The sequence below is a fragment of the Panthera leo genome, chromosome D3, assembly GCF_018350215.1.
Source record: "Panthera leo isolate Ple1 chromosome D3, P.leo_Ple1_pat1.1, whole genome shotgun sequence".
NCBI lineage: Eukaryota > Metazoa > Chordata > Mammalia > Carnivora > Felidae > Panthera > Panthera leo.
The window spans coordinates 49,866,344-49,938,432 of NC_056690.1; positions in this window are offsets into that span (position 1 = coordinate 49,866,344).

Genomic DNA, 72,089 nt, shown 5'->3' on the forward strand with positions numbered 1-72,089 from the left:
CTTATTGGCTAATTTAATAAGCAAATTTATACAAATAGTAATAACTAACATTTGCCAAGCTCTAATTATCTGCCAGTATCTTAACCCCATGTACACGTGTTATAAGAAACTCAAAGGGTATATAACATTATTATAAAAGAATTAGGAAATGAGGAAATAACTGAATGAGGGAATGATAGATAAATATAAACAATTCAGCCACTATTTGGGATTCAATAATTACAGATTATTGAAAAATCCGCCAAACATTCTAAACACACAATAAAACTTTCCTGAGATAAATTGCTAGCAAAAGACTTCACAAATAAATATCTGCTCAACTGTGATAAAAATACAAGCCAATGTGACAGCTGGGAAAATGAAATGTAGTCTACAAAGCAATAATTAATGTGATATTGTTCAAAAAAGGAGAAATAATTAATAACTCAAGTTACATGATTATGAACTTCCAAAGGCATCCAATTTTGTCAATTTTGTGTGTCTATAAGAGAACTAATGAGGCTAAAAAATTATATCTTTCATCTCCAAAAGAAGCATTTACCTTTAGCTGAATAAATCTGCTAATAATGTCAAAATCAATTCACAGTATTAGGGATATCTTCCTCCAAGAGCTGTAGGTTTCAAATATTTCTAATTGCAATGTTGTTCTAATGAAAATGTTATAAGCAATGTGTCTACCTGAGAGGAAATTCTCAAGACATATTATATTAAACTTCATAGTGTGTACAGTTCTGTTTTCACATTTGATAAATTTATAGCCTCACATTCATGGCGAAAGAGTGGTTATTTACTCTGTTTTATCTTGTGACTTTAATTTGAAGGTTTCCATATCCTTGCTGATACTGGTAATTTTCAGTATGTGCTAGAAATAATGACTGTGTTTATGACACACTGAATATTTTTATACTGTGCTCTCTCTCTAATGGGGTCACAAAGTATTTAAGCACAAAGAATTTGCAGTCACTCTTCCATCTACAAACAAAACAGAATGCATGGAATTTTAGTGTGAAATCCTAATAAATAAGTATTTCTTGTTCCTAATGCCAGATACAGGGAGCAGAGACAATTTGATGGGATAAGTTGAATCTTTCTTAATAGAAGTACTTTTCCTGGAACGAGGCTTTATATATTATGGGTATACAAAATCAGGAAAGAAATATTTAAAATTGCTAATTTATTATGCATGCATTATTTTCTATGCTATAGCTCGGTGGCAGCAGACTACAGGCCTGCCAACCTCTGCAGAATGCCATCTTACGCTCCCCTATGGAATGAAGTATAGAACAAATCTACCAATTTTGCTATGTCTCTACTAATGAGATCTACTTGGTGAAATGCTTGTTCATTAAAAACCTAAGAACAGAAATAATGGGATACATGGGAATTGAAGTTACAGGATGTCTCAACACTAACACAGTACAAATCATAGTCAAATCATACTTAATAAACAACCCTGTATGCTCAGACCATTTAACCATCATGTAGCCAGGGGTCTTGCAGTAAGTAAATTCTGTCCACCTCACTTCTAGGACATAAAACCTAGGCAATGCCTTAATTAGATAGTGATTGGGGAGCTGGAAGTGACAGTAGTAGTGGATTCACAGCAGAGGCAAGCATTTTGCTATCTTTCCAATGTTGCTATACGCGAATTAATGCCAAACTCAAGTCAAAGAAAGATTCATTTGATTTAGACTTAAATTTTTTTTTTTTTTAAATCCAGATCATACAAAAATCACCAGGGGAAATTCCCATATGTTTTCAGGGCAATTTGAATACCACCTCCCCATCCTGTAATTTCATTGCATTAGAAACTATTCCTTACTACATTCTCCAGGGTAATAGATTATGCCAAAAGATAAAATAATACTTACTTAGTTTTAATCAGTCAGAAACTACCTGGGAAAGAAAAAAAGGAAAAGAAGAGGAAAGGAAAAATAAGTTTATTGAATGTCTTCTAGGTGTTAGGTATTTTCATATTTATTATTTAATTAACTAGGTATGTGGGTATGCTAGGCATTATCATTATGATTGCTCCCACTTTAAAATGAAATGTGAAAAACCGAGGGCTAAAGAAGTTAATGAATGTGCTTATAGTCATGGGCTATAATTCATTTGTTTAAATAAACACTTAACAAATAGCTACTATGTGTCAGTCATTTTTCATAATAGTAAAGTAGTGGTGACTCATACAGTTCTGTCCTTGTAAAAATAACATTTTAGTGAAAAAACAGATAATTACATATTGTGGTGGATGCTATAAGACAAATCAAGAGTGTTTGTTGTCATAGAACGTAGCTGAGTAAGGAAGTTCTTCATTAGCTGGATGGACAGTCTAGGCTGTTTTGAGGAGATAATATTTGAACAAAGATAAAAAGGGGTAGGAGTTCACCATGTGAAAAGCTCTGGGAAAAATGTTCCAAGGTGAACAATAAATACAAACTCCAATAAATAGAGATGTTTGGTGTGTACGAAGAACAAAAAAGTTAACTCTTTTGGGAGTTAATAAGTTAAGGAGAGATTAGTCAAGGTAAAGTTGAAGAAATAGGCTGTGGCCAAGTCTTTCCGGGCCATCTAGAACATGATAGCATATTTAGATTTCATTATACATGTATTGACAAGCCATTGATTTTTGTTTGTTTGTTTATTTTCCAGTTTCTAAAATATTGCCCATGGTGATTTTGGAAAACAGATTGCAGAGCTTCTGTTTTTGGTAAGGATTGATATGTTAACCCTCCTGCTAAGCACAAGAAAAGATGGACAGGATGTAAAAATCATCTGCTTGGATATATTAGAGAGCTAATAAAAGCATGAGAAATCATGGGTCTTGAGCCCTTTTAGAAGGAAACGTATGTAAGTAAGTGAGACATGTGGGATATCTTTTCTGCAAAAACTTTCTGCGAAAGCCAAAAGAAACAACTGAGAGAGGGAAGAGCTGAACAGAAACTTTAAGGTCTTCTGGGGTAGGAGAAAAAATACTGTACGTGTGTCTGCCAAAAGTGGGGTGGGAGGAGGGGTGGGGCTTGAGTAAATGCGCAAGACTTCAGATTGAGACTCTAAAGATTTTAACTTACTGGTAAGTGTGAATGAGAAGTAAACCAGTTGTTAACCTTAAAAAGCCCAGCTTCAAATAATCTTAATTCCTATGATGGGATTAAAATGACCTGTGACTGCTAGTAGCCCAGACTCTCTGCCAGAAGCAAAGGTAAGCTTTCTCTAGATACAGATAACATTCTCCCAGCCTTCAAGTTATTTTATAGCTTCTCAAACACATGTCTATACCAAGCACACAAGGAGACAAGACAATGTGATAAAACCTAAGAGAAAAGACAGACAATAGAAAAATAAATATTGGGGATTCAGATAATGGGGCAATCAAACATGGACTTTTAAAGAAACGATGGACAATACTGGAACTTGGCAGAGAACTGAAAATCATAAAAATGATGGAAATTCTGGAATCAAAAAATACAATAAATAAGGTCTTAGTGGTTGAGGAGAGAGTTGGTTTAACAATAGATTAGACACAGATAAAGAGAAAATAGGTAAAAAGAAAGGATGACCAGAAGAAAAGTGTTAAGAATGAGAAGCAAAAGAATGGAAAATATGCTTTAAAAAGGTAGGGAGTACAGGGAATATCGTTAGAGAATCTGAAATATAAAAATTCTAATTCTGGGGGGAAAATAGTGGTGGAAAAGGAGGCATAAGCAATATTTGAAAAAATTATTTCCTGAAACTGAGAAAGGACATCAATTAAAGATTCAGAAGAAACCTTATAAACCAAGCAGGAAAAGAAATAAACTTTTCCTTGATGGATGGTAGGAGAAAATAGCTAAATCCAATGCATATTGATAGTATAAAACAATAATAACAATTTATGAGATTTAAATGTACAGTGAGAGATTCATTTCTAGAATGATGGCATGAGAAAAGTCCATAGACCTGCTTGCCAGAGAAACTACCATAACTGGTAAAAATTCTATTTAAAGAATTCTTAGTTATTTAAACTCTCTAAAAACTCTTCTAAGGCACAGATCAATGAGAAAAAATTACGCAAGAAAATTTACTAAATCTGGGTCAGTGCAGTGGGAGTCTGTGGCCCTTGAGTCCCATACTTCTCTTCCTCCTCCTATAGCTCAATGTGACAAAAACTCCATTCTGGATGAGTGTGACCAAGAATACAGGGCTCTCATGGCCTCCAGTCCCCAGTTACAGTACCCCTCTGGGAGGAGCAGACTTCCAGCACTTCTCATGAGCCCCAACGCCAGGTTTCAGAGACTATGTTTCAGGAAAATGCAGCTGGAAGGTCAGGACCTCCATTTCTCTACCCAGCCTCCAAGGACAGAGCAGAAGCACTCTCCTCAGCATGGCTAACTGAGAATATGGGAGCCTGTTTTCCTTGCCCTCTTCCCAGCTTGCTCCTGGGACAGTGATTCCACATCAGGAGAGGCAGGAAAAGTAACCAGAGGCTACCTCCCCAGACATAGTGCCCTGATTATAAAGCAGGGATGTCACTACCAGAGAAGTAATTGTTATCTCCACTTCCAGCCCCTGAACCAGAGGAAAAGAGAAAGTGTAGTATTAACAAAATAATAGACATGTTCATCAGTGTCCAAGAACTCTGGATGGAATAATAAACAAAACAAAACAATGACAACAAGAATGAAGCAGCCTAAAAGCTCTAGAGAGTGTAAAACGGCAGAAAGATTTTGGAGGGAGTCAAAATGTGGTGTGGGGTCACTTTCTTGCTTTTGGGGTGGTTGCCTGAGTGTGAACCATAGCTGCGGTACGACACGGAAAGCTGCAGCTGCTTTAGAGAGTTCATCATTTTACTGTCTGGGTCACCAGGGGAAAGAGCCGAGGGCAACTGCACTCATTGCAAAGTGAAGGGTGGAATCCCAGGAAGGAGAGAAATGGAGAAGGGCAACCCCAACTGTTATGGCCTGAATCGCGTCCCCCTCAAAATTCATATACTGAAGTTCTAATTCCCAACATGACTGTGTCTGGAGATAAGGCCTTTAAGGAGATAACCGGTTGTGAGATCATAAGTGTGGGGCTCTAATCTGATAGAATCACTTATAAGAATAAATGCCCTTGTAAGAAGAGGATGAGACACAAGAGATTCTTTCCTCACCTGCACAGGAGTAAAAGCCACGTGAGGACACAGACAGGAGGTGGCTGTCTCACCAGCCACCAACTCTGCCGGCATCTTGTTCTTGAACTTCTAGCCTCCAGGATGGTGAGAGAATAAATTTCTGTTGTTCATACCAGCCAGTCGGTGGCGTTTTGTTATGGCAGCCTGAGATGACTAATACACCAACATTTTTGTGAAAATTCTAAGAAATTCTCTGGCTGACCAAGGAATCACACATGGTTGTATGGCTCAGAGCGGTTTGCAGTTAGGGGCTGGCAAATCAGAGCTGAGATTGAAGTGGCTGCCCACCAGAGGGGAGATTTTTGTACCTTGAAGGATCTCTTATACCTGTTTTTTTTTTTAATTTTTTAATGTTTATTCATTTTTTTTTTTTTTTTGAGAGAGAGAGAGAGAGAGTGTGAGTGGGGGAGGGGCAGAGAGAGAAGGAGACACAGAATCTGAAACAGGCTCCAGGCTCTGAGCTGTCAGCACAGAGCCCAACGGGGGTGCTCAAACTCATGAAACTGGCTGAGGTCGGATGCTTAACCAACCGAGCCACCCAGGCGCCCCACATACCTGTTGTGTGCACAGCCTTCAGCATGTCTCTGCAATGTAATTGGTAAAGAGCTCAGGGCAGGTTTGAAGCTGCTGTCCCACAGCTGCCCTCAGCAGGACCGGGCACTAGACAGATGACCGCAGACCCCGCCAACTTCCTGGGGTAGAAGAGTCTCTCAGCTCCTCTGCTCTGCTCCCAGTCTCAGGCAGGCTGCCGTCTTACACTCAGAGTAAGGTTCCATACACCTCCCGGGGCTCAGGGCATTCCCATGAGGAGTTGGAGGTGGGGAGATGCTGATTGTCTCTATGACCTCACTTTTCTAATCTCTCATTCCAGCCCATACGCTGTTAGGAAAGTTTTGCAAAGTTGGGGTGATTTCTCCTTATCTCTTTCCTCCATTGCCCTGGGGATGAAAACAACCATGGGACTCCTTTCTTAGAAATTCTCTATTCCATCATTTAGCTTTCTTATTCTTAGCTTTCTAATGAGTTTTTTGAAAAGAACTTTTTTTCTTTTTTTAGCTATTCCACATTGCTCTTAATGTTAGCCTGAGTGTGCTAAGTTTAATAGTTTTGTATTTTTCAAATAACAACTTTGGAGTTTATACTATTTTCCTCATGGAGCAAGTAAGTATCTCCTGCTTCTTCCCTCTATCTGTAGTAAAAAATGAAGGAATAAAAGAAGTTATCTGTAGAAAAGTTAGGTGATTTCATGCATATTATAAATAATGTTTAACATAGGCAATTTTTTTGAGAAAAGCAAAAGGAAAATGCATGGCAGTTGCAAAATTACTTTCCTTCAAAATGCTTGTATTTGTTTTGTAGGAATGAATTTACTACTCAACATACATTTTCAAGCTCTTTAAAAAAATTTTTTAATGTTTCTTTATTTTTGAGAGAGAGAGGGAGAGAAAGTGTGAGCAAGGGAGGGGCAGAGAGAGAGAGACACAGAATCCGAAGCAGGCTCCAGGCTCTGAGCTGTCAGCACAGAGCCCGACGTGGGGCTTGAACTCAAGAACCGTGAGATCATGACCTGAGCTGAAGTTGGACACTTAACTGACTGAACCACCCAGGCGCCCTGATGTATTTTCAAGATTTTAATAATTTTTAATATTTATGTAGGAAATGCATCATTATTAAGCTGCCCCCAAAGACCAAAGGTATCATTACACTGAGATATATCAAGACAAGGTGGAGCAAAATTACTTGTCCCCATGACATAAGAAGAATTATGTCAACGCTGCTTTCAGGAAGACATGGCCCAAACATAATTGTGGTACGACACTCTTTGTTTTGCTGCCTTATTTTGGTGTTATGGTGAGAAACCCAATACTGAAACATGGGGGAAATCCCAAGCACGTGATCTAGGAAAGGTAGGTAGAGCTGATGGTTAACATATTTACCAGACCAACACGTACATCAGCCTATGGCTTTTAACATTTAAGATAGACTTGAGTAAGTATATGTGTTAAAGATTCTTCCTGTTTTGCTCACTGTTGTGCATCTGATGCTTATTACAATTTCTAGGACAGAGTGGAATTTCCGATTACTGAAATACAATGACAACATAAATGTTTCAATTTCTCACTCTGTGTTTAGAATCAGCTCTTCTCTATAAAACATCTATGCTATTGAAATTCTACTCTAAGAATTAAAGTCAAGATAGAAAAAAAAAACTCGCAAATGTTTGGTGCTATAGGGGACCTTGGTTCATACTCTAATTATGTGTTTGTGTGTGTACACATTAAGGCCCATTGAGTTGATGTGATTTCCTCAAAGTAACACAGCTAGATAATGGCAGAGGTGAGTTGATTGCCTATTTAGAAACACAATTCTGTTCTTTAAACCATACTAGGTAAGAAGGTAGGTTTTAGAATTAGACAGGTATGGATTCAAATTGTGGCTTTGCCACTTAACTAACTATATGACTTTCAGCAACCTCCTGGTGGTCCATGAACCTCTGTTTCCTTATTTATCAAATGAGGATGGTAATAGTATCTACCCATTTGGATTATTGTGATGATTAAATAAGAAAATACATAATGCTTTCTGTGCTTTCATGTAGCATTATAAACTATCATAATAGTAATCGTTGATGTTGTCATTATTTTACACTATTTTACACTCGCACAAATGCGTCAGTGAGCTTGCTTTTTGTATAAAGGATAAGTAATAGCTAATTAAATTCCCAGAAAGTAAAGAATCAGCGGCCTTGAAGCAAGAAATCTGCTCCCTCTTTATTTTTTTATTTATTAAAAAAAATTTGTTTAGTGTTTTTTAAATTTTATTTTTGAGAGAGACAGAGTGCAAGTGAGGGAGGGGCAGAGAGAGAAGGAGACACAGGATCTGAAGTGGGCTCCAGGCTCTGAGCTGTCCACACAGAGCCTGACGCGGGACTCAAACTCATGGAGTGTAAGATCATTACCTGAGCTGAAGTTGGACACTTAACCATCTGAGACACTCGGGGTACCCTCTGCTCCCTCTTTAGAGATTAAGGAAAGCTTTGTGGTAGCTACCAAAAGAATGGTTTCTTTCCTTAACAGATTCAAAGTTCTGTTCCTTTCAGTCCTAACTACTGTGGGTAATGGTGCAAGATAGACAATATTAACCATGTTCTGGATTAAATCAGACATGACACACTTTAGCTAGCCCACACACTTTAAGTGGATCTCTTTATTTTGTGTGAGGGATTACTGAAAAAAAATTCCGGTATTTGTGAAAGACTTTAAGAGTGTTTAGATGCAAAATCAATAGCTCTTGAATAAAAACAAGAATCAGATTAAGTTCATGGGTAGCGCTGCTACATGCTAAAATGGGTTGCGTTTGCTTTTGTCAATAAACCATAAATCCATAAATTATCTTAATAGGCATTTAAAGGACCACCGTATTTACATAATTGAAAATAAAGTGAGGTCAGATTTGAGTTGACAATATAGGAGCGATTAAGATAAAAGGGATAACTGGAATCAAGGAAATGAATGAAGTTACCTCAAGAGAGCAAAGAGGCCAGACCAGATCCTTAGAGAAAATCTTAATTGGGGATCAGCAGATGTGAAAAGAGCCTCAGAAAGAGAGAGAGAGAGAGAGAGAGAGAGCGAGAGCAGGCTTTGAAGCAAGAGGAGAAAGAGAAGAGCTTCATTTTGGAGGCAAGGGAGATTTTCTAGAAGAAAGTAAAGAATCAGTAGTGTCAAATACTGTCACACTAACACCTACAGAATTTTTATGCACAAGTTACTTAAGGATAAGAAGGAAAGCTAGTAGCACATCAGTCTTGCAACTGCATTTGTGTTGAAAGAATATAATTTTTATTCTGATTTCATTGTATTGGGTAGGTTGACCAGGGCTGAGGGGGCGGTGGCACAAATCATTGGCGAACAACCTCCAAGCCACATTTGGTGCCAAAACTATGCAATGGAAAAGTTGAGTTACATGTAAAATAAGAAAAGGACCATTATATATTCCAATAAAGGGCCATTGGTGACTTTTGCAATGAGTAAGTCAAAGAATTGTATATAATGATGAAACAGAAAGTTTGTTAGAAAAGGTGGCCAGAAAGAAGAAAGGTAGAATGGTAGCTTGGTGGGGAGGGGTGTGTGGAGAAAGAGCGGGAGAGAGACAGGATAGAGTGCAGGGGTGATAATAACGTGAAGTCAGAGAGGTTTACAAATGGCAGACATCCACATTAGTTGCCATTGACCGTATCACTGAAGTAGGAGGCAAAGGCAGCTGAGCATGAGTGTGCTGAACTGCAATTATGGATTTGAAATAAATGGAAAATGTCCAGATTATCTGCTGCACAGAATAAGCTAGAGAGTTAAGTAGGAGTGAATAAGAGGAATGATGAACATACCAAAGACCTGGCTGAGGTTGAGTAATCACTACAAATGGCATTGCACCAAATTAAGTGGTATGATTTTAACAAATGACCCGCTAAGGTAGAGTATATTATATGTTGAGCAGTAAGACCTCACAATGGATCATTGAGTTGGAAGTTAATCTTTGAGAGTATATCTGAAGTTCCTTTCATAACTTTAAAGGCTGCCTCCAGACAGCATTTAAATAGGGATAGCTAGGAGATAGAGGGAAGTATTTTTACCATTCAATCAAAAAACTATACTTTGTTTTCATAGAAAAAAATAATATAACTTCTCTTTGAATTCAATGGACTTACAATGTATACAGAGATGTCCATATATAATGTAGCTAGAGATAATTCAACAGCTTTATCAGTTAACCATCGCTGGATATTTACAAACCAGAGCATGGTGTAACTTCTCTTAAAGTGAGAGCTGGTAGTAGTTATTACCGAAATAATTATTTGTTTTCAATTCCTTTGCATTTGCTGAGGGTCCATTCTATGCTAGGTCTTCCATAAGGCTCTGAGGGTATCAGGATGAGTAAAATGGAATTCTTCCAGTCAAGTATCGCACAGCATAGATAATACGATAAAATAAAAGGAAAGAAAACATGTGGGGCACTCTGATTATGGTGCCCCCTAGAAACCATGGAACACATGTCACTTTATTCTAACATTCACTTTACTCTAAAATGAATAACATTTACATGAATCTAGGGAGATTTGGGAGCCGTGGTAGGGAGGAGAGAAGTTTTTCTAACAAGTGTGGAGTGGAGAGGGCCTTCTTTGTGACAGTACTGGACAAAACAAAGGGGATAAAATGATGAATAAGGCACAGGCAGTTTCAGGTCTCAAGTGGCTTTCAGTCTGTTGAAAGGCATAAACACAAACACACATTCTGAATGCACTGTGTTAGGTGCCATGATGGTGAGGGTGCTGGCAGGGTGGAAATACAGAGCAGGCGCTGCCCACCTGGGGGGCTAAACAGGATGGGGAGAGTGTCACCAGCATAGAGTGAAGATTTCCTGCAGGAAGAGACGGCTGAGTCCCAACATGAGCCAGGTGACCTGGTGAAGAGAGAGGAGGAGAACATTCCAGGCAGAAGGTACAGCCCACAGACATGGAAGTTAAAAAGAACATGGTTTGTAAGAAGAATTGCAAGCAACTTAATGTTTCTGGTACCTGGATTTTCAAGCTGGAAGAGGCAGTTGTGCTTCACAGGGCCTATGCCCATTTTATAGATGAGAAAGGTAAAGCTTCCAGAAAAGAAAAGTTAGCATTGTCACACAGCTAACAGTGGGACCAAAATTCCAACCCTGTCAAATTCACAGCATTTACTTTTCACATTTCCTCAGAATTAATTTTTACAAATATGTATTTATAATGCTTACACCATAAATAGGACAATAAACACTAATTTTTATTGTATCTGTTTTTGTTTAGGAAAAAAATACTTCCTCAGAATTACAAAGGTATTCATGAAATCAAAACTAAGTAACAGAAGAGAGGGAAAAAAGAATAGACAAAATATTTATGCATGTGTGAGAGAAATGATCCAAATATATCATACTAAAATAACTTAAGGGGTGCTTGGGTGGCTTAGTTGATTGAGCGTCCGACTTCAGCTCAGGTCATGATCTCATGGTTCGTGAGTTCAAGCCCGCATCAGGCTCACTGCTGTCAATGCAGAGCCAGTTTTTGTTCTTCTGTCTCCTTCTCTCTGCCCCTCCCCTGCTTGCCCTCTCTCAAAAATAAATAAACATTTACAAAATAAGATAGCTTCAATTACTTGTCCATTTGTCAGAAATAACTATACCAAAATTATAATTAGTAGGTTAACAGTGTAGTGATAAGGTGTGTGACAATATCCTCTGGATTGAAAATATCATAGACAAATAGAAATCGCCCTTTGAAGACTTTCTGGTTGCCAATTCTCTGCCTATGTAGAGAACTACCTCAATTCGTGATGAAATCATTCCATCTCTTTAAAACATTAAAGTTAGGGATTTTTTTCACCTTGTCTCAGCAGGCTCCCAAATTCAGAATCAAGTAACTTGTCATCAGCTGGTCTTCATTAGCAAATTGCCATGACCCATCCAAATCTGATGCTCAAAAACGGTACTGAAGGACCAGGGCATGCTTTATTATTTTTTTCCCCCGTTACAGTAGCTAACAAATTGGGCATGAAGAGAAATGATGGCAATGTGATGAAAATAGGAACAGGGTAATTAAAATGAGATAATTTAATAGTGTATACCTTAGGCAAGAGGAGAATGAACTTCTAAAATGTAACCCATTAAACCATAGCAGAAGCAAAGGAAGCAATAAAATCCTACAAATGCTACATAACCTTGGAGATCTCCCTGGGCAGACAAACAACAGACCCCTTGATGAAAAGTGATATTCTAATCTTCATGAACTGGACACATGAATAGAAAAGCAATTATAATACTGACCCATCGTACTGGATAAAAACATCCACACTCAAAAATAAATGACACAACATGTGAAAAGATCTGCTTAGATATTTTCCACTGAGCAAAAGAAATTAGAGCAGAAGCATCTAGATAGCCTATGAACCAAAGCAAGAAGAGTCAGGTAAGTAGTATTGACTACAGTCTACTTAAAAGGTCTGGTTTTGGGGGCACCTGGGTGGCCCAGCCAGTTGAGCATCTGACTTCAGTTCAGGTCATGATCTCATGGTTCGAGCACCGCATCGGGCTCTGTGCTGACAGCTTGGAGCCAGGAGGCTGCTTCAGATTCTGTGTCTCCCTCTTTCTCTGCCCCTCCCTTACTTGCCCTTTGCCTCTCTCTCTCTCTCTCTCAAAAATAAATGAACATTAAAAAAAAAAAAAAAGGCCTGATTTTTAAGGAATGGGATTTCAGGTCAGGGGCAGTTTCTTGGTTAGCATAGACACTAAAGCCCTAAATATACAGTTTATTTAGTTTCCCGTTCTGTTTTTCTTTCTTTTCTGTAAGACATTGTAACTGTAAGAAAAGAAAAAGTCAAGAAACGTCAGGCACAAGACACAAGATCTCCAAATCCAGCTGAATAATCATTCAATGCATGAAATACACCATGCCTTTACTGCATAAATTTCAATGGCCAACTTATTACACATTTCAGAAGATTTTTAGGAGATTTCTTTCTAATCCATGTTGGATGGAAAAAAATTTTTCAGAAGACACTAAACTTCTCTAGTAACACAATTGGAAAGGGGACCAGCCTAAATGAATAGAATGTCACTTTTATAGAGGGTCTTAAATTAAATTTTATTTCCTGACTGAGAGTTATATATGCATACAATTAATAATTAATGAATGCTGGGAAAGAGAGGTTCTTCCAGACTGGAATTTAATGGAGAGAAGAGGATTATTTATGAATGGATCTATTATGCAAAATTTGGTATGGCAAAAATGCTTAAATAAATTAAAATTGTGTGATTAAACCTGTAGATTTAATTTGTGTGCACTTAATACATACCATAAGAGCAAATGGTAGTTAAGGCCAAATCTGAATACACACACAGTTTGAATTTGTGAAGTTGGAGATAATGAGGTTTTATTACATAGAACATAAGTATTTGAACTTTCTTTTTTTTTTAATTTTTTAAAATGTTTTTATTTATTTTTGAGAGAGTGAGAGACAGAGCGTGAGCAGGGGAGGGGCAGAGAGAGAGGGAGACACAGAATCTGAAGCAGAGCTGTCATCGGATGCTTAACAGACTGAGCCACCCAGGTGGCCCCAGTATCTGAACTTTCTAATGTTGTAAGGAGACACTTGGCTACAACATGAAATTATGTACCATAAAAATTCTTGGAGGTGGAAGTATGGTAAAGAATGGAAGAATATCTTTAAATGATACCAAACTTCAAAGATTTTGGAAAGACGATTTCTCACAGTGGTAGAGACTAAGCTATTTACTCTTTACATAGGATGCATTAAATCATGTTAAGTGAATAAGAATGAATGAATGAATGAATGAATGAATGAATGAAAAACAGAAAAGCAATTTTAGTATTGGTATATGTTTTTCCTCCAAAGACTAAATAAACTACTGGTTACAATAAGTAAACCTCTTCAGGAATTTATTCACATAGTGACTTCCGACTCTAGAGATAGATCACACGACAACCCTGAAGAGTGAGTTGTCACCTCATTCCCTAATATGATAGGGTTGTGAAAGGGTCATTAAAATTGCCGTGGGTACCTATGCAATTTGCCAAAGTCCTCTCCTCTGATTCTTAGACCGTAGTCACTCCCTACTCTGGACTTAGATGTACTGATCTAAATGTAAATAGCTGTGATATGCCATAACAATATACAGTTTCCTTGATTTCAAAATTAAGTGACATTGCACTTTAATTCTAAGTGATACCATTTAGTGTACTCTCCATATTCTCCACTCACTACTCTGGGAAACACATCCTCAGCCCTTTCCAACCCAGTCCGTTGTTCAAAGAATCCTCCTATGAAATCTCTCTTCATGTTACTTTTCTCCATTGACCTATTTTTCATACCATTTCTCTCTTCCCTCACATTACTGCTATTTCCCATCCAACCGTGTCTGATCTGGTCCTTCTCTGCCCTTCAATATTTAGCAATATGAAAACTTAGTTCCCTCAAGTATGAGTGTAAAAGAGTACTAAAGATTAGTTAAACTTGTCTTCCACACCCACTTAACAACTTTTCATGGTTAAATCTGAATATTGAAATTCAAATAAAATTTAATGAGCATATGTTATGTAGGCAAGTGTATGATATTATGAGACATCATCTTCCTAATTTTATGGCATCTGAACAGACTTGGATTAAATAACTGGCTCAAAGTCACGTAGTTCAGACTGGATTCAAAACCATCACTTGTGACTACAATGTAATCTGCTATTGTCGTCTAATAAGTGTAATATAATTAGGAATAATCAGGCAGATAGAAAAACTGTAGGGGAGATATTTTGGCCAAATGCATGCTGTGATAGTTTGAGAGCTCACTGGGATAGGTAGATACTGACTTCACTGATATATATGTTTATGCTTGTCCCTGGAAACTCTGTATCTTCCAATATGGGAGCCACTAGGCCCATGTAGCTATTAAGCTTATGAAACATGGCTGGTGCAAATTAATATGAGCTGCCACGTAAAAAACACTCTGATTTCACAGGCATAGTTTTTTTTTAAAAAACAGTACACACTTTCACGTTAACATTTTGTATGTTGTTGACATGTTGGAATGATGTTTTGAATACATGAGGTAATATTAGAATTGGTCTCACTTGTTTCTTTTTACCTTTTTGACATGGGTGTTAGAAACTTGCTGATGTGACTCCCATGATGTTGCCATTGGACAGCACTTCTTTAGATCCCGTGTTCTGTGTGATCCCCGACTGGCAGTATTGCATCCACTGGGACTTGTGAGAAATGCAGAATCTTGGGCCTCACTCAAGAACTACTGAATCAGAATCTGCATTTTAACAAGATTCCCAAGCTATTTGTATTCATATTACAGCTTGAGAAGTAGTTTCTTGACTTCAGGAGAGTTGAGCACAGACAATCGTGTGTTCCTCTATGCTTCTGCAATCCCTTGAGCCCAGGGTCCATGTAGAAATCACCACAGTGCTTTAAGCGCCTACCATAGGTCTTCTCTTGAGGGCTTATTTAACGGTTATTAAATAGTGTTAGTATTAGTATTTATCTGATTTATCTGATCAGTAAATAATCAGATATTCCTTTTCTACTACTCTAACTGCTTTTCCCATACTGGAATGACAATGGCTGCAAATACTGCCTGTGTGGCAGTCAGTACCATTGAGAGTTAAAACACTTCTATGTCTCCTACACTAAAGGCAACGGGAGACAATGGCCAGATGAAAACAGTAGGACATATGAATTTCATGTATACAATATATCTCTTCCTGAAACAGAAAGGAAGAACTGGGACGGGAACAATTGCATGAGAAAGTCTAGCAATGCGGCAAGAGTCTAATTGTCAGCCAGCTCTCCTCCGGGAGCAGAGTATATGAAGGTTATTGCTCAACAGTGCAGGCAGACAGCCTGCTGCCTTTGTCTGCTTTGCAATTTACAATTGGGGGATGAAGGGAAACCAAGCAATATTCTTTTCTGTTTCCCCTTTCCTTGTTCTTGTTACCAACAGTACTCATTCTGTTTTGCAACTCTGCCTCTACTCATTGAGGAATTTAGATGGAGTTTGTTGGTTCTGAGAGCAAAGTGTCATGCTAATGAATCACTAAAAAGAAAGCTGGTCTAATTATAGCCAAATGCTGCAAAATAATCTTACTTATGATTGCCCCTGATTAGGTGTAGGCTGCTGTGTTCACTGCAGGGGACTGCAGATTATCACTGAAACGCAAGGTGCCCACTGACTTCCAGGAGGGGAAGGACTAACAGAAAACAAAAATATTGCAGCTGTGCTCTATTATTTTGCTGTTAAAGTTATGTCTTAAAGTTTCGATAGCTTGAAACTGGTATTGTACAATTAATGCTTATTAGTGAAATGATACCATGTTCAATAAATATATAATCCACTGATAGCTAAGTATGCACTCATAAGCTACCATAGTATTATAGGCATGTTGCATTTACGTATAAGGGATAGTGATTTGTTTAAGCGACTGCCAACGAAGGTTGATTTGCTCTAAATCTAAGTGGAATATCATGGAACTCGTCAGGGGTCACAAGAGTATCAATCTCAGCTTGCTGAGGACACGCTCTAGATTTGAAATGGTTCTGGAGAACTTACCAGACTTTCAGAGACCTTCTTTCCAGTGACCTGTCACTGCTTTCCAGGTACTCCAAACAGGAATGCATTGTGTTTTCTCCTTGTCATCTCCCCACCTCTGCTGGGTTCTAGTTTCCTGTATCCCTGCCCCCATCCTGTCAATTCAGCTCACACTATTCTGTCAGGGTCTCCCTAACCACAGTCCTATTTTAAGATCTTCCAAGATGAAGCCTTCATTGCTTTTTGGCATTTCTTTCTTTGTTTTCTGGCTCAGATTTTAGAGGAACTATAATTTGCTGAAGTCATCATTTCAAGTCAGTCCAGCTTTGTGACAAGGTGGCCATGCGCTGGGATCACGGGCGGGGACATTTCCCTAATATATTTTGGGGAGGGCCAGACATCATAGCTGAGAACATACAATGTGTAGGTACTGCTCTAGGGGCTGGAAATACAAAAATGAGTATGACAGACATAGTCCCTGAAATTGCCAGTAGTAATAAATGCTATGGAGAATATTACCATAGAGGAACAGGAAGAAGATTGACTGACAGATTTGTAGATAGGGTGAACAGAGAAGGATTCTCCCAGAATAGCACATTTAACTTGCCATGTGAATGAAAAGAGTCAGTCATAGGAAGATCAGGGTAAGATGATTCCAAGCATAGGACACAGCTTGTGCAAAGGCCCTGGGCAGGAAGAAGCCTAGCATGTTCAAGAAAAATTTAAAAAGCCACCATAGCCGAAGATCTGTGGTCAAGAAGCACACTGATATGAAATTAGGTTAGAGAGGTAGGCAGGACCAGATGCTATAAAGCTCTGCAATCCAGGACAAGGTGTTTGGACTTTATTCTAGGTGAAATGAGAGCCACCGGAATAATATGATCAAATAATCTTACTTCACAAGCCTGTGTTGAATAATTGCCTTATTTTTGTTGACTTTAACTCAATTTATATGTATCAAAATGGCCAATAAAACTGAGAAGGTGCTCAACTTTATTAATCATTAAGAAAATGATTAAAACACAGTGGGATTGTAGTGCACATCTCCCAGAATGGTGAAAATTTAAAACGATGAAAAATGTCAAGTGTTGGTAGTGTAAACTGGTAAACCGAACACCACCCCCATACACCCCCCCCCCACACACACGTATACTTACATCTCATGACCCAATAAAAATGTATACATATGTGCACCAGAAGACTTGCACTAGGTTGTTCCAATAGCCCCAAGCCGGGAGCTATCCAAATGGATAAATATGGTGTAGCATACCCACACTACTCTATAGCAGGGGTTGGCAAACTACGACTCGTTGGCCAAATCTAGCTCAGTGCCTGCTTTATTAACGGCCCTTGAGCTAAGAATGGATTTTACATTTTTAAAGGGGTTGTAAAAGCAACAACAGTAGCACAAACAAACAAACAACAATAACAACAACAAAGAAGAATATGTACCAGAGGCTATATGTGGCCTGCAAAGCCTAAAATATTTACCGTCTGGTCTTTCACAGAAAAATTTGTGGACCTTGAACACAGCAGAGGGAATGAACAAACTGTAGCTACAAGCAACAATGTGAGTGGATTCACAACATGCTGAGCGAAAGGAGTTCTGTCGACAAGGTGTACCTGCCCTATAAACAGACAAAATCAACCTGTGGTCTGAGAAGTCGGGTTAGTGGTTATATTCAACCAGACTGGTAACAGGAAGACGGGGTCAAGGGATGCCTCCAGGGTTCGCCAAGCTGCACACTTATGATATGTGTAAGCATGCATTATTTGAACAATTTACATCTGACAGATAAAGGAAAATGCAGCTTAAGTTCTTGAAGTCCCCCCTCCTCTCTCTCATGTATAAATCTTGAGGATTTCTGTGGTAGCCAGAGAGTTGAGAGACTTTTCATCTTTGGTCTATCGTAGTTACAGTTATGTCCTCATTTTCTGAACCATGTGTTTCTTTCAGGAACTGCTATTTGAGTATAAAACTAGGATTTTTTTTTAACCCAATACTTAGATCCTTGTAACTTAGGCCCTTCCTTACTTCCTTATTCTTGATTGTAGTCTTTCCCTCCCATCTCGTATCCAAGCCACTAGGCAATCTGTGGGCTCTACCTTCCACACAGTTCCACAGTCCAGCCATGATTTTCTGCCCTCATGGTTACAAACACAGTGCAAGCTGCCATCATATCTAGTCTCTGAACTAGTTTATTGGCTTTTACCCTTGAGTCCCACGTGTGTGTGTCCAACCTTTGAAAACAAAGGTTGTGTCTCTGCTCGGGTCAGAAACCTTGAGCAACTGTCCTGTTCACTCAGAATGAAAGTCAGAGCCCTCGCAATGACTAAGGTCGACGCTATTTCTAGGTTCTCTCCTGCAAACACACATTCACTCCCCTCTGCTACGCGGGCCTCCCTCTCTTCCTCAAAAATATCAGGAACATTCCTGCCTTGGGGCCTTTGAACTAACTGTTCCCTCTACCTGGTTTGCTCATTCTCCAGATATCTCCAGAGCTAAGCCCTTGCCTCCTCCAAATTTTTACTAAAGTCTCACCTTTTCAAAGATACTAGCACTCAGGCTTTTTGTGATGATTCTATTTAAAATTGTCAGCAGCCCCTGTTAATCTCTATGATCTTGCCTTTTTAAAAAATGCTTATTTATTTATTTTGATGGGGGGGGATGAGCAGAGAGAGAGGAGAGAGAGAAGCCCAAGCTGACAGCGCGGAGGCTTATGTGGGGCTAGAACCCATGAACTCTGAGATTACGACCTGAGCCAAAATCAAGAGCCAGCCGTTTAACCCACTGAGTCACCCAGGTGCTCTATGACCTTGTTTTGAAAAAAAAAAAAAAAAAATTCAGTTATTGCATTTGAACGTCTTATCTACTTATTTATGATGGTCATTGTTTATTATCTATCTTTTCCAGCTGGGACAGCTTTTCTTGAAGACAGTGAGTTTTTACGCATATAGTGCCATATCCCAAGTGTCTATACCAATGCTTGGCACACAGAAAGTTTCAGTAAATATTGATGAATGAAAGAATGAATGGATGGAGTTCTGTCTCACAGGCACACTATTCCTCTAGCATCTCTGAGTCTTGCCACATCTCTGAGGTACTGCTATCGAATGAAATGTGTCATCACTACTCAAGGGCCCAGTCAGTGATCACTATTCCCCATCCAGTATAGGGAATCATGTCTTCTTACCCTCTGGCTTCTATGCTACTTCTGCCAGAACACGTTTAGAGAAGCAAAGCCATGAGGCAGATTATTTTTAAATATCTAAAGCTTCCAAACTTGGCCCAAACCTTCTCTGCTTAGGATAAGGAAGAGAAAATGAAAATACAAACACCCAAAAATAATTTATCCCAACACCCATAGATGTCTTTATATTCCGAAGAGAGTCAGGTGTGGAAAGCTTCGGAGCCATTGTGGATTGGTGAGTTTTGAGAACAAAATTTAAAGGTCTCAGCTTCGGGCCTATTGACACTGACTTCATTTTCTGTGGCTTTATAACCAGGAGATTTGGTGTCACTTTTATAGAAGACCCAGTATTTATACTTTATTTCAGCTGGGCATTGAAAGTTAGTAGTTTGTGCTTTATGATACCAAATATTTTTTAACTCCATGTTATGCTGTCACATAAAATATACCAATTTTTCTGAACTTGTTTTTCAAGGTCATGTTTAAACAATTATTTTATTACGTAAATGAAGCCTACATGTGCTGAAAAGTGGGAACATGATGCCAGATTTACAATGGAGAAACAGATATCCACAGGAAACTCAGGTTCAACATTTATTTTTATTTTTATTAAAGAGAGAGCACAAGCAATGGAGGAGCAGAGGGAGAAGGAGAGAGAATCTTAAGTAGGCTCCACGCCCAGCACTGAGCCTGACGGGGGGCTCTATCTCAGGACCGTGAGTTCATGACCTGAGCCAAAATCAAAAGTCAGACACTTAACGGACTGAGCCAACCAGATACCTTCCAAGTTCAACACTTAAACGGTTTGGTACTTACTAAGGTAAATAATAAGGCTACATTATCACAGGAAGATGATTTTAAATACTACTATAAAATGTGTTTTGTTCTGTAACTCCAAGCAGAGATCTCATTTGTTAGTGGGAATGATAAAAACATATTTTGATGCTAGTTGACTCAAGTGAAAAGGTTTATCCTTCTATGGAGAGAAGAACAAATGGGTGGCAAGGCAAAGGCTCTAGAAATGCACAGCAAGCGAATGAAAACATCAGAGTCATTAAGCAGAGATAACAACAGTGGTTACACAAAATCGTCACATCGTCTATCATGGGTCCTTTCTTCATTAGAAATGTTCATGATATGAAATTTTCTGTTCATCAAATATATCTGGGAAATGTAACTCATGAACCACACCAAATAAATGATATTTTAGTTAAATCTTCATAACTTTTTCATTTAAAAAAAGACCACATAAGGTTAGTCATGTATGATTAATTAGCATTTTACTCTAAAAGATCTGATAAAGGGGCCCAGAATTCACTTTAACTATTTTTATTATTATTTTGTAATTGGGTGCCCAGAGAATGCTCCTATATATCATAACTGAGATATTAAGGCAGGGGTGCTTGATCTGCTACAGAACATACCAGACTTCAAATTTAGGCTCAGCAATCAAGTTGACCTTGGGCAAGTTACCTAACTTATCCAACACTTAGTTTTCCCACCTATAAAATGAGGATAATAATAATGCCCACTGCATAGGATTATTGTGAAGATTAATTGAATAATATATAAAACATGCAGTTGAGTGTCTGGCCCGTAGTATAAACTCAGTAAGTGCTAGTTGTTGTTATTACAGTTTTTTTGGTAATTAAGCTTTATAAATATAGCTTTACAAGCTTACAGTATTGATTTTTTTTTGCACTCAGGTACAGAACTTTACATTTATTTCCATTAAATGTCTTCTCATTAAATGCAGCCTATCCCACAGGAGTACTGATGCATAGGGGCACTTGTACCCCAATGTTTATAGCAGCACTCTCAACAATAGCCAAATTATGGAAAGAGGCTAAATGTCCATCAGCTGATGAGTGGATAAAGAAATTTTGGTTTATATACACAATGGAGTACTATGTGGCAATGAGAAAGAATGAAATATGGCCCTTTGTAGCAACGTGGACGGAACTGGAGAGTGTTATGCTAAGTGAAATAAGCCATACAGAGAAAGACAGACACCATATGGTTTCACTCTTATGTGGATCCTGAGAAACTTAACAGGAACCCATGGGGGAGGGGAAGGAAAAAAAAAAGAGAGAGAGAGAGGTTAGAGTGGGAGAGAGCCAAAGCATAAGAGACTCTTAAAAAATGAGAACAAACTGAGGGCTGATGGGGGGTGGGAGGGAGGGGAGGGTGGGTGATGGGTATTGAAGAGGGCATCTTTTGGGAAGAGCACTGGGTGTTGTATGGAAACCAATTTGACAATAAATTTCGTATATTTAAAAAAAATGCAGCCTATCCCTACACATTATTGTCTTTGGTCTCACATTTATCATTTGACTCCTCTTCTACCCTTCTGGCCTCCTACTATTCAGAATCCTGATTGTCATGTCCTCTAAATCTTTACCCAACTCAGTTGTAAAAATGGAAAGCAAAACAAGGTAATATTCAGATCCCTAAATTTCAACCTCATAAGCTTAATTAATAGCAGGTCAAAAATTAGCTCTCTTTGGGTAAAATCATTCCATCTGTTAGAAATCTTTGAATATTCTTTCATAGAGTCAACATTGCATGTATCACATTATACTTCAAATACTTTTGTACATTTCTCACTTCCTCTACTAAACTGTAGTCTTCTTGTTACTAGGGATTATGACTTACTTATCTTTATTATTTATTCATTTAATCCCACGGTATGTACCAAACAGAGTACCTTGTATATGCACTTGGTCAGTAAATGTTTTAAGAGTTAACAGAATGAAAAAAAAATCAAAGATGGACATATATTTGTCTTAAAAATATTATGGTTCAATTGCAAAAAAGGTTACATTCTTCTAGAAGGGGATAAACCCACCTTTGAGATCAATAAAGTGACAGTGATCATAAAAAGGTCATCCTCACATCTGTTTCAGATTTCTAAGCATCACATCCTTCTTGCTCTCTTCCACCTTAGACTCTCCTGCTGTGAAGCTTAATTAAACCATGTTTGCGAAGCATACTGAATTCTTTGGAATAAAGATTGCATGGAATTGCATTATGTGTTCAGTGATGTTAGCATGTCTCTTTGGTCATGTCTATGAATCCCATGCTACTCCAAATTGGAAGCAGCAAAGCAATAGATAATCTGAAGTGATATAAAAATATAACACATTTCCAGTGACTGTTTCTAGAAGACTTTAAAACGTGTTTTCTTCTAAAACATTTATCCCTTATGGCCTCTCTTGCTAAAAAGGCAATGAGCAGAGCTTGGAAACCGATTCTAACTCTGCAGATAATTAACTTTATTTCATTGCACTATGATGGATGAATTGAATGACCTTGGGCAATCACGTTACATTTCAAACTTCAATGTCTTCCTCTGTGAAACATGGTGTCAGAGTAGATGATCTCTCACTTACCTTTAATATCTGCCAAACTGTCAAGCAAATAGGGTTGTGTAAATTTCTTATGCACAGATTTATATACACCATTGTATATGACATCACAATTATAATTCTAGGCCTCATAGATTAGGATGAAAATGAGTTCATAATTTAAGCAGAAGTGATTTAGAGAAGGATTGTAAAATTTAACTGATTGTCTTAAATATTAACCACCTGCAAGGTCCTCCCACTTATTCTTCACATTGGATACATCCTGGCCATCCTCTCAAGTACAGGACTATGGAGGGTCCCTCTTCTGGGCTGTTCTATGTTGTCATTTTACATTTATTCTCTACATGTTTTCATTCTCCATCTAAATTGTAAACTCACTGAAGAAAGGCCTCATGTATTACTTCTTTCTATCTTCAAAAGGACATACATATCTAGGCATTAAGACATCTTGAGCACTCAGTGATTAAGTAGACTTTATCAATATCTGATTACTATCCCAGTCGCAATACCATTAAACATAAGCAATTTTAAATGCCCATGTAATATATCATAATGAGAATCAACATGGGTCCAAAACTTGAGTCTGCCACTTTACCCAAGGTCTCTACCTCTCAATTTACAAACCTGCAAAACAGTGAATACCTGCCTTTTAGAGATGTTATGAGTGTTACATGAAATAATATGAGCAAAGCTGACACATACCAGATATTTGACAACCAGTAACTATTGGTATCATTATTATTAGAATGATAATGGTAGACATGCACTTGGCTTTTGTACATTTGCACAGCTAATCAATGGTCTTCAATTTCTGTGTGACCAAATCTCTTGAGGAGCTCCTCAAATATTTAGCGATTTAGGAGCTACCCCTGGAGAGTCTGACTCTGGTGGTCCTCGAAACTTGTTTTGAGAAATGCTGTTTCACAGTTGAATTTTTCCTAACATATCCTTGTTCTTAAAATTCTTTAAAAAACTTTCCTCAGAGTTCCAGAGTTGTCAAGCATTTGACTGTTTACTAAGTATTAAAATATTAAAATATTTTGATGCATGCTATCTTGAAAGGTAAGTTGCTTGTGGAAACAAACTAGAAGATATAAGCTTGAAAAACAGGGATGAAAAATTAACTAGTGCAATTTTCCTTACCAAAGGAAATAATTGCTTTCTCATAGCCTGAAAATTACACAAACTCTTTCCCCCCTCATATTATAACTGCCATTTCCAACTTTCAAGTATGGCTAAGACCTCAGGTTACTCATATATTCTTTGAACATCAATATTTTAGACAATTATTTTTAAGGGCAAGGTTTACATTGCATTTCATTTCAGTCTTCTGCCAATTGGCAATATCACTATACAATTGAGAGTGTCAGTAAATTGCTTCAACCAATACTTTTTGATACATTGTTCCTTAGCTGGACTTTCAAGCACTTCAGAATTTTGAGAACAAACCATAAAAGATTAAGGGCGTCAGGGCAAAACATATTAGGATTGTAGATACAAGCACTTTCTATCAGCACAGATTTTTGATCTGTAGTTTAACTTTAGTCTTTCAACTTTTTTTAGTATTTAAACTTTTAGTCTTTTCTTCAGAAAATCTAAGACATTGTGAAGAATACTGAGGACAAATAAACTGACTTTATCCAAGAACCCAAGTCATTTCCTATTAGTGCCTATTTGCATTAGTTGGGGGTATAAGTTTAATTACCATAAGACAGGAATCAAAATAATGGTAGTTTAAAGAAAATGAAATCACTTTGTCTTCACAGAAAAGTCTGGGTTAGTCATCCAGGGCTGGTGGGGAGCACATCCCAATCATCAGAGGCTCACATTGCTTCCATCTTGTTGTGTGAACACTCCCAACACAGAACTTGAATTTCACTGTCCACCCAAGGTGGATGTCCCAAGTCTTGCCAGTCATCCTCACTATGGTCCATGGGAAGGGAGTCCTTGGAGGGGTTAAGCCTGCTTCTTCCCTTGAAGTACACCTAAAAGTTCACTGACATCTAAAAGTTCATTCACTTCCCAATGGGAAGAACTTAGTCGCATGATCACATTTAGCTTCCGGGGAGGATAAAAATGTAATTTTTAGCTAGGTTGTCATATACCTAGCTGTGATTCTATTACTATCTACTAAGTGAAGAATGGATTTGGGGACACATCTAGCTTCCTCTTCTATACCTGATCTTCATTGAGTTCAAGTGGACTGATACAATGTACCATGAGTGCCACTGAGTCAGTGTACTAACTGGAGACCTTAGGGTCATCTGCCACCTAACGAGATTGTATGAAAGGTAGAAATAGTGTTAAGAAAGGGTGTACTAATGTATCAGAGACAAAATGTGCTTACCTTATATCAATTCTTTTCCCAAGGGTTAGCCTGATGACTTAATGGTTTGGAAACGTTTAAATAGTTTTTGGTCTAAGCATCTAAATTGCTAACAAATTAAGGGAATCAAGCATTTTTATTACATACCAAAATATAGAGAAGCTCGGGCCTTGTCTAGGAGAACCAGTACCAACCTGATATCAGGCATTTAACTTTATGATCAGACCAATACACGCTCACAAAAATGCTAAAATTTGGATATACACATTTATACTCACTCTGTAATATATCCCATGATCATTCTGTAAAAGTATAAGAACTATTCCCTTTCACAGTTGCTTAGTATTTCATTGTGTGAATGCACTACTGTTATTCAACTAGTTCCCTGTTGGTGATAATTTAGGTTGTTTGCAGTGTTTGCTTTTATCAATAGTGCTACAATAAAGGGCCTTGTGTGCATACTATCTTTTTTACAACATTAAAAAAGCATATCACTGGGAGGGAGGCTTGGAAGTAGCATTGTATATCTTTAGGTACTTAAAAAGATTTGCATTTGTTCTACAGATTAACATTGTAGTTTATGTTAGCCTGGGTTCTTTCTCTTTCAGGGGCATAGGGGTTCTCTTTGTTGGCTTTCCATTATGAGCAAGAGTAAAATAGGTCATCAACTTTTTTTTTTCCCTGCCCCCTTTTTCCTTAGCATCTATTTTGAAGTAATATCCTTTCATTCTCTGTTTAAACCTATGATACTATTAATGAGTCTATTAGATGCTTTCATGTACTTTCTTCAAACTTCCCCCATATTCTGTTGACTAGCAGAGAATACAGCCATTACATACCACATCATCTTCCTTACAACTGTTTTTTGGTCTGAGTTTAACAGTTAAATATATATTTAATGCCAGTCCCTATGTGGGTGTCACTCCAACAATGTTGGTTATTTGAAACGTATTGTCTAATAGAGTTTTTGGAGAATGCACGTGGAAATAGTATTTCCTGAATTTTTGCAAGCTCATACATAATCACTTGTCTTTGGGATTTTGTAACATAAGGATAAGTTTGGATCAAATCTCTTTTCCTGAGTATCTTAAATATGTTACCCATCTACATTCTGACATAAAAGCCAAAAGGTCTGATATTCTTTCCTTTATAAGTTACTTGACCCTTTTGACTGGATGTTCAAAGGTGACACTATATATATATATATATATATATATATATATATATATATATATATTTCTTTAAAGTTCTTTTTTCTTTAAAGTTCAATTGTTTTACTAGAGTATATATCAATATGGACCATTCTAGGTTAATTTTCCTGGATATATAGTAACCCTTTCCAATTTTTGGTTTCCAATTTTTTTATCCCAGGAAATATTTCTTGCTTTATAATTCTAGTGTTTGTCTTAGTCCTTTGCTTTGATTTTTCTTCTTTGGCAATTTCTATTTTATGCATAGGAAATCTTCTTTGCCCATATTCTGCATTTTTCACTTTCTCTTGCATTCTTTGTATCTCTCTTCATCTGTGAGTTTTCAGTGTTTCATCCTTTCAATTATCTGTTAAAGTACTACCTGTGGGTTTTTTTCACTTTTGAGTTCCTTTATAGTTTAATGTTCACAACTGAAGTGATTTTTTTTTCTTTTACCTCCAAATCTTTCCTGCACTTCGATAATCTCTTTTTTAAAATTTTCTTTCTCCAATTATTTTACTATTGCATTTTTCTAATTGCTGCCGATTTGGCTTCTCTAAGACTTCTATCATTTTTCTTAATTTCTTTTACATTGTATTTAAATTAGGCTAGGGACTTCAATTGCTCTGTAGCCGTGTCTTTCCGTCCTATATTTTATAATAAACTTGTATGAAATTGTCTACCATGCTTTTCCATTCTTATGATAAGTTGGATGCATTTTCTTCTTTTCTTAGGAGAAGAGGTGAGGCTAGATTAGATTTCCCAGTCTCATAGTTCTGGGACTCCTGTTTCTGTGTGCTTGTGAAGTGTTCAGGTACACGGTCTAGTACATGCTGTGGTTTTCTAGTTCTATTCCTCTTTAACATTTAAAAAAAATTTTTTTAATGTTTATTTACTTCAGAAAGGGAGAGAGGGAGAGACAGAGAGATGGGGAGAGAGACCACGAGCCAGGGAGGGGCAGAGAGGGAGGCACAGAATCCAAAGCAGGCTCCAGGCTCTGAGCTGTCAGCACAGAGCCCAACACGGGGCTTGAACCCGTGAACCCTGAGATCATGACCTGAGCCGAAATCGGAAGTCCGACGCCTACCCAACTGAACCACCCAGGCACCCCTCCTCTTTAACATTTTTATCTAGAACTTCTCTTTTCTTTGCCCTATGGTCCCAGCCTTAGTTAATTTTGATTCTACTCCTGGAAGTTTCTCCTCAGTGTCAGACTCTGCTATTCAGTTAGTGTCGAAGTGCTTGGGGCCCGGACTGCTCTAGCCGTGACCAGCATACTTGGTCTCCTACACTCATCAGTGAATTGGAGATTGCACAGACTCCCTGCATGTTTCAGCTCCTGGTCTCAGATTCACATGTTCAGTGTTGTATGCAATACTTATTGGCTATTCTCAGTTTGCTAGCAGTCAAGCAAACTGCTCTCCTTCTCTCCTGTGTGCTTGATTTAATATGAATCTTGGTGCTGTTGAATTTTCCTACTTGTATATCTTTTAGAGTTCATGGGGATTCCTTGCTACTGAGTTTTGTTCTATATGGTTGCTGTGGGACTTTGGTTAGCTATCCTACCACAGTTTCTGTGTGGGATTCAATGTTGTTATGCTACCAGATATCTTCCTAGATTCCTCATCCTTGACCACACATGTTTTTCAGAAAATGGAGTGAAAACCAACCCACATATCTGGTTGAATGAGATTACCTAGTGGTAAATATCTGAACTCACATTTGTACAGGATATAAGATTCCACACTGCTCCATTTTTTAAAACAAATTCCCCCCCTGTCTGCAGAGTCCTCATGTGGCAGTGGAAATTATATCAGTTTTTGTAATAGCAGAGGCTCTTCAGTCAAGTGGAAAAGTCACAAGTATTCCATGTCATATATAATGAGTGAAATTTCAATAAGTAGCAACAAAGCAAATGTGTATAGGTTCAAAATGGTGAGAACAGAAGCTAAAGAGACATTGAAGAGAGGACTATAGAGTGAGAAGCACATAAAGAAGGGGATGTAGGATGGAGTCAGAAGGATTCTGAATAACATACCAAAGTCTGAACTTGCCAGCAAAAACTTTTGAGAAAGGGATTGCTGGGTTTTTTTTTTTTTTACTTATGTTTTAACAACATGACATTGGCAGTAGTGTAAAGGATGGTGTGAAGAAGTAGCAGGGGAACTAAGGCCACTGTCATAAAATTCAATATATTTGAGTGCTTGAAGTAGAGAGAGGGAATCAGTTGATACAGGTAAAACAGTTTCAAAACTAAGCATTATTTTTACTTTAGTAAAAGTGGCACAAATCATAAAAAAAACATTAGGCTAGAGGGAAGGTCTCACAGTCAATGGAAAAAGAAAATCATCCAATGTGTTATCTATGCTGGAATATAAAAACCCACCAGTTGATAATAAATTGGTACAGCCACCATGGAAAACAGTATGGAGGTTTCTCAGAAAACTAAAACTAGAACTACCATATGATCTGGCAATTCCACTTTTGGGAATAAATCTAAAGGAAATAAAAACACTATGTTGAAGAGATCTGAGCCTGCATGTTCATAGCAGTATTATTTATGATAGCTGTTATAAATATGGAAACAACTTAAGTATCCACAGACAGATGAATGGATAAAGAAGTTGTGATATATACACATATCACATATATCACGTGTGTGTGTGTGTGTGTGTGTGTGTGTGTGTGTGTGTAATCCAGCCATAAAAAAGAAGGAAATCATGCCATTTGAGACATCATGGATGGTCCTAAGTGCATTATGCTAAGTGAAAGAAGTCAGACAAAGACAAATATTGTATGATCAACTTATACATGGGAGGTGGGGGGATGGGGAGGGGGAAATAGGTGAAGATGACCAAAAGGTACAAACTCCCAATTATAAGATGAATAAATACTAGGGAGTTTATGTACAACATGATGACTATAGTTAACACTATTGCTTGGCATATTTGAAAGTTGTTAAGAGAGTAGATCCTAAAAGTTCTCACCATAGGGAAAAAAAACCCCTTTATTTTCTTTTTATTTATTTTGGTATCCATATGAGATGATGGATGTTAGCTAAAATTATTGTGGTAATCACTTTACAATATATGTAAGTCAAACATTATGCTATATATCAATTATTTCTCAGTGAAACTGGAAAAAACCCTACCAGTTAATGTCTCTCAGAGAGGAAGGCTATAATGGAAAGTTACCTTCCATCACAGCCTATGTAAAACACAGAAACCTTAATTCTTCTGGGGAAATTACTCATATTTACCATTAAGAGAAACTCTAGGTAAGAATAAAAGGTGAAGTATTTTCTACTATGTTTGCTTGTTTAGAACCAATTAGCTGTTTCTGGAAGAGCAGAGATTCAAGAAACAATGGAAAAGTGGTTAGATGACCAGGAATATAAACTAGTGTTGCAGGACTTTTTTACCTCAATACCCAGGGTTGGTTGTCTTGCCGCTTCAAAGAATGAAGAAGTGGACACAGAATAAAATAAACAGCAGGCCAAAGTTTATTAGAGTATAAAATAAGGAAGTAAGAATAGTATGAAAACTCTCTTTATAGAGAGGGGGTATTCGAAAGTTAATGCCCGCACACCGCAGGCAAAGGACTCCACCATTTTATAGGATTTTGGTCAGCCCCTCTCCTTCCCCCTTGGTCCTTCTCAAGTCCTACCCTTATTGGCTAGATAACCCTAAAGGCTCAGTCATTCCTTTTTGATTTGGCTTGTTTCCATTGTATGAGGGGTGGTCAATGGCCATACCATTCCTTGTGGGTCATTTTTTTTTTTTTTTTTTTTTTTGGTTTTGGTTTTTTATTTGTGAATCAATTTACAAAATTTTTATTTTTATTTTTTATTTATTTATTTTATTAAATAGAATTTATTGTCAAATTGGTTTCCTAGGTGGGTCACATGTTTTAAGGTCTACTTATTTTTAGTCAGATCTTTTGTTTGTCAATTTTCTGAGGGAAACCTGAGGTGGAGTAGATGGCTTCTGAGTAGATGGCGTCTATTACATTCTTAAGAGGAACTTTATGCCTGAGGGGTTTGCTCAAGGTCAGATGCTCCCAGAAGAAATGTTTTAAAAATATGTGTTTTTCCCCACCAAGGGACCTTCAAGCCCTACCCTTTCCCTTTCTGCCCACTGAATCCTATCTTCCCTATCATACTAGGGAGCCTCAGTCAAGGGACTGAACTTTTAAAAATAATAAGAACTGCAGCAGATTTTGTGGCTGCTCTGCCCAATGTCCTCTCAGCTCATCTCCAGGTATATGTGCGGAACTCGGGGACAGTTTGCATGCGCTCGGATGGCACCCATTACAGATACCAGCCTCTTTCTGCTTTCCTCCCTGAGGGCTTTCTTTGAAAACTCTTTTACTGCTGGAAAGCTTAAAGATCCCCTTTCTCAGCTCAAGCTCAGGACCACCTGGAACTGCCCAGTATTCAATACTGAGAGGACACTCCTCAGCCAAAGAGAGACAACAATCAGCAGATAAGCACCCCAGCTTTTCCATTTCTTGGTGGTAAACTCTAAGCTGCATTCTATAAGGTTTCTCAGAGGTTCTCAGCAAGACTGAGCCCCAGTCACCCACAGTCCACCCAACTATCCCCCTATTATTAGCTTTCTTCTTTTCATGTCCCATTCATCTCACTTCCTTCTTGTGTTTCCTGGGACCACTTTTCAAATATATCACCTGTACCCAAGTCTTTGTCTTAGCCTTCTTTGAGACAACCCAAATGATGACCAGTTAACATTTTCATCTTTTAAATTCCTCCCGAATTGTTTTACCTCCTGTTTCTAAGTTCCACTGCAAACTTCCTGGCATCTAGAGCTGATCTATAGTGCTTAATAGAATTTTCCCCTCAGTGTAGCAGCTGCATTTTTTCCATCCACGGTGCCTAGCCTATTTCCTGGCATAGAGCAGCTGGTTATTAAATAATTGTGGAATGAATAAAGGAAAGAAGTTCCCACAGGCATGCCAAACTATCAGGGAAATCTAGCAACAACCAACCAGAGGATGTTTATGCAGGAGTAGGGCATCAGGAAGTGACAGAAATCTCAGGAAGCAGGTAATTGCATCAGTCAAAAATAAATAGCAAGAAGACGCAGAGACAAAAATTCAGGAACAAGATTCTTTCTCCAAAGAAAATAATGGCTCATAAGAAAATGCTCAATTTCAGAGTGGGATGGAGATGATGAAGCCTCATCATAGTATTCATTTAATCCTTATAATAGTCATATAATACAGGTATTATTTGCTTCACCGAATGGATAAGAAAAATAAACCCTAGAAAAGTAAATAAAAGTGGACCAAGCTTATACAGTAAGTAGTGATTGGAGGTCAAGAGACTGGTCACCTGGTGGTGTCCTAGCTGTAATTACTAGAAGTCACAACTCCTAGGACTCACAGGGATTCCTATTTTGACCATTCAGGCACTAATGTTACACCTTGTGCTCCAGTTCCACTAGGGGAAGCTGATCCTCATGTGGAAGAACCCTGTCAAGGCAGGACAGGTGAGTAGAGCAGCTCTTCCTGAAGAAAGAGAATAATAATTTGGGCCATCATATCTGTTTTGGAATTCAAAGTCTTACTGTTTCTTTGAAACAATGGAAGGAATGCCCTGACAGTGTCACAGATGACAAATTTGAACAGAATTTTTAAAAATACTAATAAAGAGGCATGCCCTATTCTTTTTTCCCTCTTCTTCTCTTTTGTTCTGTATTACTGAACATAATTCCCTCAATTTTAATGGAAGTGAACTCTCTCTTCTTAAATCAGTGTTCTCTCTCTCTAGGATTCAAAATTGCAGTGCTGTTTTGGAGCCATCATTTTGCCTCCATAGTAGCAATTTCCCTAAATCTTTGCCTTGTGGCCTCAGTGAATGCATTTGGCAGGAGGAGCAGGCTGATAGAAAAAGGGAGAGCTTCTGTGAACACAAGTACCTTGGGAAATCAGCAATGATGTGAAAAGAAATACATAAAAACCATCCACCACAGTATACCTGTTTTTAATGGGACTTCATTAAAAGTATATATTTTTTTAAAGTTTGCCTCAGCATGGCAGTGGGTTTCTACAGAGGAAGTTTTGAGGCACTTAGAAATTTCTTTTCACGTCTCTTCTTTTTAATTCACTCACTACAAGCTTTGATAGAGAAAAGGAGAGTAACTGCTGGTTCATATTACCTTTGTGGAAGGTTTTATATCATTTGCCATTGATTTTCTAGAAACTTTAGATTCAAGGCCTGGTTCATGAAATGAGAAGTTGAGTGATCAGAAGAGTGGGCCCAGCATGAGCTGCCTTTAAGGGCATTGTACCCAAAGAGGTGTGCATCCTGGGATGTTCTAGAACACACAGCCTTTACCAATACCTCAGCTCAGGGGAGGGTCCTGAATCCAAGGAATGTCTGGCACAGAGATGGCCCTCAGTGTGTGTCTAATGAATGGATGAGTATCTAATGCAAGCAAAACCCCTAAACTCAAGAAACAGAGCCAGAATCCAATAATGGGAATTACAAACAAGAAACACAGGGGATTTTAAGCACAGCAAACATTGGCTGCAAAAGGACAGAGATTTTTTGTACAGTAGTGGAAGAAATATTTCATATATGGAATGAAGTCAGTGTGAGAAGGACTTTAACTGCTGGAAAGAAGAGATTTCACTTTAACCTACAGGCAATGGAACACTAGTAAAGATTTTTAAAATAGTGATATCAAAGTAGTTCTTTAAGATGACTTAGAAGTGTGGTTTTGAAGGAAAGGAAATACGGGCATAGCAACAAGTCAGGAGTCTAGCTCGCACAAGAGAATGTAGTAGTCAGGAGCATATGCCTCGGAGTCAGAGATCTGGAATTGCATTCCAGATGTGCAATCCACTATTTGTGAGACCTTCTGTGTCTACTTCTTCACACATCATTTTTCTCATCTGCGTGGGTATAATCCATTAATTCACTCCGTATTTTTGAGTTCACCCTTTTGTCCGTTTCTGCTCTAGAATCTGAGCAAACAGGTATAGGTATAAATTGGATGGCTTACTCATGTAAGTCATTTTGAAGAATGACCTTAAAGTTTAGAGGTAAAAAGGGGAGGATACAAATAGTAAGAAGATGAACATACAATTAGTAGAATTAGTGTAAATATGTTAAGACAAGAATGAGTTGGGCACACACACTTAGGGATCTGAAGGAAGGTCAGGATGTGCTTGTGGGTAAGGGGGACAGTGACATGAGAAGAGGGCAGATGGCTAGGGAAGGATCAAATAATGGACAGGGTCACAAGCTAGGCTAAGAGGACTAGATATATTTTAAACAGGATGAGAAATGTAGAGAGTGTTTTTGTAGCTCACTATTGCTGAGTAGAAAGTGGGTTGTCATGGGACATGGGTCAGAGCTGGGGACTAGTTTGAAGCTACAGCAGACATCTGGCAAAGAGGTGATGATGCCCTGGAATGGGACTGATAATGAAGAACAAAGGGAGAAGCATAGATTTGGGAAATGTTCAGGAGATAGAATCAGTAGGACTTGCTGAGAAATTGAGTTTGGACAGTAATGGAAGGCAAGGAATCCAAGATAATCCCTACATTTCTGGCTGAAACAACTGCCTATAAGGTTGTGTGTTTGGTTTTGTTATCGTTGTAAGTACAAGATAGGGAGAAGCAAGTTGACAAATCGAGCATTTTTGCAATTTTAGTTTATAGTGTATATTAGACATCAAAGTGGAGATGCTAAATGATATGTGTCTGCCTGAACCTCACTCCAGAGAGAGGTCAAGTCTAGAAATAAAGATTTAGCAGTCATCACACATAGATGATATTAAATCCATGGGATTGAATGAAGTCCCTAGAGGTATAAAGAAAGGTAAATGAGACTGTCCGAATACAGTGGATTGGCTAACAATGTCCTTTCCAGACAGCTAATGTGTCTTCCTGTGCTGCAGAGCCTGAAAAACTAATGACTGTGTTTCCCACTCCCTTCAGTTGGGTTCCAGGTGGGATTTCAGTTCCACCAATCTGATGTGCTTGTTCAAGTACGGAGTTTAGAACTGAGATATGTGAGGAGGGAGGTAGGACCTGGGCATCATTTTTTGAGGACCGAAATTACTGTGGTCCTGCAGTCAGCAGCTATAGTGACAGCTTCCCAACTCTGAAAGCAACCCCTAATTCTACAGTTTCCTAGTCATGCTAGGGATGGTAGCATTCTCGGAAACTCAGTTCCTCAGTGAGAGTCCTTTCTGGAAGCCCAGACAAACATTGCTTTCTTTAGCTCACTTAAAATGATGTAAGGTATATAACCCCCCACTTAAAAGAAGACATCTTTCTGCTGAAACTAGCCAGAGTGCATTCTGTTCTGACCCAGTCCATGCCTTGGCTCATCCTTGCATTACTTCAGCATCAAAAGGTTCAAGAGAAGGGGAGAAATCAGTGATTTAGAAGGCAGGAACAACTGAGAAGGAATAAATAAGAAGAAAACTAAAAGTGTGCGTCATGGAAAATGGGTAAAATATGTTTTTTTTTTCTAGAATATCATTTAATGCTGAGTGGTCAGCTTAGAACTGAGTGATAAAGTGCAAAAGGTGGCAAAAAGATCATTGGTGAGCTTGTAAAGAATCTTCCTGGAGTAAGGGAAGTAAACAACACAGGGAATGATTTAAAATTGAACATGATCTAAATAAATGGATTTAGTACCCACAGGTGACTTTTAAAGATGCTTTAATGTAAAAGGGTTAGAAAACTGGGGAGGTATTGAGCAGAATAGGTGTTACATGGTATTTGTTTCCTTGTCTGTTCATTTTAGAGACAGGAGCTACACAGCACACCTGTAGGCTGATTGTAGCCTCCTCTCCAGAAAAGAAGATGGATGATGTGTGAGAGAGGAGATGATTGTAGGAGCAAAGTATTTGGGAACAAATATACTTTGGTTAATCTGGTCACTTTTCTTTTCTCAGCAAACTATGAGGTGGTCATTAGCTGATAATGAGTTGGGGTTGTAAGGTGGAAATGTTTTGAGGGAAAGTAAAAGTATGCAATGGTAGTTTTGTTGAGTAGTGATAGCAACAAACTAAAAAAAGAGCTATAGACAACTCATTTAAATCCCAGGCCATGAATTTTCATTGACTTTGGTCTGCATGTTATGTGTTGTTGTTGTTGTTGTTGTTGTTGTTGTTGTTGTTGTTTTCCAACAATGTGTGTTTAGCTGCTTGCATGCAGGCACAAAATAGGCTGACAGTAGCATTTAAGCAATATCCAGGCTTAACCAGATAATACAGTGGAAGGAGAGGGTTATGAATATTTATAAGGGAGTGATTATAATTATGGAATGTGGAATCTAAGTTAGGTAAAGAGCAATGTGGGAAAACAAAATGAGAAATTGATGGTGAAAAATTTACAGGTTCAACAGATGATGCACTGATGAAGTTGAAGACTGATTGGAAATGATAAAGTAGGTGAACTGGTTAGAGGAGGGGATAGTTGAAGTTGAGGTTTCAGAATCAGAGAAGTTACTTATGTCAAGGTGAAGGGTTTGACCATGAAAATAGGTGGCTGAAATGGAGCAGAGAGACAATAGCATTGGCTAGATTATTCATTAGGGTGTTGAAGTTATCAGAAATGGTGATAGGAGAAGCAGTGGAAAGCATGCAGTGATCCAGGGTGAAGATCATCAGTAAATGAGCAGGAGTAACCGGGGTCAGTAGATGATTATAGCCAGGCAAGATGTTGGGTAGTTTCCTTCTTCTTTCTCACCCAACCTCTAGGCCAACTCAGAAAGAGGAAGAATATCAACAACTACCTAGTAGAATAGTTATGAACATTACATGAGATAACATATATTAAGTACCTAAAAATCTGTCAGTTTAATGTGTGATGCTATTTTTATGGTCATTATGAATAAATCAACCTACACTAACAAAATGTCTAATATATAGTGGTCATGGTGTTGGATGTTATTCACTTTTATTTTTTCTTTCTTTCTTTATTTGACCTAGAATCAAACATTAAGGCTTCTGGACAAGACCTTGAAAGTCACTTCATCAAAGGTCCTCAAATTAGACAAAGATTAGAAAAATACATAAAAAGTACCCAAGAAGCTTATTAAATATATAAACTCCAGGCCTCCATTCTGGATCATTCTAATTCTTTACATCTGCAGTGACACCTGGGAATCTGTGTTTTTAATAAGCTCTCTAAAAGATTCTGATACAATGCCAAGTTTAGGAACCACTGCTGAGCATCTGTTTGTACCAGTGAGGAAACTGGAGGTCAAGATCACAAAGCTGGTAACCAACATCGTTAGGACTTTTACCCACAAGCCCTATTTCCAAGCCCAGGAATTAGATCCTGAAAGATAGTGGCACATCGATGCACTGGGATGGAAAGTAGAATCAAATATTATACCCATTTTCTTTGTCTTCTGCCTAGGTGGATACACTGAGAATAGCCATGGCAAGAGAAATTCGTCTAGGCAACAAACCAACTATGATAGCAAAGTAGCTAGTATGATTCTATGCCACCAATCAAATGAGATATATAACAAATGTGTCAGAAAGATGGTATGTAAAGTAGAGGGTGAAATGGTGGGGAAAGTACCATAGGGTGGTAGACATAAATTAAAAAAAAAGTTTAGAGGAAAAATGACAGGTATTTTGACTCGGTATCAGTCTATGAGATGGACAAAGTCCATATATGAAAATCGAGTCAAATAACAGGCAACCTTCCCTCCTAGTGAGGTGATTTCAAACCCTGTCTGCATATCAGGATCATGTCCTTGGTATTCTGAGTTAATTGATAAGACTCACTATGAATTTGAGATACATATTTAGCAAACAGGAATCTTAAAGTATTTCTATTTTGTAAAAGCTCTTGAAATGATCAGGTTTTAGCTTACAAGTGTATCCTCAAGATTCTACAACCCTGATATGTATGATATATGATACATATATATATATATACATATGTACATATGTATACACATGTATCATATGAGATATATATATATATATATATATATATATATATATATATATATATCCCAGCTCTATAGCAGTATTATGAGATCAAAAATGGATTCCAGTGGACTGTCATTAAAGAAAATAGTAGCTGCTTCACTAAGTGCCATCACCATGGCAAGTGGTTTCAAACAAAATAGTGTGAAAATAGTCACCATGTAGCTGGACTTTAAAGTTAAGAACTGAATACTACCTATAGGATATGTTGCCTCTCTCCAAAGAGGACAGAACACTTTTCTGTGAACTACTACTAATAGGGTAGGCAATGATATTGCACATAAAGGTCCTTATTCTTCTCCAGTATTCTTACTGAATATACAATAGCAGCAAACTACATTGTCTGTCAAACATGCCAAATGATGACAGCTCAGTATGTTATCCAAGTTCACTTTATATATTATTTTCTTGCTTTGCTAGACAAAGAAAATTATTGTAACTGGGAGAAACAGGTACAAAGAAGAATTATGACTCTCTATACACTCTTATTTTTTAATTTACAAGTAGAGAAACTTTAGGCAGAGACAATGATGTCTAAGATACCTCTAGGACATTATACAATTGAGATGGAACACTTTGGCCTTCTCTGGAGATGAATAATGGGTTCCTCCAAATGTTGCTCATGACCTAAGGCTTTATTTCAGTATAAATAAGGAAGATGCCTCTAGAAACAGTGTGTGAGGTAAATCTTCCCTAAGAACGAAAGATGCTAAGACTGGGAAGGAGGAAGCCTTAAGTGGCTATAACTTTTACATGTACCCAATTATCCCTAATAATGAAAATGCCTAAAGCCTGAGAAAGTGAGATGCCATTGTCCTAATCAGTGCCATAGATGCTATCCACATAGAGACTTTGATTTTGAGTTCTAGCTCTGAGAAGTTTCTCCAAAGAGCTGCTGTTGGCTGGGACCTCACAGACCATGGAAGATAGGCAATTTTTGAAAGACTGAATTAGGCACACATGATATTCTGTTTCACTCTTATTTGGCTTCATTCTTTGTGTTCCTGCTTTGCATAAATCAGAATGTTCAAGATAGGAGAGGCATTTCAATGTGGCAGCATAAGAAGATCCTGAATTTACCTCCCTCCATGGACACAATAAACCTGCAGCTATATATGGAACAATTCCATTTGAAAAGAATCTGAGAATCATCTAAATATCTACTCCATAACAGAGTATAAAAGGGCCACATTGAGACAGGTAGGAAAGGCAGCAATGTGGTCTTGCCAAAAACCACACCCCTTGTATGGCAAAGCATCATCGGAAGGGGTCTCACAAATACAGAACTCCTCCTTGAGGAATGAGGGGTCTGTGCCCCACATCAGGCACCCCAAGCCTTGGGACTTACACCAGAAGGAAAAGCCCCCAAACATCTGACTTTGAAAACCAAAGGGACTTGTGTACAGGAAAACCAAGGATTGTAGGAAACAAAGATTTCACTCTTGAAGAGTTTGAGTGCAAACCCGCTTGCCCCAGGACCCAGACAGAAACAGCAGTTTAAAAAGAGCCTAGACTATATGTGAAGGAGGTTCATTTGCTAATCTTAAAGTGTCTGCAAGAGGGGCAAAATCCTGTTAGGACCCTCTACATGGATGGAAGTGCTGGTAGGTGCCATTTTTGTTTTCTCTCTTTACCTTGCTAGTGCTGTCACTGGTGGGTGCCATTTTTGCACTCTCACCCTATCTTGCCAGCACCTGCCTACCCACACTACCACCATGTCCCTTCCAGAGGCGGTGAGCAAACATCTCCACCCCCCCTTGCATTGCTGCCATGATTTTCTCAAAGGTGGGAAAGTATTCCACCTCCATGTACAGAGACATGGGCTCAGAGGTGGCAGGCAGGCACCTTGCACCCCCACATCACTGCTGTGGCCCTTCCCAGAGATGGTGGTTGAGTGAACCCAAAAAGACCCACTTCGAGACACATTATAATTAAAATGTCAAAAGTTAAACATAAAGAGAGAAACTTAAAAGCAGCTAGATAAAAACAACTTATTATCCACAAGGGAACCCCTTTAAGACTATAAGCAGATTTCTCAGCAGAAACGTTGCAGGCCAGAAGGGAGTGGCATGATATATTATAAATGCTGAAAGGAAAACAAACTTCCGGAGGTTCCGGAAGATGGCGGCGTAGGAGGACGCGGGGCTCACAGCGCGTCCTGCCGATCACTTAGATTCCACCTACACCTGCCTAAAGAACCCAGAAAACCGCCAGAGGATTAGCAGAAGGGAGTCTCCGGAGTCAAGCGCAGACCAGAGGCCCACGGAAGAGGGTAGGAAGGGCGGCGAGGCGGTGCGCGCTCCACGGACTGGCGGGAGGGAGCCGGGGCGGAGGGGCGGCTCGCCGGCCAAGCAGAGCCCCCGAGTCTGGCTGGCAAAAGCGGAGGGGCCGGACGGACTGTGTTCCGACAGCAAGCGCGACTTAGCGTCTGGGAGGTCAGAAGTTAACAGCTCTGCTTGGAAAGCGGGAAGGCTGGAGGACAAAGGGAGGGAGAGCTGCTGAGCCCCCGGACGGCAGAGCTCAGCTTGGCGGGGAACAAAGGCGCTCACCAGCGCCATCTCCCCCGCCCATCCCCCAGCCAAAATCCCAAAGGGAACCAGTTCCTGCCAGGGAACTTGCTCGCTCCGCGCAAACACCCAACTCTGTGCTTCTGCGGAGCCAAACCTCCGGCAGCGGATCTGACTCCCTCCCGCTGCCACAGGGCTCCTCCTGAAGTGGATCACCTAAGGAGAAGCAAGCTAAGCCTGCCCCTCCAGCCCCCGTGCACCTTGCCTACCCACCCCAGCTAATACGCCAGATCCCCAGCAACACAAGACTGGCAGTGTGCAAGTAGCCCAGACGGGACACGCCACCCCACAGTGAATCCCGCCCCTAGGAGAGGGGAAGAGAAGGCACAAACCAGTCTGACTGTGGCCCCAGCAGTGGGCTGGGGGCAGACATCGGGTCGGACTGCGGCCCCGCCCACTAACTCCAGTTATACACCACAGCACAGGGGAAGTGCACTGCAGGTCCTCACCACGCCAGGGACTCTCCAAAATGACCAAACGGAAGAATTCCCCTCAGAAGAATCTCCAGGAAATAACAACAGCTAATGAACTGATCAAAAAGGATTTAAATAATATAACAGAAAGTGAATTTAGAATAATAGTCATAAAATTAATCGCTGGGCTTGAAAACAGTATACAGGACAGCAGAGAATCTCTTGCCACAAAGATCGAGGGACTAAGGAACAGTCACGAGGAGTTGAAAAACGCTTTAAACGAATTGCAAAACAAAATGGAATCCACGATGGCTCGGCTTGAAGAGGCAGAGGAGAGAATAGGTGAATTAGAAGATAAAGTTATGGAGAAAGAGGAAGCTGAAAGAAAGAGAGATAAAAAAATCCAGGAGTATGAGGGGAAAATTAGAGAACTAAGTGATACACTAAAAAAAAATAATATACGCATAATTGGTATCCCAGAGGAGGAAGAGAGAGGGAAGGGTGCTGAAGGGGTACTTGAACAAATTATAGCTGAGAACTTCCCTGAACTGGGGAAGGAAAAAGGCATTGAAATCCAAGAGGCACAGAGAACTCCCTTCAGACGTAACTTGAATCGATCTTCTGCACGACATATCATAGTGAAACTGGCAAAATACAAGGATAAAGAGAAAATTCTGAAAGCAGCAAGGGATAAACGTGCCCTCACATATAAAGGGAGACCTATAAGACTCGTGACTGATCTCTCCTTTGAAACTTGGCAGGCCAGAAAGGCTTGGCACGATATCTACAGTGTGCTAAACAGAAAAAATATGCAGCCGAGAATCCTTTATCCAGCAAGTCTGTCATTTAGAATAGAAGGAGAGATAAAGGTCTTCCCAAACAAACAAAAACTGAAGGAATTTGTCACCACGAAACCAGCCCTACAAGAGATCCTAAGGGGGATCCTGTGAGACAAAGTACCAGAGACATCACTACAAGCATAAAACATACAGACATCACAATGACTCTAAACCCATATCTTTCTATAATAACACTGAATGTAAATGGATTAAATGCGCCAACCAAAAGACATAGGGTATCAGAATGGATAAAAAAACAAGACCCATCTATTTGCTGTCTACAAGAGACTCATTTTAGATCTGAGGACACCTTTAGATTGAGAGTGAGGGGATGGAGAACTATTTATCATGCTCCTGGAAGCCAAAAGAAAGCTGGAGTAGCCATACTTATATCAGACAAACTAGACTTTAAATTAAAGGCTGTAACAAGAGATGAAGAAGGGCATTATATAATAATCACAGGGTCTATCCACCAGGAAGAGCTAACTATTATAAATGTCTATGCGCCAAATACCCGAGCCCCCAGATATATAAAACAATTACTCATAAACATAAGCAATCTTATTGATAAGAATGTGGTCATTGCAGGGGACTTTAACACCCCACTTACAGAAATGGATAGATCATCTAGACACACAGTCAATAAAGAAACAAGGGCCCTGAATGATACATTGGATCAGATGGACTTGACAGATATATTTAGAACTCTGCATCCCAAAGCAACAGAATATACTTTCTTCTCGAGTGCACATGGAACATTCTCCAAGATAGATCATATACTGGGTCACAAAACAGCCCTTCATAAGTTTACAAGAATTGAAATTATACCATGCATACTTTCAGACCACAATGCTATGAAGCTTGAAATCAACCACAGGAAAAAGTCTGGAAAACCTCCAAAAGCATGGAGGTTACAGAACACCCTACTAACGAATGAGTGGGTCAACCAGGCAATTAGAGAAGAAATTAAAACATATATGGAAACAAACGAAAATGAAAATACAACAATCCAAACGCTTTGGGATGCAGCGAAGGCAGTCCTGAGAGGAAAATACATTGCAATCCAGGCCTATCTCAAGAAACAAGAAAAATCCCAAATACAAAATCTAACAGCACACCTAAAGGAAATAGAAGCAGAACAGCAAAGGCAGCCTAAACCCAGCAGAAGAAGAGAAATCATAAAGATCAGAGCAGAAATAAACAATATAGAATCTAAAAAAACTGTAGAGCAGATCAACGAAACCAAGAGTTGGTTTTTTGAAAAAATAAACAAAATTGACAAACCTCTAGCCAGGCTTCTCAAAAAGAAAAGGGAGATGACCCAAATAGATAAAATCATGAATGAAAATGGAATGATTACAACCAATCCCTCAGAGATACAAACAATTATCAGGGAATACTATGAAAAATTATATGCCAGCAAATTGGACAACCTGGAAGAAATGGACAAATTTCTAAACACCCACACTCTTCCAAAACTCAATCAGGAGGAAATAGAAAGCTTGAACAGACCCATAACCAGCGAAGAAATTGAATCGGTTATCAAAAATCTCCCAACAAATAAGAGTCCAGGACCAGATGGCTTCCCAGGGGAGTTCTACCAGACATTTAAAGCAGAGATAATACCTATCCTTCTCAAGCTATTCCAAGAAATAGAAAGGGAAGGAAAACTTCCAGACTCATTCTATGAAGCCAGTATTACTTTGATTCCTAAACCAGACAGAGACCCAGTAAAAAAAGAGAACTACAGGCCAATATCCCTGATGAATATGGATGCAAAAATTCTTAATAAGATACTAGCAAATCGAATTCAACAGCATATAAAAAGAATTATTCACCATGATCAAGTGGGATTCATTCCTGGGATGCAGGGCTGGTTCAACATTCGCAAATCGATCAACGTGATACATCACATTAACAAAAAAAAAGAGAAGAACCATATGATCCTGTCAATCGATGCAGAAAAGGCCTTTGACAAAATCCAGCACCCTTTCTTAATAAAAACCCTTGAGAAAGTCGGGATAGAAGGAACATACTTAAAGATCATAAAGGCCATTTATGAAAAGCCCACAGCTAACATCATCCTCAACGGGGAAAAACTGAGAGCTTTTTCCCTGAGATCAGGAACACGACAGGGATGCCCACTGTCACCGCTGCTATTTAATATAGTGCTGGAAGTCCTAGCATCAGCAATCAGACAACAAAAGGAAATCAAAGGCATCAAAATTGGCAAAGATGAAGTCAAGCTTTCGCTTTTTGCAGATGACATGATATTATACATGGAAAATCCGATAGACTCCACCAAAAGTCTGCTAGAACTGATACATGAATTCAGCAAAGTTGCAGGATACAAAATCAATGTGCAGAAATCAGTTGCATTCTTATACACTAACAATGAAGCAACAGAAAGACAAATGAAGAAACTGATCCCATTCACAATTGCACCAAGAAGCATAAAATACCTAGGAATAAATCTAACCAAAGATGTAAAAGATCTGTATGCTGAAAACTATAGAAAGCTTATGCAGGTAATTGAAGAAGATATAAAGAAATGGAAAGACATTCCCTGCTCATGGATTGGAAGAATAAATATTGTCAAAATGTCAATACTACCCAAAGCTATCTACACATTCAATGCAATCCCAATCAAAATTGCACCAGCATTCTTCTCGAAACTAGAACAAGCAATCCTAAAATTCATATGGAACCACAAAAGGCCCCGAATAGCCAAAGTAATTTTGAAGAAGAAGACCAAAGCAGGAGGCATCACAATCCCAGACTTTAGCCTCTACTACAAAGCTGTCATCATCAAGACAGCATGGTATTGGCATAAAAACAGACACATAGACCAATGGAATAGAATAGAAACCCCAGAACTAGACCCACAAACGTATGGCCAACTCATCTTTGACAAAGCAGGAAAGAACATCCAATGGAAAAAAGACAGTCTCTTTAACAAATGGTGCTGGGAGAACTGGACAGCAACATGCAGAAGGTTGAAACTAGACCACTTTCTCACACCATTCACAAAAATAAACTCAAAATGGATAAAGGACCTGAATGTGAGACAGGAAACCATCAAAACCTTAGAGGAGAAAGCAGGAAAAGACCTCTCTGACCTCAGCCGTAGCAATCTCTTACTTGGCACATCCCCAAAGGCAAGGGAATTAAAAGCAAAAGTGAATTACTGGGACCTTATGAAGATAAAAAGCTTCTGCACAGCAAAGGAAACAACCAACAAAACTAAAAGGCAACCAACGGAATGGGAAAAGATATTTGCAAATGACACATCGGACAAAGGGCTAGTATCCAAAATCTATAAAGAGCTCATCAAACTCCACACCCGAAAAACAAATAACCCAGTGAAGAAATGGGCAGAAAACATGAATAGACACTTCTCTAAAGAAGACATCCGGATGGCCAACAGGCACATGAAAAGATGTTCAACGTCGCTCCTTATCAGGGAAATACAAATCAAAACCACACTCAGATACCACCTCACGCCAGTCAGAGTGGCCAAAATGAAGAAATCAGGAGACTATAGATGCTGGAGAGGATGTGGAGAAACAGGAACCCTCTTGCACTGTTGGTGGGAATGCAAATTGGTGCAGCCGCTCTGGAAAGCAGTGTGGAGGTTCCTCAGAAAATTAAAAATAGACCTACCCTATGACCCAGCAATAGCACTGCTAGGAATTTATCCAAGGGATACAGGAGTACTGATGCATAGGGGCACCTGTACCCCAATGTTTATAGCGGCACTCTCAACAATAGCCAAATTATGGAAAGAGCCTAAATGTCCATCAACTGATGAATGGATAAAGAAATTGTGGTTTATATACACAATGGAATACTACGTGGCAATGAGAAAAAATGAAATATGGCCTTTTGTAGCAACATGGATGGAACTGGAGAGTGTGATGCTAAGTGAAATAAGCCATACAGAGAAAGACAGATACCATATGGTTTCACTCTTATGTGGATCCTGAGAAACATAACAGAAACCCATGGGGGAGGGGAAGGAAAAAAAAAAAAAAAAGAGGTTAAAGTGGGAGAGAGCCAAAGCATAAGAGACTGTTAAAAACTGAGAACAAACTGAGGGTTGATGGGGGGTGGGAGGGAGGGCAGGGTGGGTGATGGGTATTGAGGAGGGCACCTTTTGGGATGAGCACTGGGTGTTGTATGGAAACCAATTTGACAGTAAATTTCATATATTAAAAAATAAAAAATAAAAAAATAAAAAAAAAAAAGAAAACAAACTTCCAAACAAGAATACTTTACCCAGCAAGGTTATTCATAATTGAGGGAGAGATAAAGAGTTTTCCAGACAAGCAAAAGCTAAGGGAGTTTATCACCACTAAACTGGCCCTATAAGAAATGTTAAAGGTCTTTAAGCTGAAAAGAAAGGGTGCCGATTAGTAATAAGAAATCATATCAAAGTAAAAATCTGGTAAAGGTAACTATGTAATAAAGGAAGTGGATTTAATTATTTATAAAGCTAGTATGAAGGTTAAAAAACATAAGTAGTAAGAATAACTATAACTAAAATAATCAAAGGATACACAAAATAAAAAGATGCAAAATGTGACATCAAAAACATAATGAGTACAAACTTCATTTGCATATATATATATATATATATATATATATATATATATATATATATGTAAGCTGTTACATGTGGGCACACAAAAGGTAACGAGAAAGGAATCTAAGCCCCACACTATAGAAAGTCATCAATCCACAAGGAAAGAAAGCAAAAGAAGGAGGAACAGAGAGGAACTACAAAACAGAAAACAATTAACAAAGTAACAGTAAAGACTTTAAATGTAAATGGACTCAATTCAATTAAAAGACAGAGTGGTGGGGGTGCCCGGGTGGCTCAGTAGGTTGAGCTTCCAACGCTTGATTTTACCTTAGTTTGTGGGATCAAGTCCCACATCAAGTCTCTGTGCTGACAGTGCAAAGCCTGCTTAGGATTCTCTCTCTCTCCCCCTCTCTCTCTGCCCCTCCTGTGCATGCAATCAACCAGCCAATCAATCAATCAATCAATCAATCAATAAAAAGACAGTGTGGTGGAATGAATAAGTAAAAAAAAAGAAGACCCATGTATATGTTGCATCAAGACTCATCTCAGATCTAAGGATACACACAGATTTCAAGTGGAGAGATGGAAAAAAAATGTTTCGTACAAATGGAAACCAAAAGAAAGCAAGGGTAGCTCTACTTATATCAGACAAAAGAGTCTTTTACCCAAAGACTGAAATGAAAGGCAAAGAAGAGATTTACATAATGATAAAGGAGTCAATCCACAAGATGATATACAGTTGTAAACATTTGAGGGTTGATATTGGGTATCCTTGTCTTGTGCCTGAACTTAGTGGAAAAGCTTTCAGCTTTTCACTATTGAGTGTGATGTTAACTGTGGGCTTTCATAAGACCTTTAATTATATTGAGGTATATTCCTTTTGTACCCAATTTGTTAAGAGTTGGATTTTTTTTAAATTATTGAACTGTGAGTTGTTTATATATTTTGAATAGAAGGCCTTTATCCGAAGTGTTTTGCAAATATTTTCTGCAAGAGTGCAACTTGCCTTTTTATCTTAACAATGATTTTCAAAGAGCAGAACTTATTAATTTCAACAAAGTCCAATTTGTCAGCATTTTATTATAGTTTATACTTTTTTGTATCCCATCTAAAACAAACAAACAAACAAACAAAAAAGCCAAAAAACCTTCACCTAGCCTAAAATCAAAAAGTGTCTTTTATGATTTTTGATAGAAGTGTCATAGTTTTAGTTTTGCATTTGGGTCTATGATGCATTTTGAGTCAATTTTTATAAGTGGTATGAAGTATGTATGGGTCAGGATTTTTATTTTAGCATATGGATACCCAATTGTTCCAGGAATATTTGTTGAAAATGCTATCATTTGTTTGTTGACTTGCTTCAGCACATTTGTCAAAATTCAGTTAATCATACATGTATTGGTCTATTTCTAGGCTCTCTGCTCCACTCCACTGATCTATGGGTCTATCCTTTGTTAATACCATTCTTTCTTGATTACTATAGCTTTATAGCAAATACTGAAATCAGGTGGTGTAAGTCTGATACCTTTGTTGTTCTTTTGTTTGGGTTGTTCAAAGTTCTTTACTTTTCCATATAAATTTTAGAATTAGCTTGTTGATTTTTTTCAAAAAGTCTTGCTGGTATTTTTATTGGAATTCTGCTGATTCTATATATCAATTTGGGAGAGTGCTGACATATATAACACTCTTCAGTTTCAGTTAATGAGGCTGGTATATCTCACCTTTTATTTAGATTTTATTGGGCTTCTCTCAATATTTTATATTTTTCAATATACAAACTTCCACATCTTTTATTGGATTTATCCTTAAGTGTGTTTTTTTGGGGGGTGCTATTTTAAATGGAATTTTTAAAACACTACAATTTGCAATTTTTATAATTGAAATTTGTAATTATTTATAATTAGTAATTAATTAGCATATAGAAATATAATAGAGAATTGTTTTCATTGATTACTTTTTATTTTTTTATTCTTCAACTTTGCTGTACTCATGTAATAGATCTAGCAGTATTTTTGCATAATTTTTTTATTTGCATTTTATTCCTTATGTATATGATAAGAAATTCCTTGCTAAGTCAGTATTAGATCAGATATACTTATATATTTTATATATATATATATTAATTCATACAAAATATATCTTATCGTATGCTCTGAGTTGAGGATCTAATTTGGCTTTTTTATCATTAATTCCATAATCTTTTTTTATCATTTTTCATTTAATCATTTTTATCATTAATTCCATAATCTTTTTTTTTCTAATGAATTGATACGAACTTTATTTTAAGTTGTTACAAATGTTCTGTATTCTTCTCTACTAATCCATCATTATTATAGCAAAGCAAACAGTGTGGAATAATCTGAGTTCAGATCCGCTATTGCCGCTGTCACATTAGCTTGAACAAGTCACTTAACCTCTCTGAGCCTCATGTGACTGAATACTGGTAAATTGTGGACAAGCAGACTTCCAGAAACGTTCTTCACAGGAAAGGGAGATTTTCCCCCTTTCCACCTACCCTCCTTATTCCAGAATGAAATCTATAAAATATGGCCAGATATCTAGAACCTTCTTGGACCATGTGGTGAGGATGTATGTGAAGATCTAGGGTGGTGCAGTAAAAACAAAAGAAGCCTGGTGTCTCATGATAATGGAGCTGCCCTGAACTGTTTCTCTCTGGACATCTGTGTGAGACACTAAAGCTTTGCTTCTTTAACACACTGTACTACAATTTATATTACTCACAGGATTTCTCATTTTCAATGATATATTTGAATCCCAAATTCAAGAAAGAATGTTTATTTGCATGCTTAAGTATTTTGAGCTTAAGGTCTTTTGCATTAAGAATAAGAAATAAGTTTCTCATTGTCTATCAATTCTAGTCTGCAAAACCAATATTTGCTCCTTTGAATCAGGTTGTTATCAATTAACATGTTAGTAATTGGTGCAACTTTGAAAGGAAAGATGAATAGAATCTTAACCATCAAACAGAGAAAAGCACTGGTTTTTGTTTTGTTTTTTTTCTGAAACTCCTCTAACATGAATTTCATCTGAAAAAAGTGTCATTGCTTTAGGTTTAAGTCATAAAAATAGATTAATTGTCAATGAAGAGAGCAAAAGCAGGTAATTCAGTTTCCTGAAAGAGTTTTAATAAATGGAATTTCTGTTTGGCATTTTGCATTGATCACCTACCTACAATAAGTAACAATCTTCTTATTTATACTGTATTGACAATCGAAGCTCCGAATTACACTATTGTTCATTTTTCTTTTTTAATTTTTTTAATGTTTATTTTTGAGAGAGAGAGAGAGAGAGAGAGAACACAAGCAAGGGAGGGGCAGAGAGAGGGGGAGACACAGAATCTGAAGCAGGCTCCAGGCTGTCAGCACAGAGCCTGACGCGTGGCTCAAACCCACGGACCACGAGATCATGACCTGAGCCTAAGTCAGACGCTTAACCAGCTGAGCCACCCAAGCACCCCATCATTTTTCTTAATATTAATCTTCAGTCAGTATAAACTGCCTTCATATTGTTTTCTAATAAAGTCAGAAGTACCAATTGCACTAAGTGAATTGATTACCTTAACTTCAAGGCATGAATTATTTAAGGGATCAAAGTATTCATGTGCTGCCTTTAGATATAAAGTCCAAATAAGGAAAATAACTAGTCAAATCTTTCCTTTACCTCCAGGCTGTTGGCCATACTTTGACCTTCCTGTGGCTGTTACACTGGAGCTTACTCTCCAGGATGGACACCAAGAGCGGATATGAGGTAAGGCTAGAGATAAAGCATCTAGTGCAATGTCCCTCCAAAGGATGCATTTTGGGGGTACTGCTCTCTGATGCTTCTAACATCCTGTGTCAAAGAGAATTTCCACCATTTCTTTTTCACTTGCTAGCCCAAGAAAATATCCTACTAGATAACAATGCATAACTTAAATGCACTTAATTTCTGATGGTACACCATTCTGCATTAGCAGACTCTCCAGTGGCACAATGGGAAAGTCCCCTTTTAATAATTTACATGAAGTTAGTTTCATGGCAAAGCACTTTTTGTGTGTATTTTCCAGTTAGAAATCTCTGGATCTCCTTTTAGGGATTTAAGTCTTAATATTCATCTTTTTATACCTCACAGAATTTAAGAATATTAAAATTTGTGATTCTAAAACTTGTTCAGCGATAGACTGTCAAAAGTATTGTGAAAAATCTCAAAGCAAACAGTTGCTCTATGAGTTGATTCACTTCTTGGGCACATGTTGTGTGCTAGATAGTGGAAATAAAATACATAATCTATATTTCATCCCCAACAATCTAGTCTTGGTGTGGAGACACTGGCATGAGAATAAACATCACAATCCCTTGAACATATAGGAGGCCAAGACTAACTGCTTAAAGTATCAGGAAAGGCTACACAAGAAATTTTTGATGTTTAATAATGAGAAGGAATTCACCAAGTGGAGGAGATAAACTATGAGATCTCCTGGTTCCCCAAGTGATTCCTGAACTCATAAGGCTCTGGTATATCCCAAAGAATATCCAGTTGGCTTTGAGCCATCTGAAAGGAAATGGGAAGAAACAAATACTTATCTATCAGGTTCGATGGACAGATAAGAGCTATTTGCTAAGAGTTCTATAAGCATTAACATATGTAATCTTGGTTAAAAAAAACATATAAGCATGTACTATCATCTTCTTTTCACAAATAAAGACACTGAAATTCAGAGACATACAGTAAAACATATCTAGTAATTGACAGAACCAGGAGTTTGCCCAGCTTTGTGTCATGTAAAAGTGTCACCAAAAAATCAAAATCCTTTCTATACCCATAAATCTGTCTCTGGGTTTTTAACAATCTTCAGTATGCACTGAGAGAAGAAAGGTAGGGTGGAACTGAAATTCCAAAAGGGGCAGTATAGCTTAGGGTTTATATTAGAGTTTTAAAGTCAGACAGTTCTGGGGCACGTGGGCAGCTCAGTTGGTTAAGCATCTGACTTCGGCTCAGGTCATGATCTTGCAGTTGGTGGATTCAAACCATGCATCGGGCTCTGTGCTGACAGCTCAGAGCCTGGAGCCTGCTTTGGATTCTGTGTCTCCCTGTCTCTCTGTCCTGCTTGTGCTCTGTCTCTCTCTCTCTCTCTCAAAAATGAATAAACATTATGAAGAAAGAAAGAAAGAAAGAAAGAAAGAAAGAAAGGAAGGAAGAAAGAAAGAAAGAAAGAAAGAAAAGTCAGAAAGAAAGAAAGAAAAGTCAGACAGTTCTGGGTTTAAGTTCCTGACCATCCTACTCATGAGCTTGGACAAGGTACTTAGCTTCTCTAAAACTCAGTTTCTCTGCAAAATGTGAATACTGAAAACATCCACTTTAAGGCAGTTGTGTGAGAATTACTTCAAAAATACATACAGAAACACTTGGCTCTACATTTGACACATATATCTACTTAATAAATATCAGCCAAACTCTACTCAAGCAACTGAATATGCCCAGAACTATGAAAATTTGTCCGGCTTTCTAACAGAATTCAGATACACAGGAGCTATTATTCCAAATCCCTGTGAAAGAAATCAAGTCTCCCAAAGGACTATTAGAATTCAGGGGTTCAGCTCAAATCTAGAATTTTAGCTTTAAGTCTGACTAGACGTGTCGTGGAAATTTCTTGACCACCTAACCATTCCTAAAAGTCAAGAGTGGTAAAGAGTGGTCTGGGAGTCAATTGTGAAGTTACAGGTTTTCGGCACCCAGGTGAATGGGAAAACCTGACTGATGGATACCATGAGAGCATCAGGTCACTGCCTTGCATGGACAAGCAGATCCACTAGAAGCTGAAGCACTGCTTCCAAAACCCCTAACTGGACCTCCATTCCATCCAAAAAATCAGGGAAGAGAGCCAAGAATTCTGATTGAACGGCATCTGTTACATGATTGATAGAAATGTCTGAGCACCCCACAGATGGCCGCAAAACACCCCGGGGGGCTTAGTGGCAAGTGACTCTATACAAATCAAAAAGTGTTACATTATTTTTCTGACCCAATATCCTTAGAAAAAAAAAACAATATTTATTTCTATTTATAACAGGAACTCTCAGAACTCTTATTGGTAGAAAAGTATAGGATCATGAAAAATGGATATATAGGATCGCTACATATATAGATAGAATTTTAAATCCAATACACTACACAATAGATACATTATATATGTCTATGTATATATTTATGTACATGTATAAGTTGTATATACACACAATTTTACATGCCAGTTCTATTGATTCTTTGGCTATTTTTTGCTCAAAATAAACCTTACATCTAAATATCAGTATAATTAAGCTAGTGATTTGCTTTATATAGGTGCCTAATTGCTTTAATGATACCACATGGATTACAATGAGAATAAAACCAGGAAAAACCATTAAGTGACACAGGTGCCTGGTTTGCTTAAGCATGGAGTCCTCCAGGCCCGCGTGCATTGTAATATGCACTGCCTTTCAATCTGCTTCAGTCATTTGAAGCATTTAGTAAGTGTAGCTGAAAGGAAACTTAGATCATACGATTTAATCTCTCATTTTAGAGTTGAGAAAAACGACACCCAGAGGGGTTGTTAGTTGCTTAAGGTAACCACATTAATTAACAACTTTGCTAGAAACAGAAACTTCTACAATATCCAGCTCCTCAGGAAACATTCCTAACTCTGTAAACTTTTGAATAACTTGAATAAAAGGCTTTGCCACAAAGCGAACTCAAAAATCCACAAATTTTTAACTCATACACCTTAACCATCAAAGACTTTTTTTTCCCTTAAATGTTGTATTAACATTGGCATTTGGTTTGAGCACTAATTGAGTCCTACTTTTTTGAGTAACACACTTTCAGAAATGCCTATGAAGTTTATGATACATCTGCTTATATAATTTAACAAGTGCTTCAAATTCTGTGTTGTCATAAAGTTTTCATAGCAAACTTTCAGTCTCTTTTACTTTTTCATTTTACTTTGTAACTTTCTGGATGATGGTCACCCATAAGCAATTTGCATACCATCCAGTTTCCCTTTTATGCACTAGACTAGTAAGCCAAGCATCTTCTTTGTAACTGTAGCTCATTACTTGCTTAATAATTAAATAAAACATTTAATTTAATAAAATAAGTTATTTAACAACTATCTATCTCACCACTAGACTGCAAGCCCATTCAGGGAAAAAAAGATTCCTTTATGCCTTGTACAAAGCCCTGCACATAATTGGGTATCAATAAATATTTTTTGATGAATGAATGGAATACAGACTGATTTTATTATTAGTCTCAGGGAAAAGATATAGAAATATAGAACCTATACTTTGTCACTGATCAAATGCCTCAAATGTTTCCCAGTAGATGTGACATGTTTGGAAATACAGCATTTTTTTCTGTTATGTGTTATTAAAATTGTCATGAAGACAAAGGAATAGCTGAGATTTGATTAAACTTAGTTGTTTAATAGTATTGTCAGGGTTTAAGTCTACCCTGCTAAAGGTGATACTTTTCTACCAGTTTCACTAGATAAAATTGGAGAATAGCCTAGGGTATACTTGCAAATAACCATCTCTTTGTTGCTCTAACCTTTGTGTTCCAAAGGACTGCCATGTGACTGAGTAGACAGTGGAAGAGGAAGATTGAGTTCCTATTCCCAAGCTGAAAACATACGAATGAAGCAAATCAACTTGAGGATGTAGTCACGCCATGTGGCTGTAACCCTGTCATCAATAATATGCATCTTGTCCAGGACTTTCTTTAAGAAGGGAACTAGCTAATCTAGAAGGCCTGGAGTTGTAGCTAGAAAGCATCCCATGAAAAAACCAGCACCTGCAGTCAAACCTACAATGTTATTTCAGACAGCGTTCTTTCAGGTGCGTTCTTTCAGGTGCGTTCTTTCAGACAGCACCTAGCCAAGAGGAAGAGGATAGTAGATTGGATTTGGATTTCCATCTACCTACATCTATCTGATGCCCTGAATCCCCCACTCCCACTGGAAACCCCCTCACCCTTTCTGGAGGATTAAAGTTCTTTGCTTTACTGATGTTAGTCCCATCCATATGACCAACATTGAAAGCCAGTGAAATTGAAGCTGAAGTTATGTGTGTCCCTGCTGAGCAGAAGCATGGCTCACTATGTCTTTTCCTTCTTCATGAGATCATATAGAAGCTATTCCACTAGTTGGGATCCTAGAGGAAAGAGGACACGCTGCAAACCTCAAGCAACCCATCACAAACATGTGATTTTAGCATGAAATATAAATTATTGATTTAAAGCATTGAGGTTTGGGGGTTGTTTATTATCACAGCATAATTTTTGGCTGACAGACATACACAGAAAAGCTGATTTTTTATTATGTTCCATACGTTTGAAAAAGATTTTCTCTGAAAGGGTGTAAAACTGGTGGCAGAAGAGACCAAAAAATAAAAAGAACCACCAAAAAAACAAAAAACCCAGAGATAAACCTGAATGAAAAAATGCCAACAGAAGTTAAAATAAAAATAAGAATGAATCCAAAAGATAGATAGATAGATAGATAGATAGACAGATACAGAGATACAGAGTCACAGAGATACATAGATAGATGATAATGTATTATATCTAGATCGATATAATATATAATACAGATCTATGTATGGATCTAGATATAATACATTATCTATCATCTATCTCTATTATCTATAGATATAATACCTTTTATCTATTAATCTAGAGAAAAGAAAAATAAAAAAACAGAAGAGACTGGAAATTTAGCCACTATATCATACGACTGATAGACATAACTACAAAATCCTGCCTTTGCCTTTGTTCTGAGAAAAACTACACGATCCAGAGTGACACTGATGTTCTGATGTCATTACTTATGTACCTTGTGCAATGAGTACATCAGCTTACCTAGTGCCCTAACCATGGTTTTTAAAATACCATTTTCTAAAAAAAAAAAAAAAAAAAAAAAAAAAGCAAACAAAACAAAACAAAAAACAGGCTTCAGAATTATAGAGGCCTGAAGCATCTTGTAGTACCAGAAATAAAGAAGTGATTAAACAAGAATGGGGGGCCTATAGAAAGAATAGACTGCCAACCTGAGAAAGCTCCCAGTTGTCAAAGTGGAACAATTTGAGTACAAAATAAATAATAATGGCCTTGGATTTTAACTGATAGAATAACAAATTTTCATGAGTGCATAAATAAACAATAGAATCAGTAAATATGTAGGGAAGAAAAGACAGCCCTTCCTTACTATAGAATCTGAATTAGTAAGTGTACAAAACAAAAAAAAAATCATTATTAGACAAACACCACAGTAACAACTGTCTAAAACTAGATCCCACTGATGGATATTAAAATTGGTGGACAGATGTTTGAGGAGAAAGATTTGGATAGTATGAAAGTATTAATGTTACAGTGGAGAAATCTGGAAAGCAACACCATAACCAAGTGATTAAAATGAATATCATCACTAATAAGACACACCTACATCATGAGCCTCTTGATATGATGCACAGAGAAGTAGATGTCATTTCTATGGTGTTCCTGACAAAAATGCATAAACTTATTCCAGTCACAAGAAAACACCAGGCTCAGTTTGAAGGACACTCATCAAAACAACTGCTCAGTGCTTTTCAAAAGAGAGATTGTGGAAGATAAGCAAGACTAAGGACTGTCACAGATTGTAGACTAAGGAGAAGAACAATTAAATGCAAGATGGGATCCTGGATAGTATCCTGGAACAGGAAAAAAACACTTTTAAAAATAGTGAAGTTTGAATAGGGTCTGGAGTTTAGTCAATGGAAGTGTAACATGTTAATTTCTTTATTTTGTGTTTTTAAATTTTTTTATGTTTATTTATTTTTGAGAGAGACAGAGAGAGCGTGAACAGGGCAGGGGAAGAGAGAGAGGAAGAGAGAGAGGAAGACACAGAATCCAAAGCAGGCTCCAGGCTCTGAGCTGTCAGCACAGAGCCCTATGCAGGGCTTGAACTCATGAACCATGAGATCATGACCTGAGCCGAAGTTGGACGCTTAACTGACTGAGCCACCCAGGTGCCCCAATTTCTTGATTTTGATAATTGTACTTTGATTATGTAAAACGTTACCATTAGGGGAAGCTAAGTGGTGAATATACTGGTATTCTCAGTCCACTTTTGCAAATTTCCGTTAGGCTAAACAAGCAGGTCAAAATAAAAAGTTAAAGAAAATATATCCAGAATCTCAATATTTCTCATCACCTTCATTTCTACCACTCTTGGTCTGAGCCTGCTCTCGTGAATTGTTGGACTAGTGTCCTAAATGATTGCCCTGCTTCTATGCTGCTCCCCTTAACTCCCCACAAGTGACTTGGACACTTGAGACCAGGTCACTTTGCTGCTCACAATCCTCTAATGACTGGTAACTTCCATCAGAGCAAATCAGTCCTTTCAAAGGCCTACAAAACCCATGAAATCTGACTCCTCATTCTCCTCTAACCTGACTTCCTACTTTTCTCCATTTCATCATATCTTTCCTGCCAACTCGATTCCTTGCTTTCCTTCAACACTCCAGATGCATCATTCCTGCCTTAGAGTCTTGCACAAATTGTTCTCTTAGGAGCTCCTCCCCGCTCGCCTGTCTCCCACCCCCCACCAGTGTCTTATTTTCTAGCTTGGATTGATTGATTGATTGATTGATTTAAGATTAAAGTTTATTTATTTATTTTGAGAGAGAGAGAGAGAGAGAGAGAGCACACAAGCAGGGGAGGGGCAGAGAGAGAATCTGAAGCAGGCTTGAAGCTGTCAGCACAGAGCCTGTTGTGGAACTCCATCCCCTGAACTATGAGATCATGACCTGAGCTGAAATCAACAGTCTGAGCTTCAACCCAGTGAGCCACCCAGGAGCCCTTTTAGCTTGAATTTATATCTCTTCTTCTTGATGGAGCTTTCAGTAACCACCCTATGTAATGGCACAACAGCATCATACCCTCTTCTCCTAGAAAAGGAGGACAGCCTTTCTTTTTTTTCTACAGAATGTCTCATCTTCTAACAAATCAGAGTTTACTTACTAGTTATGTTTACTTTTTCCTATCTATGTCCTTCCTTCCACGGCCCTTCCTTCCAATTTAAGCTCCTTGAAAGAAAACACTTGCTTTTTTCACTGATGCATCCTTAGGATCTAAACAATAATAAGTACATAATGAGTGCCCAGTTTACGATTTCAAGTAATCTGATTCATTTATCCATTAATATTATAAGTAAAAATTGGAAGGTTAGGCATTGTGATTAATTCCAACAGATATATCTTTACAAAGATTTAGGATCTTAGGATCTTTAGATCCTAAGAGTGGCACAATACAATCTCATTTCTTTTTTAAAAAGTGAACAAATATATTCAACCAGATATTTTATTGTTTCATGCAACAGCTCTTGTGGGCTTCTGGGGAATATTTTGATAGCCTCTTTAATAAGCTGGATTCTGTGTCATATTACTAAGTAAAATTACTTACAACTAAAACTAAATAGCCATGATCAATGTCAAGGCATAAATTTAATACTTCTTGCTTGATTTTTATGAATAAGAGTATAGGTCATATGTAGCTGTGTCTCACTAAATTTTATTGGACTATTTGTAGGTTTTATGGACATCAGCAGCAATTGTTTTAGATTTTTTATTTTCTAAAGAAACTACAAACTTTGTTATTTTTCCCAACAGATCCATAAAGGCCATTATTCCTTCCTTGTTCCCATGTGGATTGTTAATTGGTGCTATTACACTTCTCAAACGGTTTAGAAACAATAGATACTATGTGCCTTTAACTGGCACTAGTCAAACTTTTTTTGTAAAATCAGCCAAGGTGATGAATATTCTAAATCATTGGGCTAGTTTTTATGAGAGGCTTTGCCTCTTTTCTTCCTCTTCTTTGCTTTCATTTATCTTTGTCCCTTTTTTGTTTTAATGTACAGGAGGTAATGGGTAAGGGTAATGTTGCCCGTTGACAACTCGTTTCTAGCATGCAATCAAGCTTCTAAGCAGCATTGTGTTTTGTTTTCTATTCGTGGTTGGTTGCCCCCTTTAACCTTATCAAAGCAGTTAAATTTCTTCAAACTGTCAACCAGAGCCATGTCAGCATCTTAAAGACAGCCACTGCTGACATGGCTCAGCAAAGCTGAATTGATCTTCCACCCCTTGGGGCACCGCGCACAGCCAGCCTATGCACCACCACCCGGCGCTTGACTTAAAGTTCAACCCTCGTTGTGAGGAAGGCAAGCTGTGCTGCTCCGTAGCAGTATTTAAAAGTACTTCTATTTCCATGTGTAACACTTCAGCTTGTCTTGGGTCTTGGAGGTACCTAGAGGAGTAAAGTTCGAGGAAAGAGATTGAGAGAGACAAAAGTAAATACATACTGTATGTCCTGTGGCTTAAATGATAATCAGACCAAGTACACTCTTGCCAATTCAAATGACATGAAGTGGCACTAATTGAGTGCTGAGTGCTTTCTTACCAAACTCTCAATACTTTTTCTTCTACCCTTCTCCAAGTTTTCCTTACTTGAATTATTCTGGTCCATACTCCATCATGCTTAAAGGCTTGGAAAGACAAGTTCTTAGAAAGGATTCTCCAAAACAAATACTTCTGCCTCATACATTTTCCTTATTGTGATGACTAGAAACATTTATTATTCTCTAGGATGTCTGGATTTGAGGGGAATAGTTTTCAGTTTCAGTAAGCAGCCACGCTTAACATTTTTTTAAGGGGGCTCCGCAACCAATGTGGGGCTCAAACTCACGATCAAGAGTTGTATGCTCTACAGACTGAACCAGCCAGGTGCTCCAGCAGCTACACTTAAAAGTAGTCATCACAAAACTTTTTCCACAATGTGGTCTATCCCTAAGTGACTTGTGTGTCCTCCTGTCATGGAGTTCTTTTTTAGAAGAAATCTTGTGCTACAAAATTTTACTTAAAAACACTTGCTATTGGGGCGCCTGGGTGGCGCAGTCGGCTAAGCGTCCGACTTCAGCCAGGTCACGATCTCGCGGTCCGTGAGTTCGAGCCCCGCGTCAGGCTCTGGGCTGATGGCTCGGAGCCTGGAGCCTGTTTCCGATTCTGTGTCTCCCTCTCTCTCTGCCCCTCCCCCGTTCATGCTCTGTCTCTCTCTCTGTCCCAAAAAAAAAAAAAAAAAAAAAAAAAAGTTGAAAAAAAAAAAAACACTTGCTATTGGTTTACTGATAGTTTTCCATAAAAATTTGCATTTGAACTTACTACACTAAGTAATTTCCAGAATATGATGGACTCTTGGGCTATCATAAGCCCTTTTGGTAAAAACTAAAATTCCTTGAATTTAGTGATCATGTATTGAGAATCTTCTATGAGTCAGGCATTGGACTTACTATTGGAATTATAAAGATAAATAAGGTAGTTCTCGCTCTCAAGGAGCTTACAATGTAGTCAGGGACGATAGGTAAAAACATAACTAACAAAAATGCCAGGTGTCCATTGTTCTAGGTAGGCAATGAGGATGATAATTTTCCATGGATAGTGTACCATAAATCCCCACACTGTTGAAAAAGAAACCCCAACTCTATAGCTTTGAAACAACTATTATATAAGACTTCAAATTTGATGAAATAAAGGACACATTTAAAGTAATTTCTCTAAGACCCAAAGCATCTTGGTTGACCAAGTTGTATGTAGCATTCCTACAGGGAATATGATATCCAGGAGCCTAGAAGGGAGACTAAAAAGTCTCAGAAGTAATAGAGTGACCATGATACTGATTCTGACTTAATCCTATCCTAACCCTTGCTTTCTTATCAGCATACCACATATTTCCACTGAACAAGCACCATGTCAGTGTCCTGATTTTTTTCTTCCTTCAGTAATATTAATAAAATTTTATTTACTCTTCCCTCTCCTTTCCTCCTCTTCCTTTCTCTCTCTCTGCACCCCCCTCTCTCCACAAACATATGCACATATACACACATAGTATATATATAATATATATTATATATGATCATGGGAGATTTTACTCTTTAATTATCTCACAATTTGACATATAGAGTACCTTACAGTTACTGACAGTTTTTAGCTTTCTTTCTTCCAATCTTATTTAATTGCATAGATTCATCACAGCTAATGAACTTCAAAACTGCAATGCTTAACCATTGGTTTAGTGCTCAAAGGTCAAAAGCATACAGGCATATCATGCAAGATAGTGATTGAAATGACCTTCAATTGCCTTATTTGTTCATAATTTGACCAGTGAAGACTGCTGGATTTTATAAATCATAGGAAGAAATCAAGACAATTCGCTTCATAAAGGGCCCATGCATTAAAAAAAAAAAAAAATCAATGATATTTGGCATTCTATCTAGGAGTCCATGAAATTGCCAACTGGTAGAATTTTAAGTACTGTCTTTACGTACAGTGATATATCCATTCAGGAGCCTTCATCTGATTTCATTTTCATTTCACAATCAAACAGTAATTACTATGCTCTATCTGCAACTATTTACAATACATATCCAGCTATCATTGTGGTATTAGGCCATGCTTTTTATTCATTCTAGAATTTGCCAGAATGTTCTATGTGCTTTTTTTTCTTAGAACTTTAAAAACTATTTTAGTCAAATGTGAGCACTCTTATGTGAAGTTTATGTGAACTTTTCATGAATACCTGTTCAACTTTATTTAAACCAAGCACAGATCCTTGGTAAATCTTATTTACATATTTCACAGTATCCAAACATCACTTCCCTGAAGCCTTTGCAATGATTTCAGGAATCACAAGAGACCCTAAAGTCTTCATGTAAATTTGATTTGAAGAAGTGATTTAGCCCAGCATATAGCAGTCACCTCTCAAAGTGAAACCTTTGATTACGGGTCTAAACAAAGGCAGATCAATAGGCTTTAAATGCTTGTGATTTGGGAGTTGAGTGAAGAAGAATGTGTTTGTTTTGTTTTGTTTTTGTTTTTTTTACTTAACAACTTAATGACAATAGTGTGGCTGAGAAAATTGAAAGAACTGAGAGTGAAGGCAGACAGAGCAGTGAGGAGCCTATGGCTGTGTCAGCCTGGAAATGATGAGGGTCTTGGCAACATAAATGAAAGAGAGATGATTTTTGCCAGGTAACGAGAAGGATGACTATTCAGGGCTTGGCAAATGACTTTAAATGGCTGTAGAGATGAATAAATCAGAAATGACTCTGAGATTCTGCTTCAAGGTCTTGAGCACAGCTAAGATTGAACTCATTACCTCTTCATAAATGCAGCTCCTCCTCCTGACTCCTGACATCCTCATCATCTCAGTCACAGAGGATCAATTTCCTCTAAAGTGCCCTTTTTACAGTACCCTCCTACCTGGTTATTCTTTTAGTCTCTCACACCTTCCCAGATTGGTGTAATCCATAAATTGGAAATAGAGCTCATTTCCAGTGGCTCTGTGCATCTCCCTAGCTGGGTTGGCAATCCCCCGTCATCTTCAGCCAATGAATTTGGAGAGTTTGGGGTTAGACAACAACAAATAAACAGGATGACAAATTGGTAGATATCATTATGATACATCATACAGTTTTCAAAGTATTTTCACATTTGATTTTTACAACAGCTCTCTAAAAGTAGGAGTTCCTTTACAATGATGTGTATGAGACTCAGAGATTTAACTCTCTTGCTGAAAATCACAGAGCTACTAAATTTTGGTAAACTTTAGTGGAGTTATAATGTAGAAATTTGCAATCATTAAATAGTTCCTTCTTTTTCTTGAGACTCCAATTCCCCTTATTGGATACAATAGGTTATGAGGTCTAAATATGCCAGGATTTATGAGATTAATAACTAGAGATTATACGGACTTCAAATTTTTTCCAATCATGCTATGAACTTGACTCATGGTTTCTGCTGAAGTTTTGGGGTGATGGGGTTTGTGGGGTCTGGAGCCAATGACCAAGAAAGAATTCTTGAAGACGTGTTTGGTGCAAAAAGGTGATTTTATTAAAGCACAGGGACTGGACCTGTGGGCAGGAAGAACAAGTATGCGGGGGTGACCCTTTTATGGAGTCAGGGGAGATAAAGTCAAGAGGGAGTTTCCACAGAGTCTTTCACATGCTAAAAACTTACTGGAGACCTAGCTATTGTCAAGCTAAGGTTGTTTTCCTTCTAGCAAAGCAGTAGTATTCAGACAGTAGGGAGTTCCTGGACTTTAGGCGATTGATGGAATTGCCTTTTTCTGGTAAACTGGTGGAGACTCTTAGTTGAACCATCTGTTGTTTGTTTGTTTGTTTGTCCTTTCCCGTTTTGGGTAGCCAGGAGTGTCCAAGGAATATCACACATATCCCACCTTAGGTGGGGGGTGCTGTTAGCCTGAATTTTGCCCTCACGTTGCTTCATGTTCCTTATCAGTTCCCAAACTTTTCCTTTTGTATGCTATGAAAAGTTTCTAAGGCAGAATCTAAAAGGGGCACCTGGGTGGCTCAGTCAGTTAAGCATCTGACTTCATTTAGGTCATGATCTCACACTTTGTGGTTTCAAGCCCTGTGTCAGGCTTTGTGTTGACAGCTTGGAGTCTGCTTCAGACTCTATGTCTCTCTCTCTTTCTGCCCCTCCCCCATTCAGGCTCGCTCTCGCTCTCTCTCTCTCTCTCTCTCTCTAAGATAAATAAACATTAAAAAAAATTTTAAAAATAAAATGAAAGCACTTATTTAATACTTCCCTGTCACCAAGAACCAGAATGAATCACTAGGCTTCCCATTCTCTAAGTTTATGTGACATTCAAAGTAGCTGGCATGATGTCATGAACAGCCCAGTTCCCCTCTCACCTCTGTCTACAGATCTCAGACTAGTTTGATAATGGTAAAAATGAATATAGATTATCAATGGGTGAACATACCTCTTTCCACAATACTATTAAGTTTTTAACATTTGCTAAATGTGATCAGAATTACCAAATCAACTTCTTTTATGAAAACATTATATATCAACATCATTCAATTATCCATTTATTTAACAAATATGTGCTGGGCATCTACACTGTTATACATGCTAGGAATTCAACAATAAGCTAAAAGATAAGGTTCCTATTTTTTCACAGTTTATATTTATTGGAGGAGACAAATAATATACAAATACCAACATTGCTGTTTAATATAATATTTCAGAGAATGATAAGTTCTATGAAGACCAATAATAAAACTAAGTCTACAGAGTTTGATCTGGGTGGGGAGGTGGTTTTGGGGGTTTTCCATGTTTTTAGTCAAGATGGTTAAGGAATGTGTTTCCAAGGAAGTGACAATTTAATAAATCCGTGACGATCCATGGAAAAGTTTGGGGAAATGTTGGAAAAAAAAAAAAAAGATAAAGTTAAGAGAAAGGCTCTGAAAAGGAAACACTGAGTATTTGAGAATTGTGAATGAGCAAGAATGGAGTAAGAGCAGCATCAAATAGTAGAAACAAGTTCAAAGCGGTAGAGAAGGACCAGATTATGAGAGGTGTTTAGATTATAGAAGTGGTCAGAAGGCTGTGGTGATCAAATAAGGTCCCCCTCCCTCAGATATTCACACTCTAATCCCCAGAACCTGTGAATATGTTATTACAAATGGAAAAACGTCTTTGTAGATATGATTATAGTAAGCATTTTGAGATAGGGGGTTTATCCTGGATTATGTGGCCAGACCCAATATTATTACATGAGATATTAAACAACTTCTCTTGACTTTGGTTAGTGAAAAAGCGGTGATGACAGAAGCCGGATCAGAATGATGATATGTGACTGGCATTGAAAATGGAGGAATGAAGTCACAAGCCAAGGAATGTGGATGGATTCTAGAAGCTGGGAAAGACAAAGAAATGGATTCTTTCCTAGAGATTCCAGAGAGTAATGCAGCCCTACCAGCACCTAGATTGTAGCCTACTGAGACCTGTGTCAGATTTCTGATTTACAGAAATGTAAGATAATAAATTTGTGTGGTTTTAAGTCACTAAGTTTGTGGTAACTCTTACAGTAGCAGTGTAAATCCAATAGATGGGTTTTGAGCAAGGAGTGATATGCTGCGCATGACCCATGTTTTAAGTGGCAACCATGTGGAGAATATATTGTTGGGGGGGGGGGGGTACAAAATGGCAGCAGGAAGACTAGTAAAATGCTATGCTAAAAATAACTGTGGTTGCTTGTACTAAGGTAGCCAAGGTAATGGCAGTAATAAGTTGATAACATTTGGGATAAAATTTGGGTGTAAAATCAGCATAAAGGTGGTTTTCAAAGCCATAGGGCTAAATGAAACCATCCTGCTACACTGTCCAACACAGTAGCCAGTAGCAACATGTGGCTCTAAATTAAAATGAATGAAAATTAAAAAAATAAATATTTAATTCCTCAGGCACACTGGTCCCATTTCAAAGTTCTTAATAACCAAACGGGGCTAGCGGCTATCATATTGAAACAGCACAAAGAACCTTTCCAGCATTATGGAAAATTCTGTTGGACATGGCTGATGGTAGTAAGACAAGATAGAGAAGAAAAACAAAAAAGAATCAAAGAGAAATTCCTGGGTTATTCTTGTTCGCAGAGTCAGGGATAGGGTAAAGGAGCCAGCAAAAGAGACTAAGGAATGTCCAGGGCTTATCTTTTCTAAGATTTAAACTTGCCATAATACAAATTAGGATAATACATTTATAATAGGAAATGTGATTGTATATGTGATTAACATAAATGCAGTTTCTGCATAGTTTTAGCTATTTAATTCACTTAATCTGGAAGTGTTCACTTTCTTGGAGCTTCCAGTTGTTGTGAAGTCCATTTTAAAATGGAACCTTGGTGGGGGGAGGCCTGGGTGGCTCAGTCGGTTAAGCGTCTGATTTCCGCTCAGGTCATGATCTCGCGGTGTGTGAGTTCGAGCCCCGCGTCGGGCTCTGTTCTGACAGCTCAGAGCCTGGAGCCTGCTTCAGATTCTGTGTCTCCCTCTCTCTCTGCCCCTCCCCTGCTCATGCTCTGTCTTTCTCTGTCTCTCAATACTAAATAAACGTTAAAAAAATAAAAATAAAATGGAACATTTGTTGGGGCACCTGGATGACTCAGTCAGTTAAGCATCTGCCTTTTGATTTTGGCTCAGGTCATGATTTCCTGGTTCATGGGTTCAAGCCCCACGTCAGGCTGTGTGCTGACAGCATGGAGCCTGTTTGGGATTCTCTTTCTCCCTGTCTCTCTGCTCCTCCCCACTCTTTCTCTCAGAATATATAAATAACATAAAAAATTAAAAAAATAAAATGAAGCTGTAGCTCTGAAGGACAGTCAGGAAAGCAGAAAGGCAACGAGGGCAGCAGTGGCATGGTGCAAGAGTAAAGTATTGCATCCTTCATAATTTTGTACTGGACCATCTTTGAAGGAAGAAGAAAAAGGAAATGAGAAGAGGAGCTGATGAAAAAGGAAAACTAAATTAGCTTGAGCAATAGAATTAATACATTTTCTCTGACCATTCCCAGACTCACACAAAGAAGCTTAAAGTTTTCTTTTCTAAAATTTTTCTTCTTATTTGATAATCATTTACGTTGCTTACAAATGATCACCAGCTGAAGATGTACCAAATATCTACTGTTCTTCAGCTGCAGTAAAACATTCAATATCTTAGAAGTGGTTGACCTCTGATACCATATTATTTGATGGTTTTGATGTGTCCTTGTAAAGATCAGGAAGAAACAAGAATCTCAACAAGAAGTCAGACCTTAGGTGAGAGACAAATGAGACTCTGAAACTAGAGGAGTGCTTTAAAAATTGGAGAGTCTGAGAGAGGAAGAAAGTAGTACAGGTAAGGGGAAGGGTGCCACCATTTTGATTGTTATAATACAGTATATATAATAGTTGTTTAACAAGTATTTCCTGACTTTATTCAGGCTTTTGAAGTATTTTTTCTGTTACAGAATAATGAGCAAAAATAGACTCAAGTTTGGCTTCCCTTCTACCTTGCTGACACCAAATAAAGTAAATTGAAAACAAGAACTCAATGAAATTAACTAGGAAATACAAAATTTGCTGAAAGAAGAGAAAATAATTAGCTATATATGAGCTTTCATTCAACACATATTCATTATTTACTCTTTGTCAATCCCTGTCCTTTGTTGCAAGACATACAATGAATGCAAGACACAGAGTTTTCCCCAAAGAAACTTGCATTCTACTCTATATAGAAGATTCTAAGGATACAAATTCTGGGTTTTTATCTTATCCAGAAAATTTCTCTTAAATGCATTCTTAAAGATACAAAAATTTCAGACCAGAGGGTGAATATTTGTCATGATCTCTAAATTAGTGCAAGACAATTTTTACATGATTTTTATTAACATATTATTAGGTTAAATCCCAAAGATATAGATAATTACCTGTTTCTTCAATTAGATTTAGCCACTATCTCTATGGTAGTTTACATGGGAAGTTCTCCTATCAAGGTCTGGGTAATGAGAACATAGCCATGTCACTTAACTCACCATTGAATCATCAGCGATGTTATTCTCACTCAAATCTTTGAATACAGGAGACTACTTTACCCATAGTTATGTATGTATGTATCTATGTATCTATGTATTTATAAGTTGGCTCCCTGCCCAGTGCAGAGCCCAATGCAGGGCTTGAACTCGCTACACTGAGATGGAGACTTGAGTTGAGATCAAGAGTCAGATGCTTAACTGACTGAGCCACCCAGGCACCCCACCCATAGTTATGAATTTAAAGGTTAAGCATTACATGTCAGTCAACCAAGAAATACATTGGTACATAGCCCAACTTTGCTCAGGTTATCTAATAAACTTTTTGTAGTTGTTGTTCTTTCTCCACTTCTAACGTAAGGCAAATAGAGATGGAGAGAGTTTTCTGTCATTCCCTGTTTAGAGCATTCTTAGAAATTTCCTTCGCAGTATTTAGCAAAAAGTTAAATACTGTAGCTGTTCATTATGGAATATAAATTATCATGGTTACAGAACTGGAAGGAGATTGGAAGTGTTTTATATTTGGGATGGGATAGATGCCATAAATTAGACATTATGATAGAAGTAGATTATACTGAAATTGTGTGGCTCAAACTGGTATCCATAATTATCCTGGAACCACAGCATGGAAGGGAGGGTTCTAGTGGCAGTAACTCTAACCAGCTTCTCAAATACTTCTATTGAAGATTATGTATTTTAGAGAAAAGGCCACTGACCTGGAATCAAGAGAGGTAAGTTCTAGCCTAGAGTAGTCAAAATAGCTCCATAATATTTGGGATAGTTTTCAACCTTCAAATTTGATCATTCTTTTACCTATCTTGTATTCTTACTTTCTTATTATTATTGGAAGAGATAACAATGGAAAGGCCATGAAAATTATGACATGGTCCACACCCTAATTACAATTTAACAATGCTCAGGATACATTCTGTGCGTTTTGAATTTGGTTTTTCACTGTAGGTGATGTTTGTGTGGGTTTGCTCCATTGTAGACCAGAAACTGCAAACCATGTATAAGACAACACCTATTAATTAGAAATTATCTGGGGGACACCTGGGTGGCTCAGTTGGTTCAGTGTCTGACTTTGGCTCAAGTAATGATCTCACGGTTCGTGAGTTCAGGCCCCACATTGGGCTGTCTGCTGTCAGCACAGAACCCACTTCAGATTCTCTGTCCCCTCTCTTTCTGCCCCACTCACACTGTCTCAAAAATAAATGAAAACATTAAATAAATAAATGAATAAATAAATAAATAAATGAATAAATAAATAAATACATAAATACATAAATAAATAAATAAATTCATCTGGGAAGTCTTGGCAGTGTCCACTTCTTCAGGTATTTTTTGCCTCCTTAAGGGATTCTTCATATTGCTCTGTTGACCTCTTCCCCTTTGAAACTAGATATTTTCTTTCTCTGTCTCTCTCTCTCTCTCTCTCTCTCAACCACCACTAGTTTTTGTGGTGAGGTAATGAGAATAGGACTTAACAGCATGGATTTTAGTGTCAGAAAAACCTGGGTCCAAATCCTGATTGCTCATTTACTAATGGTATGACCTTGGATCATTGCTTAACCTTCCTGAGGTTCTGAGTTTCCTAAGATTCTCTGTATGTAATGGAATAATATCACCTATTTAATAGAGCTGTTCTGTATATTTTTCCAGCTTTACTAAGATACAGTTGACATATAACACTGTGTAAGTTTAAGGTGTACCCATAATGAGTTTATATATATTGCAGAATGATCACCACAGTGTTAGTTAACACATCCATCACCTCACATAATTACCATTGTGTATTTGCAAGTAGTGAGAATTTTTAAAATCAACTCTCTTAGCAACTTTCAGGTACATAATGCAGTATTGTTAAGCGTAGTCACCATGCTCTACCTTAGGTCCTCAGAACTTAATTTGTCTTATAACAGGAAGTTTTTACTCTTTCACCACTTTTGTCCACTTCTCCCAACCCTCTGCCATGGAAATGACTGTTCTGTTTCTATGAAATTGTTTTTTTAAGATTCCACAAATAAGTGAGGTCATATAGTATTGGTTTTTCTCTGACTTATTTCATCTAGCATGATGTTCTCCAGTTTCACCCATGTTGCTGCAAATGGCAGGATTTCCTTCTTTTTATGGCTGAAAAACATATATATATATATATATATATGTATATATATATATATATCACTATATTAATAATAGTAGTATTAGTAATAGTACTACCAGTAATAGTAGTATATAGTGTTTACTAATATATTAATTATATTATTAACACATTAGTATATATTAATAATTATATAATATCAATTATTTTTATTATTAATTAACTATTGAGATATTATTATAAAATAAATAATATTTATTATTTATTAAATATTATTGATAAATTTTATTTTTGATATTATATTTATATATATCTTTATAATATATAAATATATAACATATTTATATATTATAATAATATAATAAATGTTATTAATTAATTATGAATAATTTTTAACCATTAAAATCATTATAAAATAATAAAATTTTTTATTATAAAAGAATTAATTTATCAATTATTAATTATTATTTATATTATATAAATTAATCATGATTAATTAATCATGTTATATTAATTAATTATATTATTTATATTTATATTATATTAATTATATTATATTTTAATTATATTTAATATTTAAATATATTTAATAATATATTTAAATTATATTTAATATATAAATATATTTAATAAATTAACAATATTTAATTCTATTTAAGTATATATTTTTATATATTTGTAATTATATATTTTTATATTAATTTTATATTTACATATTATTAATTATATTAATATCTTAATAAATATATATTTATACATAAATATTATATATTATATATATTATATATCATACAACTACATATATAATATTCCACTACACACACACACACACACACACACACACACACACACACTACTTTTTCTTTACCCATTCATTTACTGAAAGACATAAGACATTTAGTTTGTTTCCATATCTTGACTATTGTGAATACTGCTGTAATAAATATAGGTGTATAGATATCTCTTCAAGACTGTGATTTCATTTCCTTTGGGTACATAACCAGAAGTGAGATTGCTAGATTATGGGGTAGTTCAATTTTTAATTTTGTGAAGAAACTTTATACTGTTTTCTCTACTGGCTATACCAACTTACATTCCCACCAACAATGTACAAAGGATCTCTTTTCTCCACATCCTCTCCAGTATTTCTTATTTCTTATCTTTTTGAAAATAAATGTTTCAACAGGTTTCAGATGGTATCTCATTTTGGTTTTGACTTGCATTTCCCTGGTGATTAGTGATGTTGAACACCCTTTCATGTACCTGTTGGGCATTTGGTTACATTCTTTGTAAAAACATCTATTTAGATCCTATGCCCATTTTTTTATTGGATTCTTTGTTTTGTTTGTTTGTTTTTTGCTACTGGGTTATATGAGCTCCTTGTATATTTTAAATATTAACCCCTTATTAATATATAGTTTGCAAATATTTGCTTCCATTCCATAGTTTGCCTTTTCATTTTGTTGATGGTTTACTTTGCTGTACAGAAGCTTTTTTAGTTTGATGTAGTCCTGTTTGTACAATTTGCTATTGCTGTCTGTGCTTTTAGTGTCATATCCAAAAAATCATGGCCAAGACAAATGTTGAGATTTTTTACTATCTTTTATTCTAGAAGTTTCATAATTTTAGTTCCTTCATTTAATTCTTTAATCCAATTCAAGGTAATTTTTGTGAGTGGTGTAAGATAGGGGCCCAGTTTTACTCTTTTGAATGTGGCTATCCAGTTTTTACAACACCACTTATTGAAGAGACTATATTTTCCCATTTAGTATTCTTGGCTCCTATGTCAAGTAGTAATTGATGGTATACGTATGCATATATTTCTATGCTTTTAATTCTGTTCCATTGATCTACGTGTCTGTTTTTTATTCCAGTACCATTCTGTTTCGATTACTATAGATTTATTGTATAGTTTAAAATCAAGAAGTGTGGTGTCTCTGGCTTTGTTCTCCTTTCTCAGGGTTGCTTTAACTATTCAGGGTCTCTTATGATTCTATATGAATTTTAAGATAATTTTTCTGTATCTGTGAACAATGTCATTGGACATTTGACCCAGATTGTATTGAATCTATAGATGGTTTTGGATAGTATGAACATTTTAACAATATTAATTCTTCTAATCCATAAACACAGGATGTCTTCCCATTTATTTGTGTTTCTTCAATTTCTTTCATCCATGTCTTACTGTTTTCAGTGTAGAGATCTTTCATCTAATTGACTAAATTTATTTCTAAGTACAATATTGGTTTTGATGCCATTGTGAATAGGATTCTCTTCTTTATCCCCTTTTCAGATTCCTTTGTTGTTAGTGTGTAGAAACACAACTCATTTTTATATGTTGGTTTGTATCCTGAAACTTTACCAAATTCATTTATTAGTTTCAATAGTTTTTGTTAAGAGTATTTAGAGTTTTCTATATATAAGATTACATCATCTGCACATAAAGACAATTTTACTTGTTCCTTTCCAATTTCGATGTTTTTTATTTCTTTTTTATTCTGAATGCTCTAGCTGAGACTCCCAGCTCACAGGCTGGTCTTTGCAATTTGGTAGGCAATTGGCTGTGTTCCAGTGTTGAGTGAGGTCACAGGTTGGGTTCTCTGTTTAGGCAGGACCCCCACCTGTACCCTGTAGCTGGTGGGGCTGGAGACTGTGCTCTGCATTAGGGTGGGGTCACTGTCTATGTTTTCTGGGAGGGTGGTGCCCCAGGTTACTTCAGCAATTTGGCAAGGCCATAAGGTGGGATCTGTTGCTGGGCAGGGTTGTAGGTTAAGTTCTCTGGCTGTAGGCTGAGCTTTGAGGCTGTCCACTTTCTCTGTCTAGACCCTTTTGTTATGTGGGACCAGATGCTATGCTTAACAGTTGGACAAGGCTGCTGGATTGGCTCTCTATATGAGCAACCTTTAGGATGGGCTTCACCGCTAACCAGATTCTCTAGCTAGCTTCTTGGTGAGAGGCCACTGGAGATTATGCTCAGCAGTTGAGCAGGTCTGTGATCTTGCTCATCTGCCCAGGGAGACTGTAGGATGGTGCTCCTTGGTCACATCCACAAATGTGGGCATCTGTTGTCATACTTCTATTGGGACAGGGCTAGAGGTTATGCTCAGCAGTTGGGTAGGACTTTGAGCCTTCTTCCTTGCCCAGATGATATAGAATGGACTCCTAGGCTGGTATGGCTTGCTGGCTGGGGACCCAAACCAGGCAGAACTGCCAACTGAGCTCCTCGGCTAGACAGAGCCATTGGCTTGGCTTTACCTATGGGAGGAGCCAATGGCTCAGGATATCTGCTGGGATATCTGCTCAGCAGCAGCTCCAAGCAGAAGTGCAATCTGCCAAGATTTGAGCTCTGATTTCTATAAGCCCTGTCCCCCTTCATCTCTATCTGATCCCCTGTAGTCAAGCCCTGTGGATTCTCCCATTGATCCTCATGAAGCGAGACCTGAGTGTGCCACCTAGGAAGCACCTTGTAATGCTGGAAGAGCTACATGTCCACCTTGGGCTCTTTTTTCCCACTGGAGGAAACCAGAGGCCCAGGAGTGCTTCCTCCCTGAGGGGCTATACTGGCCTGGAGGTGGGGCAATGCAGTCAACATGAAACCACTCTTCAGACCCTTCCAATGTGGTCCTTCTCAGTCTCTCTGGGTGTGTTTCAGTCTCACCTCCAGGTTCTTGAATTTTCACAATAGCCTCTTGCTTATGAATAGTTGTTAATTCTTCTTCTGATGAGGGGGGCTTAAGTTGGGAACAACCTATGTTGCCATTTCGATGACATTATTCTGTTCTGAGTATTAAAATGAACAGTTCAGTA